The sequence below is a fragment of the Podarcis pityusensis genome, assembly GCF_964106645.2.
Source record: "Podarcis pityusensis genome assembly, chromosome: W".
Taxonomy (NCBI): domain Eukaryota; kingdom Metazoa; phylum Chordata; class Lepidosauria; order Squamata; family Lacertidae; genus Podarcis; species Podarcis pityusensis.
Window position 1 is genome coordinate 35,443,296 of NC_138045.1, and position 71,364 is coordinate 35,514,659.

At 47.7% G+C, this 71,364-nt stretch overlaps 1 pseudogene across 1 annotated transcript; it reads left to right on the forward strand.

Annotated features, from left to right (window-relative positions):
- Positions 1-4,401: 4,401 nt before the first annotated feature.
- Positions 4,402-44,658, forward strand: LOC308467693 (inositol polyphosphate 5-phosphatase OCRL-like; annotated as a pseudogene). Its single transcript has 16 exons — positions 4,402-4,443; positions 15,537-15,664; positions 15,747-15,950; positions 17,474-17,656; positions 27,506-27,605; positions 27,713-27,963; positions 29,602-29,655; positions 31,646-31,749; positions 33,434-33,569; positions 35,951-36,061; positions 36,520-36,685; positions 37,511-37,719; positions 38,099-38,122; positions 39,444-39,550; positions 40,340-40,466; positions 44,552-44,658. The product of its transcript is annotated as an inositol polyphosphate 5-phosphatase OCRL-like (transcript).
- Positions 44,659-71,364: the final 26,706 nt, after the last annotated feature.

Below are 71,364 nucleotides of genomic sequence, written 5' to 3' on the forward strand. Positions count from 1 at the left end.
ATAGCGTCCACGCTTGCTCTCAACATGCAGAGCTCCCTTTGCATTCTCAGCTGTCTATCTTCCAGGAGTGCAGCCTCCAGCTCTGCTCCTCCTTCTTCAGCAGCAACTGGCATGGGTGGGGCGGGCTCCTTCTGGGTTATACTCCAGAACCCTGTGGCCAAAAACCACCCCCTGACTCTTCTAACCCAGATATCCCAGGACTGGGTTGTGAGCTTTTCAAACGGGACATCATAAAAGTCCTGGAGCTCAGCCATCTCCTCCCCCAGTGCTCCCATTGGGGCTTTGAAGTACTCACGCGTACCAGCCAGCTTCAACGGAGAGGCCTCCAGTGGCTCTTTGCAGCACACAGCATTGCAGCCAGCTTCCCTGCTTTTCTCCCAGGCGAAGCCTCAAAACAGGACTTTTGCCTTCCGGCAGCAAAACAGCAGCTTCTCAGTTTTCAGCCTTCTTAAGCACACAGCACATCAAAGGCAGGCTTCCTCTAATTGCAGTTACTGCCTCCATAACCTGTTAGATTTATTGCTCAGATAAGCGTGAGGTCCGGCACGCTTCCCCATCGCAGGCCTCTGGCCGGCATTCCAAAGGTCCGACTCATTCCGATGCTTCTGAGCAAAGCATAGCAGAGATCAACAGCGGCTAGAGGAAGCTGCAAAACACTCCAGTGCATTCTTCAGTGTGCTTAAATAAAGTCCACTCAGGATCTTAGCAGCTAAAAGCAGTTTTATTTACAGCAGACTATCCATTATCTATCACAGCGAACAGCATCGCGAAAACACGTCCTCTCTCCTCAAAAGCGAAAGTAGAGAGAACAGAACAAAGACTTGAGTCTCTCGGAACTGACGTAGGAGTTCCCCCCTCCCACTAGTAGGCAGAGCGTACACTCTGAGCTGTTTAACCCTGTAAGCTCAGGTTCTCCTCACAGCTTCTGTGTAGGAACTGTTTTTGGATGTTTTGGTTGTTTAACTGTTGTGTCTTTGCTGCCCTGGACTCCTTTGGGAGGAAGGGTGGGATATAATGATGCCGAGTAGTGCCTCCTGCCCATACCTGAAGGTTTTGTGGAGGCGCCATAGCCTCAGTGTCTCAGCACCTGCATTGCATGCAGAAGGTCCCAGGTGCAGTCCCTAGCACCTGCAGTTAGAAGCTCAATGTAGGTAGGAGCCTTTCTCTGCCCAAGACCTTGGAGAGCTTCTGCCACTCAGGCTGGAAGTGGGCAATACTGGGCTAAATGGATCAATCAGGTTTAGGATCAGGGACTTCCTTCTCTTAAATGAGCTACCTTCCCAGGTGGATGAGCCCCACTGCTTGTCACTTCCCTCTACAGCACGGGCAGAAACCACCTTCTTGACTGTTGGACCCCCTAGTGGTCTCATCTGCTCAATTGTCCGGAGCCTGGCTGTCAGGGCTGATTCAGCTGCAGTTCAGCATCAAAACTCAGAGATGAGCAGTAAGGTGGACTCTTTCTTCAGGGAGACGAAACCCGACAGAGAAACTCCACAGGCAGGACTAGCCCCAGTTGCCAGAACGGAGGATCTTAGCCTCCTCCTAAGGTAGGGCTATCAGACATCAACAGCTTCTGGGTCTTCCTTTAAGAAGCTCAACAATTTGGGGGTCTTCCTAAAAATAGCTCCACAGCTTTCGGGGTGTCTTGCTTTCTACTTTTAGAAATATGGCATCCCTATCCTAAGGCTCCTCCTCAGTCGGCTGACTTCCCAACAGTCGTGGAGGGGCTCTCTGTGCCTTTTGTTCTGCTCCATGTAATGCCTCCCTTGTTCCTGGGGACAGAGGAGGAGGGGAGCAGGGAACAGTGGACATGGCATGTGCCTGGGGATCTGTTGCAGCCTCAGTCGCCACCACCTCCTCCTCCTACTCAGCTGCCTCAGTCTCACTTAAACCTGTTGCTTGTTTAGCCTCCAAGCCATCTGCTCCCCCTTCTTCTTCTTCTTCTTCTTCTGACCTGTCTCCTGCATCCCACCAGCAGTCTCCTGGCTTGGAGCCTTCCCACTTTGATGCTTCCCTGGTGGGTTCCCTGGCTGTAGCCTCCCACCATTCCTCCTCCTCTAGCCAGTACCCGACACTAGCTTTGCATGCAGGGGAAGCCCCTAACTCACTGAGGGTTTGAGACCCATCAACTCCCCTCACCTGGTTAGCCTGCCAGTTGAAGCCATTCCTGGGGTGTGGCTGCTGCTGCAGGCTGACAGTTTCTAAGAGCCGCAGGTGAGAGCTGTAGTGACCAAAGGTGGACAAACTACCCCAGAAGGAGCACAATGTGCCCCCCACCAGAGGTACTACCCCTCCCCTCGCAACCTTGAGTCATGAAGGACAGAGAGTGGAGAGTTGAATGTGTGTAGAAACCAGCCTCCCTTAGGAAACCAAAGTTTACATTCATCACTCCACCCACTTTCACCTGTGGCCCCTTCCACCACAGGCACACGGCCCTTGGAAGGTTTCCCAGAGGAGAATATGGCCCTTAAGACTGAAAAAGAGTCCCCAACTCCGAACTAGTGACGAACTGCCATTGATGGCTCCAGCTGGATGTTGAAATCTCCCTCTAAGCTCCTTCTCAGATCCATGTTCCCTTTCAACAACTGGCTTCCTCCTGCAGGTCAGACAGTCCCCTCAGTACAAGGACCCATTGTTTCTCCATGTGCATTTTCAGCAGCCTCCCATGTGACTGCCAGTGATATCATTTTTCCCATCCTCAGATTTTGCCCCACCCCCGGCAGCCTAAAATTCTCATTAGCTTATATCTAAAAAGGAAATAAGACATCTCCAGCTGAGCAAGACCTGGTATTTTCCCCTCTTCAGATAGCTCTGGATCTTCAGCTGCGGAGGGGAAATGCCCACGGTCCTTTCAAAATTTCCAATGTATTCATAGGAACATCACCTGTCTTGGCAAAAAGGAAGGAACAAATGTCTCAGATGCAAGCCCTTTAATCTGGAATTGCTATTCTTAACTCCATGTGGCTGGGGTGTTCTGGGGCTTCTGTACCTTGAACTAATAATTTCTTGTTTGCATGTTCTACCCCAGCTGCTGCTCCCTGTTCAGTTCAGCTGAGGGATTAATTATGCCTTGTCATTTGATTCGTCAGGGTCCGTTCCATACATGCCGGGTGGATAAAACGACTAATTCATGTCATGTCTAACTGGTTTGAGCGAAAGGCTTCTCAGAAGCTAGGGCATGTCATAAAATACGGCAATGTACAAAAGCGGGTGGAGGGTGGACATTAAAATCAGTCCAAAGAAATCAAATGTCTGGGTGCTCAAGAAATGTTTAAATGATAGCACAGAGCTGTTGGCACAGAAAAGGTCTTCAAGAGATGCCTGAAAGTCAGCATTTCATTACAGATCAGCCTTCTCACGGATTCAGTCACTTGTGCAGACAGCTCAACTTCTGCAACCAATGACCTCCTGCAGAGTGTAGCCACAAAAGAGAGTTTTGGGAGGACTGGAGGACAGGCTTGCAGTTCATTCAGGGCAGAAGCAATGGGAGAAGGGCCATAGCTTAGTGGTAAAGCAGCTGCTTACATGCAGAAGCTCTCCGGTTCAATCTGTTGTATCTCCAGCTAGAATGTCCTCTGTCTGAAACCCTGGAGAGTTTTTGCCATCCATTGTGGACAAGACTGAGCTAGATAGAGCCATAGTGGGACTCAGTATAAGGCAGCCTCCTATTGTCCCAGCAACAAGCCTTTGCCACGCACAGAGGACTCCTTAAAGACATGAAATAAATAAAGCTGCCCTGGAAAGGGATGCTGAAAATTAGAAAGCCCTGGGACAACAAAACACTCGGACACAGTGCCTTTAAAGCACGGACCTGGGCCTAGGAAGCATGGGGCACCAGGTACCTGTGGCTGAGCCTTGAGAGACTGCTGTCCAAGGTGCTGAAGGGATTGAATACAAAGATGCAACTGTTAGCATGTCAAGGGGCATGATGGTGCTTTGAATGCATAAAGCAGATGCGGCCTAACTTGCACAGTTGCAGAATGAACTGAACTGAGCTGGAAGAAGCAGGACTACATGGGATGTAGAACGCTATACAGGAAATGGCTCTGGGAGAGGCACATGATGCAAAAAGCGGCAGTTTCAACCCATTCATGGGAAAGAGAGCTCTGAAATCCTGGAGAGCAGCTGCTGGCTGTGGCAGACCATACAGAACTAGATGGCCCAGTGGTCTCACTGGGTTTTCAAGCCAGAACACAGCTTCAGCGCCCCCAGGACAAACCAATTTTTAATTCCCCAAACTCTTACTAATCAGAGTTTCCTTTTTAAAGCGACAGTAGTTCAAAGCATTGACTAGGGGCTTTTCAATGTTCAAAGGCAGTTCGGATGCCTTGACTTGCAATCCTTACAACAACCCTGCAGAGCAGTTCAGTGTTATCTCGAGTTGCAGAATAGCGAGGTGCGATGCCGAGGCGGGCGCAGGGTGGCCCACCTAAGGAGTTCATGGTAGGGGGACCTAATGAGGCCAAACTCCGTCTTTTGCTCTTCTTTCAGCTGTGTCTTGGCTCTGTGCTCGCAAGTGTTCTAGTGACTTTCAGGTAACTTGGAAAGCATGGTAATGATGTCTTGGTTCTGAAGAATGATATTTCCCCCAGTCTGACTTAGTTATCCTGGTGATGATTCAGCTAGATGTTGTACACGCTGACCATATTCCAGAAGGGGTTTGTTGTCTTGGCCTTGCTTTGGCTTACTGAGATCTGTCTTCTCCCTATAGGTGCTCATTCTAAAATGGATAATTGTAACGTTTGACTTCATTGATCAGAAGGAAAATATGAATGCTCTCTATGGTTTCTTCTTCCGCTTCTTACAATATGAGAAATTGGTAAGATAAAAAGGAATGTGTTATTTTGAAGGAACTCGCTTTTATTCTGACATTAACCCAAATCAAACAATAAAGAGTACTTTCCGACCACACAACAGGACACCATGTGAAAAGTGGGACCTTAAAAATACCTCTCCCATTTCCTTCCTTTTCCTGTCTTGTTCCTTCCCAATGGGCGCCGGTCGCAGCGCCCCCCGGGTGCACGGCATGTTCAGGCAGGCAGGCAGGCAGGCAGGCAGCTATCCGATGTCGATCCCGCCCGTTCCTCCCTCCACCCCCCTCAAAGACAGCCGCGCAGGCAGCTATCCGATGGGGGGGGGGGGATCCTGTTCTGCATAGCTATCAATTTGGGTGTGATAGTCTTATGTTTGCATACTTATGGGAAAATAAAACTAATTTATTTTAGAGCTTGTATTTGTGTGTATTCATGGTATCATTTGTAGACCCAGTAGATGGCAGTGTGGTGTGGAGAGTGTTTTTGGCAGCTCCTGAAAGGATAGAGGGTGGAACGTTGACCGTTCAAAGGCAGTATAAGCAATATATATATATAACTCCACATTTTCCTAGCTACGTTTCCCCATAAAAGTATACACTTGAATACATTTGAATCAAATACATTTGGAACAAGTGATTGTTACATTTAGGGAACATTCTCTAGGCGATGAGTTTGGGGGGAAATACAAAAACCCATTTGGATACATTTGGATACATTTAGAAAAGTACAGCATTTTGAGGGAAAATACATTTGAGTCGAAAACTACATTCAGATCCATTCTTAAAGTCAATGAGAAAGATACAGCAAAAAGGATACAATTTGATACAGCAAAAAAGGATCCATTCCCCAAGGCACCGTTGACCTTCTTGTAGGGTGTGAAGGCAGAATACGATCTATTTGATATTGGTAGGGTCCTTCTCCTTCATTCCCCTCTCTGACCCTGACTCTCTTATGACACAGGGACCATCCCAGAGTGTGGGCACAACTTCTGCCGGTCCGGCCTGATCCAGTGCAGCGGGGCAAAAAGGAGGCTGGCTTCCTGTCCTCAAGGCCGAGTTGGAGTCCAGAGAAGGAGCTTCGTCCGCAATCGTCAATTGGCTACCTTTGTCGAAGTAGCCAAGACTCTCAGTCTTCCAGAGGGAAAGGAGGAGTCTGTGAGAAGCACCAGGAGCCCCTGAAACTCTTTTGCAAGGAGGATGAAGCCCCCATCTGTGTGGTTTGGGGCAGATCCAAGTAGCACTAACACCACGAGGTGATTCCTCTGGAAGAGGCTGTCGAGGAATACAAGGTACCTTGAGGGGGAGAAATAGCTGTGTATTCTTCTTGGCAGGTGATCTTCTTAATTCTCAGATCCAGAGTAGGCATGGTATTCATTGGTGGTTGTTTATTACCTTAGAAGCAGCCAAGGGGAAGCCTGAGGGCTGCTGGGATGGCTGGGAGGAGGGAGTCAAAGTCTTTCTCTCTGCCAGGGGGGCCAAGGGATCTTCCCTTGAAATACAGCAGCTTCATGGGACCATGGCAGGGAGAGAAAGGGTTAACCTCATCCACATCCCCCAGCAAGGTTGCTTTGTACATATTTAGAACACTACAAATGTGAATTGCACATGTCTCCTTTGGCTAGCAGGATGTCTCCTCAATACCCTGCCAAGCAGAGAGCAGCAAGGGGTCAGCTGCAAGGGGGTGGGGACTGGGGGCCAGTGTTATAAGGAAAAAACGGCTCCTTTTCCCTTCTGGGGTACCTCAGAGCCCATATAGAGTCCTTTGGTAGCTTCTCTATCGGTAGGAGAAAATAACAGAGGCCAACCAGAGAATACTGAGAAGCAAAGCAGCTAGTAAGCCAGATCTTTATTACCTGTTGCAACAGGGTGCTCACCCCCCCCCCCCCGCACGCAGGGGAGAGGAGGAGACCCCGAACCAAGTCCTTCTATAGACATTTGAAATTGCCCACCCTGGAGCCCAAGGCCACCCCTCCATACATCATACATACATCACAGAAGGGGTGGCCTACAACAGACTCCTGTCTGGCAGGAAACCTGTTGATGGGTTTACCTGGCTGTTCATGGGTTTACCTGCATATTCTTTTGTGATGAGAACTACTTTCGGTATTTATGTATGTGTTTATATCTTAGACCTTCTAATTCTCCTAACACCAGGAATTGACCAGATGGTGCAGGATGCCCCCCCCTCCAAGTATCTGTTGGAAGCAGATTTAGGAATGGGGGGTGGAAGCACCTACTGGTGGGGACCACACTTCTTCTGGGGATGCTTCCTCCTCCTCCTCCTCCTCCTCCTCCTCTTCCCACTTCTCCCTGGGGCCTCAAGATGAGAAGTCAGGCTGGAAGTCTCCTCGGAGAAGACAAAGGAGCAAGCATGGCTGCCTTTCCTCTTCTCCAGACCAGTTAGTTGGACTAGAAACCTTTCCCATCCCAGTTCTGCAGTGGTTTTCAAGCAGTGTGCTGTGGCAGCTGGGGTGCCTTGAATGATGGTCAGGGGTGCCGCGGGAGACACTGGCCTCTGTCCCTCTTTCCTTCCCTCCCTCCTCGGATGCCATCTCTGCCTCCCCAAGGCTTGCCCAGCTGTTCTCCCCCAGAGAATGGTGCCTCTGGGGCTGGCCAGGGGGTGTGGGTTGCCAGGAGCTGAGGCGGCCTCAGAGGAAGCAAGCCAACTGGCGAGGGGCCCTTGCTGTTGGGAATGGACAGGCAAGTCCCAGGCCCCTGGGGGGCAGCGGGGGCAGCTCAGAGACCAAGAGGAGGACTCCTAAGGAGAGGGGAGAAGAGACGAGGCTGAGAGAGCACTCCGCAAGGGAGGCTGTTCGAGAAAGGGGGAGGGGAGGCAAGCAAGGGGGGACCTAACTGGTCTCCTGAGCCCCCCAGGGGTGCCACAGAAAGAAGGGAGTTGGTCCAGGGAGCCGTGGACCCCAAAAGGTTGAAAACCTCTGTACTTTTCTTTCCTCCAGTCAATTACTTTCCTATTATAGCAAGGCCACTGGACCCAAGAAGCCAGTAGAATATTCATCTCCTCTCTTTGTCGCCGCCTGGCGATTCGGAGGAAAGAGAGAGGGGAAATTCTGGCCTATCAAGCAGACCTGGACAAGGAAAGCAAAGACCTCCTTGGAAGTGTCCCTATTCTTACTAGTGAGGGAACAAGCACTTCAAGAAGCAAGTCCGGACTGAGGAGGGAGGGGGAAATCTGCCCATTTCAACTTCTCCCCATTTCTCCTTTCTCCATATCGGTTTGTTATTTATTTATTATTCTGAAAATGAATCAAATGCTAGGGTGGCTACCTTCTCGTATGAAGATTTTGATACGTGCTTTACCCTCGTAAATACATTTTTTGTGAACATTACCTGGCTGGGTCAACCTTGAGAAATTCAGAGGTGTGAATTTCAACAGATTGCTGTTTTGGTCTCCATATTTTCCCAAGAATTGCGAATTAGGTAAGTTCACCTTTGAATGCAGCTAAATGGAGTTTATTTCCCATTGTTGTTTATTATGTGAAAAGCAGTCAAGGAGAAGCCTGAGGACTTGTGAGCTGAGAGGGTGGAAGCAGTTCAATTCAAATCCTAATTCTCTTGCTGATGTTTTGAAGGCTGACCATCTTCCTCACTCCGACCTCCTCAGAACCGGAGAGGCTGAAGACTGTGGAGTAGTTGAGACAACTGCGCCAGTTCCTGGAAGAAGAAGAAGAAAAGTGTCTGCTGAATCATGTGGAAGAGGTGGAGAAGGAGATTGCAGGGAGAAGGGGTGAGCAGCTGGCCAGACTCTGCAGGAAACTCTCCTCTCTTGAGAGGATCATCCAGGTGATGGAGGAAAAGGGTCAGCAGCCAGCGAGTGAACTGCTGCAGGTAAGACGGCTCCAGGAAAAGGCTGCCTCCCATCCTTTCTGTGCCCCTTTCATGTACGCAAGGAGTGTAGGGGCTCAGTTGACGGAGCCTCGAGTCAGCTTTGTAATGGACAGGAACACCCCAGAGACCTGGGATGCTGAACTCACCTGAGTGCCGACTAGAGATTCTTCAGTCTTCTTGAGGGAAGGGGAGGGGATTTTCTGCTCCTTGCTGATGATTTGCCTCCAAATGCCTTCCCGCTGGGCAATGCTGCCTTCCTGCCCTGCCCTGGGCTTCGCCAAGGATGCAGTCAGGCCTCCTTCTGACATGAGCCAGTCTCTTGACCAAGCTTCTCTTCCCGTTCCCTCCACAACTTCTGGGTGGATCCCCTTCCCCATAGATCCTGATCGGCCCCAAATGGTGCTCGGTCACAGTGACCAAAGAGCAAGACAGAGGGACTCATCCAGACTGCGCCACCTTCTCCACTCACAATCCCATATGGCCAGACGTACAAGTGCTTCTGAACGCCCTCTTTAAGGAGGCTGAGAAGGCTGACATACTGGCAAAGGCAGGAGAAGCCCTATTACGGAATGATTGCCAGATGTCCCCGTCTCCCGGGGACAGTCCCCAGATTTACAAATCTGTCCCCAACAAAATCCGTCCCCGGAATGTCCCCGGATTTCATATAAGGCCCCCAGATTTATATGTTAAGTGTTGTAGATTTATTAGTAGGGAAGGAATGTTGCGTGATTGGTTCAACGGCACAAGACACACCATATGGGGACTTCCGGCGAGGCAAAATGGCGGGTGCCACGGCAATGAGCAGCTCCTGAAGCCAGCCAGAGCCAAGTGCACTACCAGGCTGGCTCCGGGCTGCTGAGACTGCCGCCTGCACTGCCACTGCCGAGGGGGAACCAGGGATGCCCGGCGCGTCAACTGGGGGAACCGCTGACACACACACCCCGGACCCAAATCGAGGCGGGAGCGAGAGCACCTGGCCACGTGGCCGACTGCCCAGCGGCACTCCAGGGCCAGTAAAAACCCCGGAGCCAACCCAGGGAGAAGGAGAAGGAAGAGAGAGAAAGAGGAAGGAGAAAAAAGAGGGGAGCCCCAACCTTGCGGCCGCTGAGGAAGAGAGGTAGGAGAGCACCAGGAGGGCAAGGACACAGGGCCGAGCCCAGGCCCGACCTGAGCCTACTTCACGGCAGATAGCACTCCAAGAGATCAGGCTGGGGCCCAGAGGAAGGCCACGTGACAGAGGAGACCCAGAAGAGAAGGTATTACTTCTTATTTTTTTAAAAAAATGATTTTTAAAAAAATAACATTTGTTTCTCTTTTGGGGGAAAAAAAGTGCCCCCGGATTCTTTGAAAAAAAATCTGGTAACCTTACCTTAAATCCTAACCTTCTAATTCCAAGTCTCTTCTTTCTCAATATCCCCATTCCGTTAACCGCACCAAGCAACAAGCTGTAAAATGCAAGTTTAAAAAGCAAGCTTTCCTTTGCATCTCACAGAACTATAAATGTAATTCATGGTTTTTTTCACCTGTCCGCCAAACTTCGGTCGTTTTGCCTTCCTTTAAATGGGAAATCAGTAGTCAAGCCATACTTTTTGGTAAAACGTTCGTCTGGATCCCGCAAGTCCTACCTGAGAAGAACAATGGGAGTGTCCGCTAGCGCCAGCCACTTCTCCTTCTGCAAGCAGCGCCACCCGAATTCCCACCTGGGATGAGCCGCTAAACTGAGCCGCCGGAGAAAGTCTGGGGCGGGCGGCAAGTGGGAGGGGGAAGTCGTGCGCTTCTGTCCCGTCAGAAAAGTGCTGGTCCTCCCCGGAGGCAGCCTGCTTGCAGAGAAGGGGGCTGGGCTGCCTCAAAGCCCATCAAGGCCACGGGCTGCTAGCATGACTCATCCCGGCTTTATCATCTGAGGGGAAAGGGTGCGTGGTCTTAAATGCTGGCCTTGGCAACTTGGCTGAGCTAGCTTGGGCCAGCTTAGCCTCCCTCACAGAGGGTTGTTCTGAAGATACACTCAGGAAAACACCCGAGGCATGAAGAAGAAGAACGAGGAGAGTCTGGAAAGGGGGGTGGGGAGCGCTCCCACCCCAGCCGCTCCAGGATGGGAAGTGCGTCCCGGGGGAAGCGGGATTCAGGCGGAGGAGGACGTCGGGTTGGGTGGGGGTTGCCAGGAGCAGCACGATGTCCCTTGAACCCCCGGCTTCCACTCTCCAGGCAGGCGCCCAACGTGGCCAGCTGGCACTCCAGCCTTGGCGTGCAGATCCCGGGTTCAGCCCCAGATCTCTGGAGCGGAAAGGCTCTTGGGCGTGACTATGAAAGGCAGCATCTGTCAGAATAGGGCATACTGAGCCAGTACAGATGAACGTGACTATTGGTTCGCTTCCTCTGCTATCTGCCAGGAGCCAGGAGTGAAACCGAAAGTAGACTGACCAGCTAGCTGAATCCAATTATATTGCTATGGGGTGGGGGGAAACCTCTAACATTGTACTTTTCGATACTTGTAGTTCCAGGGTGAATTGAATAGGTGGTGGGGGGGGGTTGGAGGAGCGGAGGAAAGAAGAGCTAACTTCCGTGGCTGGGGGCGCAATCTGGACGGTTTTGCCGGGGCGCAAGATCACCTAACTCCTGCTCTGTGCCTCTGGACCAATTCAGGGGTGGATGGTGCTCATTGGGACTGGTAGGGTGGAATGCAAGGAGGCCAACAGTAGGTGGCGCCAGAGCCAAGGAGTGGCAGAGCCAATGCGTTCTGTATCTGAGATGGAGTGGGAAGGGGCTGGCGGCCACCGCAGCCATCCCCTGTCTGCCCTCACGGACCGGCCAGAATCCACTGGGCAAATGCTCATCTTGCCAGAGTCTGGGTCTTCTGCTGTTGCTCTCTCAGAAACCGTTCCCAGGTGGGATTTTTCATTTTTCGTAGCTGCTTCATTCCTGAGGAAGTTGGAGGTGACGCAACTCCTGCATCTCTGACGTGGGAAGGTTTTGGGGTATAACAAATTCCACCCTTCTTCCTTGGCTCCCTGGAAAGAAGGCACCTTTAAATTTTGAGCGCATTTCACAGGCCAGGAGCCAAGCACCCCTTCCTGATGGGGAGAAGAGGCCCAGAAAAGATGAGCCCTTCCCAGCCCAAAGGCGTTCCCCTGAGATTCAGCTTCCGGGCTATGGCTAACCAGGTTAGGAGCAGGAATATTGGGAGCGGGAAGGAACTGATGTCATCTGCCAGAGCAGCTGGCTAATTGAAGGGAATGAGGTGATAACAAGGCTTTCAAATCTGAACTCTTGTTTGCGGCTGATTAGGATAGAGGGAGGTGGAGAACAAGGGCAATTGGAAGCAGACTCTGAGTAGTTTGTTCCTTTTCTTTGTTCGGGTTCCTACGTCACACCAGCAGTTTAAATAGCAACACTCCTTTGCAAGATTGTCCGCCTTTTTAATTGTTTGTTATGGAAAATCAATAAAATGATAAGTTGCCCCTGCCAAAGGGTTGCATGACATCTGGCTGAAGACTTTTTGTGCTAAAAGTTGAAGCTATGCTGGTGTGTGTGTGTGTGTGTGTGTGTGTGTGTCCGTCCGTCCGTCCATGTGGCTGCTGTGTATTCAACATTCCACCCCCTCCAAAGAATCCTAAGAACCTTAGTTTTCCTTTCACAGTGCTACGATTCCCAGCACCCTTAACAAACCATTGTTCCCAGGACTTTTTGGGTGTGGGTGGGAGATGTGCTTTACATGTGCGGTGTGCAGGCATCTCCCAGCACATGTGTGTGGGGATTCAAGACTAACTCTTATGCTTTTCTTCCTTAGACCAGCTTGACGTTGAAAAAGAGGTTCTCTGGGTTGAGGAACACACGCAATTTCACAGCGAAGCAGAACACGGGCCGAATGGTCACTCTGTCATTGGATTTGGTGAAGTTAGACTGGCTTTGCAAAGGAGCTTGCCCCTGGAGCCAGTTGGTTGCCTGCCTCTGGCTGGCTGGCGGCTTGGCATCACCAAAACACAAGGAGACAGCCCCATGCAACCTCACACCCAAAGATTTCTGCCCATGCTTCAGACATGCAGCCCTAAGAGCAGCTCTGACTCCCACTCTAGGCCCCTCTGCCCCAGTCTTCCTCCTGATGTAGGCTACAGGATCTGGGAAGTTTGATCCACCTTTGAGGTGTGGTTCCATATGGCTGTTAGTACTGTTGTGTTTTTGCCAGAGAGCCACGTGGTAAGGAAGATCTCCAAGCATGCTTCCTAGGGGGTCCTCTTTAATCCTCAGATGTGCCCACAAAGGCATGATCCAGCACCCTCATGCCACAGCTGCCTCTGGAGTGACCCTCCCTCTGGTAAGAGGCGTGCCTCACAGCTGAGTGCTTGGTTGTTTGTCTAGGGCGGAGGCTGGGAATCTTGTGGGCTCCCAGATATTGCCAGATCCAATGGCCTTCTGCCTCAGCCAGCATGGCCGAGGGTCAGGGGTGATGGAATCCAACAACATCTAGAGGGCCACACAATTCCCCATCCCTGGTCTAGTGAATTTGAGGTTCTTGGTTTCTCTCCCTCTGCCCCCTTTTGCCTGGAAAAGCACTTTGGCAGATTCCTTTGGAGGATTTGGGTGTGACAAGCTGTAGCAGCGCACTGAATAAAACAACTTTGAGAAGCTGGAACACCAGGCTGTTTTCTTTTCTAATAAAAATATTCACTGTGCAGTTCACAGGCACAAAACACAATGTTGATATTGTCCAGGAAATGGGTTTTCAGTTGGAGGGCATGGGTTGCGTGAGAGCATGTTGTGCGGGATAACCAGTCTCATATAACCAACATGCTTCAGTCTAATTAGTGCATGAAGGGGTTAACACCATAGAGTAAGCTGTCCTGCCATCTTAGCCATGTCTCTTCCCCTTACCTTGGGAGTGAGTTCTGATCTATTCTGGTATTCACTTCTTCAGCGTTTAATGTACTGTAGGTTTTTCCTGATTTTATGGTTTTATCTTTCTGTAAACGGCTTTGATGTTTCTTACCATCTGGTAGTGTATAAGTTTTATGAAATAAATAAATAATTTCGAACAAATAAATAAATAAATAAATAGGAAGATGTAAAACCACAACCTCCGAAATGAAAGCTACTGTGCCTCCAGACGGATGTTTTTGCCTGGAGGGGGGCCGTATTCTGCAAAGTGCTCTCGATGCAATAATAGTGCAGCTTTCTAATGGACTGTCCACGCAAACATCATTCTGCTTTCTCAGTTGCTCTGCAATACTTCGCCAGGGTTACCACATCATGGCCAGCTGGGGGTGCGCTCCTGTGTTGTAGCTCAGCAAAAGCAGGACAAAATTCCTCTAGTACGGCTCACAGTGAGGGCTGCTGAGAGTTGGGAGAGATCTCGGAGGCCAAAGAGTTTGCTTTTCTGCTCAGTACAGGGGATCTTGCCAGCTCTTCACCCCTGACTGGCCGAAGATGCCCATCTCTCATCCAGGCAGCTCCACAGCGTGCCTGGATGATGACTCAGATGGAGCTGGACACACCATTCCTGAAGGATGCAATAATCTTGCAATTGTGGTGGACCAACTACATGCCAACAGGATGTCAGACTGAATGGGCCTTGGCCTGACCCAGCAAGGCTCTTCAAATGCGCTTATGTTCCCCTGACTTTGGGGACGCCTTGCAGGAGTCTCACCCGTCTCATGGCTATTCTTCTAGTGTGGACCAGTTCGACAAGCTCTCCCCCGAAAGCAGGTGCACCATCCAGAACATGCTGGCGCTGTACCTGAAGAAGAAAGCGAACACAGACCAGGAGGCAGGGACTTCTAGGGGAAGCGAGGCCTTCATGCGGGAAGCCTTGACTCCTCACGTGCTCCCCGGGATCAGCTTCGACCCCACCACCCAGTCTTCTGCTGGTGTCACTCTTCCACCTGGCCCAGAACAGGAGGCTCCTTCCCAACACGCAGAATGCCTTGCACGTGATCGATGGGCCTGTGCTCACTGTGACATAGGCAGGGCCGGATTTATGTATAGGCTAAGTAGGCAGAAGCCTAGGGCCTCTAGATCTAGGGGGCCTCGCCAGCCTGCCCGCTCCCCAGCGCCGCAGACAGTCTTCCCTCTCCCAAATTGCAAACCCAAGACTTCATGCAGGGCATTTCTCCCCCATTTCAAGGACATTTTGCTTCAAAAGGAAAGGTGGACTTGGAGAAGGCAAGCAAAATGCGAGGGAGATAGTGAAAGATACAGGAAATTGAATGCAGATTTCCAAAAAATAGCAAGGAGAGACAAGAGGGCCTTCTTAAACGAGCAATGCAAAGAAATAGAGGAAAACAACAGAATGGGAAGAACCAGAGATCTGTTCAAGAAAACTGGAGCTATGAAAGGAACATTTCATACAACGATTACCATAATAAAGGACAAAGGTGGAAAGAACCTAACAGAAGCAGAAGACATCAAGAAGAGGTGGCAAGTATACACAGAGGAATTATACCAGAAAGATATGGATGTCTCATACACCCCAGGTAGTGTGGTTGCTGACCTTGAGCCTGACATCCTGGAGAGCAAAGTCAAATGGGCCTTAGAAAGCACTGCTAATAACAAGGCCAGTGGAAGTGATGATATTCCAGCTGAACTATTAAATTTTGTTAAAGATGATGCTGTTAAGGTGCTACACGCAATATGCCAGCAAGTTTGGAAAACTCAGCAGTGGCCAGAGGATTGGAGAAGACCAGTCTACCTCCTTTAGAGGAAAAGGCCTTGAGGGGAGGACCTGTTGCCTCCACAATCCTTCCTAAACGTGCATAAGCTGAGAGGCAATTGTCCGGCAAATGTGGTGCTGTGGGGAGGCAGGAACATTTTCCTGCAGTTAAGTATTTTCTAAGTTCCTTTCCCGAAACCTCCCCAAACGGTTCTGAAGCCTCTCTAACCTCAGAAGTCTTTTCCTCTCTCCGGAATTCTGGGATTCGAGGATAACTTCATGGAGAAGGAAAGAAACCTGCAGAATCAGCAAATGAGTGCCCGCCGGGAGCCTCCACCCCCACCGCTGCCACCAAGCAGGCTGTAAGTTGCCTTAGAGGTGTACTGTGCCCTCCCGCCTCCTTGCTTTTATGTACTACTTGAGTTCTGTTCTCATCTCCCTGAGGCGTATCCGTGACAAGGAGAGCATGAGCAAGAAGCAACCCCAATGACCCACACTATGCGCCAGCTCTTTGTGCCTTCCACACATCCGCAGTCCGGACAGAGAGAGGGACTCATCAAGCACGTCCTCGCCAAGAGAGAGAAGGAATATGTCAACACCCAGAATTTCAGGTCAGATCATGCAAAAGTGCAAAGACCAGTGGAACCTGTATCAGAGTTGGGGCTGGAGAAAGCGACATCTACATGACAGCTTTATTGTTGGGTGCCAGGCAAAGTCTGTCCTGTTCACTCAGGCCACATGGGTGGGTAATGGAAAGTATTAGTTGTGGTGGGCAATTTTCCTTGGTGCCACATACTGAACCGTGGCTTCATTTTATGAGCAGGACGGCAGCCTCTCCTCCAGGTTTGCACACCTCTCCCCCACCCCAAGCCTATTGGGAAGCTTCCACTTGGATTTTAAATTAACCACAGTTTGGTGTGTCCAGATCCTATGGTGGTTAATTTTACCAGCTTTGTAAACCCACGATTGGAAGTTGGCTTGTTTCAATGAGCCATGGTTCAAATGAAGCAGTTTGTGCAGCTTCAGACATTGTGACAAGATGCAGTTAATCCAAAACTGAAGCAAAACCTTTGGAACTCCTCCTAAAAGCTGTGCTGGAGGACAGGGAGGTGTGACCCCCCCCCCCCAACACTTGGTGTGGGTCATCCTTATAATGCTAAGCTTACTACTTCAAACAAAGTTTTTGCTTTGGTTATTTCCTCGTACTGTTAGTAGCAAGGTAAAGGTAAAGGGACCCCTGACCATTAGGTCCAGTCGTGGCCGACTCTGGGGTTGCGGCGCTCATCTCACTTTATTGGCCGAGGGAGCCGGCGTGCAGCTTCCGGGTCATGTGGCCAGCTGGACTAAGCCGCTTCTGGCGAACCAGAGCTGCGCACGGAAACGCCGTTTACCTTCCCGCCGGAGCGGCACCTATTGATCTACTTGCACTTGGACGTGCTTTCGAACTGCTAGGGTGGCAGGAGCAGGGACCGAGCAACGGGAGCTCACCCCGTCGTGGGGATTCGAACCACCGACCTTCTGATCTGCAAGTCCTAGGCTCTGTGGTTTAACCCACAGCGCCACCCGTGTCCCACTGTTAGTAGTACCCAGTGGCCATTTGTTTTTCATGTCTGCTTTTATGATATGTTTATCAGTATGTAGTTAGCAGCTTCAGATGCTACTGTTTTACAGAGGCTGTTTAGCTTGCTCTTTTTACCCCTTTACTAGACAGGCTGTATTTCTGTGCTGTTTTCAGAGTCGGGAATGCCCATTCCTTCATGGCCAGCATGGAAACACAGAAGGCTAGCCATTTAGGAGATTTGCAAAGAGGACAAGGGTAATCTTCTAGCAAACCAGCTTGGCACAGCAGATCTGAGAAGTGGTTTTCTGCTCCCGGAAAGCCAGCCTGGAAACCAGGTTGCCAGGTGAAGGAAGAATGGAGAGATCAACCAACTCACTTGCCTTCGAAGAATTTCTGGTTGCCTGTGGCTACTGGGATAGTGCTTAGATATCAGGCTGGCTGACACATCTTAAAAAATACAAGGAAAAAGCTTTTTTTCTTTCATTAGCAAAGCTCCTTTGGAGCCCAGAATAGCTAAGCTGAGGAAGAAGTGGCTGGTATTACTTGTTTGTTCTTGGTCCTGATCTTGCCTGCCCTTGCACACTCCTGTTGTCTTTGCATATTTAACCAGCCCGTCTGTTCCGATTGGAGTCCTATTCCTGCAGTTCCAAATCCTTCTCTTTGGCACTTGGGCATTTGGTTCCAGGAGCTGGACCTGAGCACAGAGGCTTTCTTCTACTTGGACTCGACAAAGGAGCAAGAGTGGCTGACAGCTGTGGAAAAGGCTTTGCGTTCCAAATCCAAGTACAAGAAAGTAAGTCCAACCCCACCCATTTCTTCAGCAGCCAGACAGCTGTCAGGAGCTGGAGGGAGGAGCTGGAGGGAGGAGGAGGAGGAGGAGGAGGAGGAGGAGGAGGAGGAGGTCAGCAAGAAAAAACACCTGGTGTCAGTGGTGTTTTATTCAAAAGAAGCCAACATTCTTTATTCAAAGAAACCCAAACCGTGCAGGCCTCGTGATCACAGAAACCTTTCCCAACAGGTCTTGCCCCAGTGAGGTAGTTGTGAAGGCTGAAGGTTGCTACCCTCCCACCACTCTCTGAAGTCTCCTCCTCCCCCTGGTCCTTCCCAAGCAACCTGAGACTGACACCTTGCCTGTCTTTGCTCCATGCTCTTAATTTCTCTGTGTTCTGGGAGACCAGCAGGGAGGGGAGCTGATCGCAGCAGGATGGGGAGACCCCCTGGCTTCTTCAGCAGCCTGCCTGATCTCTGCTTCTTGACCCCCGCCTCCAGCCTCCACTTCTGCCTCGGATTCTGGACTGCTGTTTGCCACAGAATCTTCCTGCCCTCCTGCCTCTTCAGTTTCCAACGCCTCCTCTTGCTCACAGTCTGCTCCCTCTTCTCCCTCTGACGGCTCAGCGTCGTCGTCCCTGTGGGAATGTTCTGGGGTGCAGGAGAGGATATATTGTGGGATTATATCTTAATCCAACTTGTGCTAACAAGTTCCCAAAATATCAGCAGAGTTTATAGACATTCCCCTTTAAGTTCGCAACGGTAACGCTTGCACAGGTTCGCTAGAACCTCTATAATAATTACTCTGGTGATTTCCCCTTTTGTTCCCTCTTAAAATACAAGACACAACACAGTCTTTATAAAAGTATAAAAGAGTTTACTCACGTTCTGTTCAGAATATGATCCCAGAAGGCAGACCGCTTAAAAAGGTAAAATACACTCAGAATCTATCTTGTAGTAAAATAGTCCCGTCCTCTCTTGGCTGAGAGCCAAGAGGGCATCCTTGGATGTTTCCTCATCGAAGGAAGATGGCAGAGAGAGAGAGAGAGAGAGAGAGAGAGAGAGAGAGACTGCCTGCCCTGTGCTTTTACCATTACCTGCACAGGTGAGGCCACACCCACCTCTGGTCACATGCGGAGGGCGTCCGTCCCAGGAAGTTTACCTGCTTGCTGGACTGACATCCCTCCCCATGTTCTAACATGTACACTCTAGGAATGTTGTCATTGACTGCTCCTGTGTTTACATCCCACATACCCCTTCTCAGGCAATACAACATATACAAAACATAAACAACTTTATTCAACCACCCAGAGTCCCAGCTTGACACATAGATTCTGGAAACTCTCTCTTGGTAGGGGTTTTGTCAGGATGTCAGCAGTCATCTCTTGGGTGCTGCAGTAGGATAGTTCCACAAGTCCATCCTGGATCATCTGGCGTATGTAGTGGTATTTAACCCCAATGTGTTTTGTTCTGGCCAGGAACTTCTCACTCTGCGTCAGCTTCAGGCAACTTTGATTGTCCTCCAGCAAGCTGACAGGCCCTTTTCTCACCAACCCAAAGTCCTTTATGAGTTGATCAAGCCAGGCGATCTCTCTGCAGGCTTCTGTTGCTGCAACGTATTCTGCTTCTGTAGTCATTGTTGTCTGGCAACTGCTTCGAATCCTGCTGATTCTTCAGGAAGTCAGTAGCCATCGGTGTAGCAACTGGATGTGCGTCTTGCATCTGCATGTGCTCAATTAGCTCGTGGATCTTCTGTCTTTGGCTGAGAAGAAATGAGCCGTCCTCTTCTCTTTCCACCTGGATCCCGAGGTAGTACTGGACATCTCCTAGCTCCTTGACCTCCACCTCTTTGCTAAGGTGTTTTACTATCTGTGTATAGTCTTTCTCACTTGCTGTGGCAATAATCAGGTCATCAACAAAAGCTAAGATATATGAGAATTGTCCATTATTTGACTTACTGTACAAGCACTTGTCAGCGTCGCCTTGCTTGTACCCAAGTTGCGTCAGCATTTTTTGTTTGTTGTTTTTTTTAAAATGATTTTTATTAAGGTTTCAATAAAAAGTTAGACAGAAAAACATAGAAAAGAAATACACAAATACACAATACATAATCCAAAAAAAAGAAGAAAAACACAAAAAAACAAAAAGCAAAAAAAGAAACAGAGCAATTAAAAACAATATCACTTTTCATTTCCGTTTTTAAATTTACTTATTTTCTGGACTTCCTCATACCTCCCTCTTTTGTATTCCAGTCCAAATTGTTTGTCCAGCATTTTCTTTTCCACTTTTTTAATCCAAATCTTTAATCTTAATATAACATAACATCAAAATTTTACCTCTTAAGTACCAAATTTCCATTTCCTTAGACTTCTTTAATCCTAATCTTTAATTTTACTGTAATATAGCATTGAAATTTTACCTCTTAAGTACCAAATTACCATTTCCTTAAACTTCTTTAATCCTGATCTTTAATCTTAATCTATCTATAACTTTATCCTGTACAGCTAGAAACCACTTATTTTCAATCCAACATCACTCTAACATTCTTTAATTTTGCAGTGTTTCTGTAGATAATCTTTGTATTTCTTCCAATCTTCCTCCACCGACTCTTCTCCCTGGTCACGGATTCTGCCAGTCATTTCCGCCAATTCCATATAGTCCATCAGTTTCATCTGCCATTCCTCCAGCGTGGGAAGTTCTTGTGTCTTCCAATACTTTACGATAAGTATTCTTGCTGCTGTTGTTGCATACATAAAGAAAGTTCTCTCCTTTTTTAACACCATTTGGCCGACTATGCCCAGGAGAAAGGCCTCTGGTTTCTTAGGGAAGGTATATTTAAATACCTTTTTTAATTCATTATATATCATTTCCCAGAAAACCTTAATCTTTGGGCACGTCCACCAAAGGTGAAAAAATGTACCTTCAGTTTCTTTACATTTCCAACATTTGTTATCGGGCAAATGATAGATTTTTGCAAGCTTGACTGGGGTTATGTACCACCTGTATATCATTTTCATAATATTCTCTCTTAGGGCATTACATGCCGTAAATTTCATACCTGTGGTCCACAACTGTTCCCAGTCAGCAAACATAATGTTATGTCCAACGTCTTGTGCCCATTTAATCATAGCCGATTTTACCGTTTCATCCTGAGTGTTCCATTTCAGCAGCAAGTTATACATTCTTGACAAATTCTTAGTTTTGGGTTCTAACAGTTCAGTTTCTAATTTGGATCTTTCCACCTGAAAGCCAATTTTCTTGTCCAATTTAAATGCCTCCATTATCTGAAAATAATGAAGCCAGTCTCGCACTTTGTTTTTTAGTTTTTCAAAACTCTGCAATTTCAGTCTATCTCCATCTTGTTCCAAAATTTCCCAATATTTCGGCCATTTGACCTCCATATTGACCTTTTTCAAGGCTTTCGCTTCCATTGGTGACAGCCACCTTGGGGTTTTGTTTTCTAATAAGTCCTTATATCTTATCCAAACGTTAAACAGCGCTTTCCTGACAATGTGGTTTTTGAATGCTTTATGTGCTTTGACCTTATCATACCATAGATATGCATGCCATCCAAATACATTGTTAAAACCTTCTAAATCCAAAATGTCAGTGTTTTCAAGAAGTAGCCATTCTTTCAACCAGCAAAAAGCTGCTGATTCATAGTAAAGTTTGAGGTCTGGCAGGGCAAATCCACCTCTTTCCTTTGCATCCGTTAGTATTTTAAATTTTATTCTGGGCTTCTTGCCCTGCCAGACAAATTTAGAAATATCTTTCTGCCACCTCTTGAAACAATCCATTTTGTCCACGATTTGCAAAGTTTGAAACAAAAACAACATTCTAGGCAATACATTCATTTTTATCGCAGCAATACGGCCTAGCAGTGAAAGCTTCAAATTTGACCAAATTTCTAAATCTTTTTTCACCTCAGACCAACATTTTTCATAGTTCTCTTTAAATAAGTTCCCATTTTTTGCTGTCATGTTAATCCCCAGGTATTTAACTATCTTAACCACTGTTAAACCTGTCTCATTCTGAAACCTCTCTCTTTCAATCGGTGTTAATTTTTTCTCTAAAACCTTAGTTTTTGACTTGTTCAATTTAAATCCTGCCACTTGACCAAATTCTTGAATCAGTTCTAAAACCCTTTTAGTACTAGATTCTGGCTCCTGTAACGTCAGTTGCGTCAGCATTTTATGCAACTTCTGGTTCCAGGCTCTAGCAGCCTGTTTAAGTCCATAAAGTCCTTCTGGAGTTTGCACACTAAATGTGCCTCATGTGGTTTCACAAAACCTTTGGGCTGTTTCACATAAATTTCCTCAGAAATCTGCCCATGTAGAAAAGCGGTAGCAATGTCTATGTGTTTCACCCTCATTTTCTTGGAGGCTGCAATGCTTAAAAGCATTCTTATGCTGCTGTACCTCACGGTTGGTGCAAAAACTTCATCATAGTCTTCACCAAAACGCTGTGAAAATCCCTGTGCTACAAGTCTAGCTTTGTAGCGCTGCACTTCTCCTTCTGACCCCTTCTTAACCTTGAAAACCCATTTACTGCCAATGGCCTTCTTACCGGGAGGCAGCTCAGTGAGTGTCCAGGTCTTGTTCTGATGCAGTGCATCCATCTCCTCCTGCGCGGCCTTCCTCCAGAGACTGGCTTCTGCAGCTGGCATCTCCTGTATCTCTTCCCAAGTGGAAGGTTCCTGTGGAAACGCCGACCCTGCAAAGTAGAAATAGAAAAATTCCTTCCTGTAGCACCTTAAAGACCAACTAAGTTAGTTCTTGGTATAAGCTTTCGTGTGCAAGCACACTTCTTCAGATACACTGAAACAGAAGTTACCAGATCCTTCTATATATTGAGAAGGTGGGGAGGGGTATTACTTAGAAGGGTGGTGGGAATCGGAGATTGGCAGATAGCTGAGATGAGCCTGTTGACGACTCTTAACGACTGTAATAGGTCTTACAGGAAAAGGCAAGGGGTGAGAAGGTGAGAAATGGCTTAGTCATGTATAATGAGATAAGAATCCAATGTCTTTGTTCAAACCAGGTTTCTCCATTGTTTTAAGTTTGGTAATGAGTTGTAATTCAGCAGCTTCTCTTTCCAGTCTATTTCTGAAATTCCTTTGTAGTAAAACAGCTACTTTGAGATCTTGTATAGAATGTCCTGGGAGATTGAAGTGTTCTCCTACTGGTTTCTCTGTTTTGTGATTCTTGATGTCAGATTTATGTCCGTTTATTCTTTGGCGTAAGGTTTGGCCTGTTTGTCCAATATAGAGAGCTGAAGGACACTGTTGGCATTTGATGGCATACACAATGTTAGACGAGGAGCAATTAAATAGTCCCGAGATGGTATGTGTGATGTTGTTGGGGCCAGTAATGGTGTTGTCCGGGTGTATGTGGCAGCAAAGTTGGCATCTGGGTTTATTGCAGGCTCTGGTGCCAGTGTCCGTGTTAAGTCTGGTTGTAGTATTATTGTGGGTTAGGAGTTGTTTAAGATTGGGTGGCTGTCTGTAGGCAATGAAAGGTCTTCCTCCCAGAGCTTGAGAAAGAGAACTGTCATTGTCCAGGAGAGGTTGTAGATCTCTGATGATGCGTTGAACTGTTTTAACTTGGGAGCTGTATGTGATGACTAGTGGAGTTCTGTTATTTTCTTTTTTGGGTCTGTCTTGCAGCAAGTTCTCTCTGGGTATCAGTCTGGCTCTGTTGATCTGTTGTCTAACTTCATCTGCTGGGTATTTTAGTTCTGAGAAGGTTTGCTGTAGATCTCTTAGGTGAGAGTCTCTGTCTGTAGAATTGGAACAGATGCGGCTGTAACGTAGTGCCTGGCTATATACAATGGACTGTTTGGTATGTTTGGGATGGTAGCTAGAGGCATGTAGATATGTTTGTCGGTCAGTTGGTTTACGGTATAAGGTGGTGTCTATGTGTCCATCCTGTATTTTTATAGTAGTGTCCAAAAAATGTATTTCTTGCATAGATTGATTCATTGTAAGGTTGATTGTGGGGTGAAAATCATTGAATTTCTGGTGAAAGGTGTCCAGGGTCTGTTGACCATGTGTCCAGATGATAAAAATATCGTCAATGTATCGTAGGTACAAGAGAGGTTTGAGTGGGTAGGAGTTTAGGAAACGTTGTTCTAAATCTGCCATGAAGATGTTGGCATACTGTGGGGCCATGCGGGTGCCCATTGCTGTGCCGCTGATCTGAAGGAACAGGTCATCACCGAATTTGAAGTTGTTGTGGGTAAGGACAAATTGGCAGAGTTTGGTGGCAAGGTCCGCTGTGGTTTTATCTGAAATGGTGTTCCTTATAGCTTGTAAACCATCGTTGTGTGGGATGTTGGTATACAGAGATTCCACGTCCATAGTAGCTAGTATAGTATTGTATAAGTAGGACAGCCGTAATGGTGGGACACCAAAGTAGGACAGCCGTAATGGTGGGACACCTCTGTTGGTTCTGGATGAGCGCCTGACCTCTGGTTCTGCGACCGCATCAGCTTCCTCATCCTCCTCCAACGCAGGCATGTCCCCATCTGAGTCCTCCTCTTCATCTCTGGTGCCGCCAGGGTTCTGGTCCTCTGCGTCTTCTGGTGCGTCGCCTGTAGGGGGGCGCTGTAACACTCGAAGGCAGATTATTACTTTGTGGGGTCTCAAAAGGGAAATATACAAACTCTTGAGTCCTTTCTGACTCATCGGAAGAGTCCACAACAGTGTTCTTAGTGTCTACTTTTCCATATTCATCAAAATAAACCGCATGGTATGCATTTGTCTTACCAGTTTGTAAGTCCATAATTCTGTATCCTTTGCCTCCAGAGGCATATCCCACAAGGATACCTGCTTTTGCCCTGGAGTCAAGCTTGTGTCTGTGTTCCTTGGGCACGTGGAAGTAACACGGACTTCCAAACACACGTATGTGCGACAGATTGGGAGCTTTCCCATGCCAAAGTTCAAATGGTGTGCGCTCTGCTCCTTTTGTTGGCAGTCTATTCTGCAAATAGACCGAGGTGTACACTCCTTCGACCCACAGCTTCTGTGGCAAACATGCATCCTTTAGCATGCACCTTGTCATATCCATAATGGATCTAAACTTTCTCTCAGCTATGGCATTCTGCTGTGGTGTGTAAGGAATTGTGGTTACGTGTGCAATTCCTTCCTTGGCCAGGAGAGCCTGCATTTCATTTGAGCAGTACTCACCTCCATTGTCGCTCATTAACACAGCTGGAGCTCTCTGGAATTTATTCTTGACCATGGCAATGTACTCCTGGAGCTTGTCCACTATCTCACTCTTCTCTTTGAGGAAATATACAACACAAAATCTTGAAAAGTCATCCAGAAATATTAAAATATATCTATTCTTTCCCAGTGAGGGAACATTCATAGGTCCACATATGTCAGTGTGCACTATGTCAAGCACTTTGTTGCTTCTTTGTTCTGCACAACGTGGAAATGAAGGTTTTACAGCCTTCTCAGTAATACAGCTTACGCACTTTGCTGGAGCTTTGTTGCTCTGCTTTACCTGCAAACCTCTTACAAGTTCTCTTTTCTGTAGATCCAGAATGACGTTGGTGTCTCTATGTCCAAGCCTTCTGTGCCATAGGTCCAGATCTGCTTCATTCTTCTGGCTGGAATGTGCCACTTTTGCAGACTGGTTCTCTGAAAGATCAAGCTCATATACACCATTTATTAGCTTTGCTTGAGCAACCACTTTGCCATTTTTAGTCACCTTGCATTCGCCATTTCCAAATGTGATCTGGAAACCTTTCTTGTCCAAAGTGGACACGCTGATTAAATTGCAGCTCAGCTCTGGTACGTACAAAACTCTAGAGATTGTGTTCTCAATGCATTCATTGTTTATATTGCATTTCAGACTCATGGAACCTGCACCTTTTGCTTTAACAATGTTGCCATCTGCAATCTCAATTTCAAATCCTTCTTCATCATTTCTCTCATTTATCTCATTAAAATAGTCCTTTTTATATGAAAAATGCGAACTGGCACCTGAATCTAAAATCCATTTATTACGTTTATTTTCACGATTCTGGACAGCTAAGTTCCTTTCTTGCAGTAACCATGTGCATTCACATTTCCCCTTCTTTTCCCCTTTTGGCTGAAAGCGGTAGGGTTTCTTTGTTTTAGGAGCTTTGCAATTCTTTGCAATGTGTCCTTCTTTGTTACAATTGAAACAAATCACTTTCTTAGGCATCTCTTTCAACTTTGTAAATTGCCTAGATGCATAACTGCTGTCCATGCTTCTAGCATTTCTCACTGGAGATTCAGCTCTACCTCTACATTCTTCTTTTAAATAACCAGTCAAGTCTTTAAAAGTCAGACCTTGTCTATGGTCCATCAAACTTTCAAATGCGCTAAAGCGTGGTCCAAGTGATGATAACAAAAATGCTATCTTTGTATCTTCATCAAAAGCTTTGGGAGTCAGATCAATTCTTTGAATAATCTCAGTAAACTTGTTGATGTGCTCTGTGAATCCCTCTTTTGAATTCATCCTCACTCTGGTTAATTTACACACCAAGTTTCTGAAGCAGTTTATGCTAGATTCTCCATACACGCGCTCAATATCTCTTAAGATTTGAGATGCATCATCTGTACTATTTATTAATGATAGCTGCTCATCACGAAGTCCACTCAAAATTATGTGTCTAGCTTCGCTGTTCATGCGTTTCCAAGCACTTATCTTGGCTAAATCTCTCTCAGTTGTCCCTGTAGGCTGAGGCTTTAAAGCTTCCAAAATGTGCTTATAATCTAAACATGCTATCAAGCGCTGCTTCCAGTGTATGAAATTGTGTTCATTCAGCACAGGCATTCCTAGCTTTGTATCACTATCAAAAGCTGCTCTAGCCATCTTAAAATCCAAAATTTGAAAATTCTTCAAAATTTCAAAATTTCTCAAAATTTGAAAATCAAAATCTCAAAATACAAAACAGTTCTTCACTGCCTTGGGTCACTGTGAACTCTGAGGGAAGGGGGGGGTGTTTAATCCCCACTGCACAATGGAACAAAGGACCATGTGCTTACCAGGAAGTTAACTCAGAAAAATACTACTCAACTCAAAATCACAATCCAACGCAATCCTTCAAAAATACGCAGCAATATGCAATACTGGGCCCATAACCCTTTGTGGGAATGTTCTGGGGTGCAGGAGAGGATATATTGTGGGATTATATCCTAATCCAACTTGTGCTAAAAAGTTCCCAAAATATCAGCAGAGTTTATAGACATTCCCCATTAAGTTCGCAACGGTAACGCTTGCACAGGTTCGCTAGAACCTCTATAATAATTACTCTGGTAATTTCCCCTTTTGTTCCCTCTTAAAATACAAGACACAACACAGTCTTTATAAAAGTATAAAAGAGTTTACTCACGTTCTGTTCAGAATATGATCCCAGAAGGCAGACAGCTTAAAAAGGTAAAATACACTCAGAATCTATCTTGTAGTAAGATAGTCCCATCCTCTCTTGGCTGAGAGCCAAGAGGGCATCCTTGGATGTTTCCTCATCGAAGGAAGATGGCACAGAGAGAGAGAGAGAGAGAGAGAGAGAGAGAGAGAGAGAGAGTGGCTGCCTGCCCTGTGCTTTTACCATTACCTGCACAGGTGAGGCCACACCCACCTCTGGTCACATGCGGAGGGCGTCCGTCCCAGGAAGTTTACCTGCTTGCTGGACTGACATCCCTCCCCATGTTCTAACATGTACACTCTAGGAATGTTGTCATTGACTGCTCCTGTGTTTACATCCCACAGTCCCCCCACCAGTTCCCTGGCTCTGAGCCTTCTTCCCTTGGGGGATCCCCAGTTGGTGCCACCTGCCACTCCAGGACAGCAAGCAATGAACAGAGCTGGTAGACATCCCAGTACCTTGCATCTTCTAGGTGCAGCTGGTGCTCATCTTTGTCAGGAAGGACCAGCTCAGCCGCATCAAGGAAGTGATGAGGGAGACAGTGGGCACAGGCATCATGGGGAAGACGGGGAGTAGACCCTGACAGCGGAATTCCCTACGTCTATCTTTCTGTCTGTCTATCTGTTTTTCTAATCTCTGCCAACCAGTTCCCCCCTCTTTCCTGCTTGCTCACTAACAGGCATCTTTGCTCCGCCCCTGCAGGGTAACAAGGGGTGTGTGGCCGTGAGGCTTGTCTGCAACAATACCAGCTTCTGCGTTGTCAATTCCCACCTTGCTGCCCACGTGGAAGACTTCGGGCGCCGAAACCAGGATTACAAGGATATCTGTGCCCAGATGAGCTTCCTGCCCCCTGACCAGGGTCTGCTGCAGCTGACAATCATGAAACACGAGTGCGTTTCGAGGGCTTGGAGGGAGAGAGCCTTGGCTGATGTAACTTGTTGGTCTCCGCTATCTGGAGAAGCAAATTGAGTCATGTTTCTGTAACTTTCCTGCCTGTGTGTAGCTCAGGGTAGGCAGCATTTGTTGTTGTTTAGTCGTTTAGTCGTGTCCGCCTCTGCGTGACCCCCTGGACCAGAGCACGCCAGGCCCTCCTGTCTTCCACTGCCTCCCGCACTTTGCTCAAACTCATGCTGGTAGCTTCGAGAACACTGTCCCACCACCTCGTCCTCTGTCGTCCCCTTCTCCTTGTGCCCTCCATCTTTCCCAACAACAGAGTCTTTTCCAGGGAGTCTTCTCTTCTCCTGAGGTGGCCAAAGTCTTGGAGCCTCAGCTTCAGGATCTGTCCTTCCAGTGAGCACTCAGGGCTGATTTCCTTCCGAATGGAGAGGTTTGATCTTCTTGCAGTCCATGGGACTCTCAAGAGTCTCCTCCAGCACCAGAATTCAAAAGCATCCATTCTTCGGTGATCAGCCTTCTTTATGGCAGGCAGCATTGTGCTCTCCAAATGTTGATTGACCAAAATTCCCATAATTGCTAAGAATTGGCCTTGCTGACGGGCTCATGAGAGTTCCACTTCAGCAACACCAGGAGGGTGCAGTGTTGGCGATCCCTGCTGCTGCAGCTGCACCACTAAGGTTTCTACTAGAGCAGCCAGAAGTGCCCAGCACTGTAGGCTCCTGCTTCATTCAGGGCAGGCAGATACTAAACATCTGTGGAAGCGAGTGCTGGGCTTCATTCATTAATTTCTGTTTATTGTGGGGATTTCTTCCCCAGAGTGGCTAATTTAAAATAATAATCAGAAATGCACCTCAAGATAATTTAAAGCATTTAAACAGTACCTTAATAGCAGCGGATCTAAAGAGAGCAACATAAGCCGAGTGGCAGAGATGTATTAGATTAGATTATAGCAAATGTGGGCAACTTCTCCAGTGATCGGGGTGGGAGTTGCAGTTTGTTATGGGCAGTAACACGAAAGCAGAGCGGCCATTTTGCATGGAGAAGGTTCCCGGCTCAGTCACCAGTGTGTGCAGATCGGGCTGGGCATGATCTCTGCCTGAAAGCTGCTGCCAGTCCATGTAGTCCGTCCTGAGCTTGATGGGTCAATGGTCTGCCTCAATATAAGGTAGCTTCCTATGTTCCTGTGTCTGTGTACTACAGCAGGGTTTGGAGGGCCACAAGCGCCCTGCCCATGAATTAACGAACCAGGGGAAATTCTAAAAGTCTTTGCTGAAAGGACATCAAAGCAGGGGCCAGGTGAACCTCTTTGGGAGATTATTCTGAAAGGTCGGGTGCCATGACTGAAAAGGCCCTGCCATGCTTGAAAGAGCAGGAGTTCCCTGGGAAAGGGATTCTAGTCAGTGGAGAGGCAGTGCAAACATAAGTGGGCCTTCTTCTGGTACCCTTTTCCCAAACCTTGAAACACTTGAAAGGCCAAATGGGATGCTCTGAATTGGGCCTGGAAGCAGTTCAAGAGCCAGTCTAGTTCACAGAGCACGAGCCTCATATGATCATACTGCCCAATCCTAGTTATCAGTCTTACTACATATTGCAGGAAGTGGCAGCAGGCTGCCCCCCGCCCCCCGACCCCGTGAGCTAGCCTGTAGCTGTGGTTGCTTTGCTTTTTTCCAGCATTGTCATCTGATCACTAAAAATGAGTTTCAGAGACTTCTGACCTACGACCAGGTGAGAGACATCTTTGTGTTATATGTGGTGGTTTAGGATATTGCCCTGTTTATTTCCTTTGTCTGGGATACCCCAGCCTAGGCTAGAGAAACCACTTTCAGGCAGTTAGGAGCAAAGAACATAGGATGACTGCGACTTCCACAAATGCTTTTTAAGGTTGCAGGTTTGTGCAACCTGAATTAGAAGCAAGTCCCAATTAAGTTGGAGGGTTGCCTTGGAATAAGTAGGACTGCTCTGCAATTTCCCAGTTAGAGGGCTTTCCTAGCTCAGCACACGCTCCAGATGTTGTTGGACTCCCATCAGCCCCAGCATAGCTGCTGTCCAGCAATATCTAAAGGTCTAAGGTTTCCTGCTCTAGGTTTTGCATCTGTCTGGAAAATCTGCGTTGCTCACATGTTCTTATCAGCAGATACTTCCATTAAGTCCATTTAAATTGCTGGTGCTTTTTCTTTTACATTTTTCTCTCCAAGGTTTGTGTGTTCATCATGTTGACGACCTTTCTCCCACTTGGCATAAGGATCATTGGTATTTTGTGTTGAAACAGAGGCCTGATTGCTGCACCTTATGGTGGATTTAAACTCTGTGAGCGTAGTCATGCCTTAGCCCTTTGAGAAGGATGCTGCAAGGAAGGCAAGGGGGGCAGCCTCAGACTTCCAACATATGCAAAACCATCATAAAACATTAAAAACTTCCCTAAAGGCTGTATAGTTACTTATCTCCTTGACATCTGACGGGAGGGTGTCCCACAGGGCAGGTGCCACTACTCAGAAGGCCCTCTGCCTGGTTCCCTGTAACTTCGCTTCTCACAGTGAGGAAACCGCCAGAAGGCCCTCGGTGCTGGACCCTGATGCCTGGGCTGAACAATGGGGATGGAGACACTCTTTCAGGGCTGAGGCCATTTAGGGCTTTAAAGGTTGGCGCCAACACTCAGAATTGTGCTCAGAAACGTGCTGGGAGCCAACATAGGATGCAAAAGGATGGTTTTGCAGTTGCTCATATTGTCGGGGGTGTATTCTGGTGGTGGTTAACAGTTTGTATGGATTATTGGTACATATAACGTTGCATATTGTAGGTATGGCTAACCTGTGGTCTGCCAGATGTTACTGAGCTGCAGTTCCTGTTGGCTCCAGCCATCATGGCCAGTAATCAGGGATGATGGGAATTGTAGTTCTGCAGCATTGTGAGGGCCACGTGTCTGCTGCTCCTGAGTTAGAGGATTTTCCTGTCGTGTGATGCAGCAAAGTAATTTAAGATGACATGGGGCAAAAATGCACAAGCATCCTGTACCTTTAATAAGTGTGTATAAGATAGGATTTCAGCAGGTATACCCCTTTTTTTGCACTTGGCTAACCTACTAGTAGGGACGCGGGTGGCGCTGTGGGTTAAACCACAGAGCCTAGGGCTTGACGATCAGAAGGTCGGCGGTTCGAATCCCCGCAACGGGCTGAGCTCCCGTTGCTCGGTCCCTGCTCCTGCCAACCTAGCAGTTCGAAAGCACGTCTAAGTGCAAGTAGATCAATAGGTACCGCTCCGGCGGGAAGGTAAACGCCGTTTCTGTGTGCTGCTCTGGTTTGCCAGAAGCGGCTTAGTCATGCTGGCCACATGACCCGGAAGCTGTACGCCGGCTCCCTTGGCCAATAAAGCGAGATGAGTGCGGCAACCCCAGAGTCGGTCACGACTGGACCTAATGGTCAGGGGTCCCTTTGTTGTTGTTGTTGTTTAGTCGTTTAGTCGTGTCCGCCTCTTCGTGACCCCATGGACCAGAGCACGCCAGGCACTCCTGTCTTCCACTGCCTCCCGCAGTTTGGTCAGACTCATGTTTGTAGCTTCGAGAACACTGTCCAACCAGGGGTCCCTTTACCTTTACCTTTAACCTACTAGTACTTCACCTTGGTCTTCCAGCACAACAGTGGCTGTTAATAGACTCCATGGTCAGGCAACAGGGGGTCTTTTGCTTCTCTGCTGATTAGCGATTTCTTTTTGGCTTTAGCTAAACATTCAGCGTACCCAAAAGACAGCTTTTGCTGATTTCACAGAGGGAGAGATCAAGTTCATCCCGACGTACAAATTCAACTCTAAAACAGATCCTGCTTGATAGTTGAGCCTTTGTAAGTAAGTCCTCTCAATCATTCTTCTGCAAGGCTTGTTTGTTTTTCCTAGTCTGCCGAGATGCTAGTAGTGTCCTGCCTTTCCATCCTCCTGAGCAGGCTAGTAAAAATATATTTTAAACATGGCTTTCTGCTAAGCAAGCTGTTGGAGGAGGGCTAGAGTTGAGGGCTGGACGGACTTCCTTTCCTCCGCAGTCAGAATGGACACCAAGCCACGGAGGAAGAGAGAGATCCAGCTCTCCTTCACCTGCTCACTTTGCTTGCATGGAATTCCGGGTTGCCAAAGGCTGCTAGGCGAGTTGTGAAATGCAAGGCTGTGATATGTTGTCTTCCTCAAGCCATCCCTGCTCTGCAAATGTTTTGGCTCCTTTTCCCCACATTTGTCCTGATAACCAGCATCCTCTGTTTCGTGGTGTGTATAAGCGGTGTTGCAGTTCCTTGAAAGGTGCAGCAGGCTGAATGAGACTCCTCTTTGTGTCAAGGAAGTCTGGGAATTAGACTTGGTGCTCTCTCAAGATGAGTCTGCCAGGGCATAAGAGCATGAGAGCAGCCCTGCTGGATCAGGCTATTGGTCCATCTGGCCCAGCATCCTGTTCTCACATTGGCCAATGAGATGCCTCTCGGGGAGCCCACAAACAGGACCTGAGTGCAACAGCACACTCCCCTCCTCCAAGCCATACTGCTTCTCTTGGTGGAGTATGTGCGGTGGCCATTATGGCTAGTAGCCATTGAGCCTCACCATCCAGGATTTGGCATGTTCTTGTGGTTCTTGACAACTGTCAGAAGCCACCTAGGCCTGCTACTTTCATTGCTCTTGCTGTGGTAATGGGGAAATCAAAAGGACAGGCGGAACATGTAGTGACGAAGCCGGAAAACGGCAGGCTCCTTTGGGCAGCATATCAGGTGCCAGAAAGGGTCTTTTGGATCATGGTCGGCCAATTGGTGCGAAGGGAAGATAGGAATTTTTTTATGTATGCGACAGCAGCGGCAAGAATACTTATTGGGAAATATTGGAAGACACAAGAATTGCCTACCCGAGAAGAATGGCAGATGAAAGTGATGGACTATATGGAACTGGCTGAGATGACCGGCAGAATCCGAGATCAGGAAGAAGGGTTGATGGAAGAAGACTGGAAAAAATTTAAAATATATCTTCAGAAACACTGTAATATAAAAGAATGTTAGAAAAAGGTTGGAAAAGAATATTAGACCGTATTGGCAGACATGGTACAATGGAATAAGTAAATATGAAGTGTAAAATGAGGATAGAGGAGAATTAAATACTTTCGAATGTTAAAATAAGTAAAAGAAAAGAAGGTTAGAAGGATTTGCTGGAGATACGATTTAAACTAGAATACAAAGCAGGGAGGTGAGAGGAAGTCATGGAAATAAGCAAAAGGGAAAAAGGTTGTAAAGGTCTAATTTGATTTTTGTTATTTTTTACTGTGATTTTTTGGTTTTTTTTATTTCTTTTTTACTGTCTGTTTTTTGTAAGATGTGTGTGGTTTGTTTTTTTTATTTTTTTGTAACTTTAAAACTGGAATAAATATTCTTTAAAAAAAAAAAAAAAAGATCACACGCCGTGTGTGAAGCCAAAGTTTGACTGCGTGAGCCTTGTGTGTTGCCTCAGCCAGTCCAACAGTCCTGGTGTCTCTCCTGTCTCCTTGCAGTGGGAAGTGCCGTGTGCCAGCATGGTGTGAGCCAATCCTCTGGAGAGGAGGCAGCGTGAATCAGCTCAGCTACCGAAGCCACATGGAATTGAAAAGGAGCGACCACAAGCCCGTCAGCTCCCTCTTCCTCACAGGGGTAACACCTGCCCTGGCCAGGGCTATCGTCTATTCGGGGGTTTTAGTTGCCTGCTATGTGGCACCTCCTCGAATCTGGGCAGGCCCTGACCAACAACCAGGCCCCTTTCCTTTTCCTTTTTTTTAAATGATATTTATTAAGGTTTCCAATAAAAAGAACACATCAATAAAAAATTAAAAAGAAAAAAGAAATACACAATTCAAAAATACACAATACATAATCCAAAAAATACAAAAAACAAAATAATAATAATAATAATAATAAATTTTATTTATATCCCGCCCTCCCCAGCCGAAGCCGGGCTCAGGGCGGCTAACAACACTAAAATAGTGCAACATTATAAAAACATCAAAGAATTAATTAAAATCAAAATTGATGGCAACCATAAACTAAAGTATTGTAAAGATTGCCAAAGGAGGGAGTCAGGCTGCGCCCTGACCAAAGGCCTGGTGGAACAGCTCTGTCTTGCAGGCCCTGCGGAAAGATGTCAAGTCCTGCAGGGCCCTTGTCTCTTGTGACAGAGCGTTCCACCAGGATGGAGCCGCAGCCGAAAAAGCCCTGGCTCTAGTTGAGGCCAGCCTAACCTCTCTGAGGCCTGGGACCTTCAAGATGTTTTTATTTGAAGACCGTAAGTTCCTCTGTGGGGCATACCAGGAGAGGCGGTCCCGTAGATACGAGGGTCCTAGGCCGTATAGGGCTTTGAAGGACAAAATAATTTGAAAGACAAAAAAGAAAACAATTAAAAACAATACCACCTTTTCATCTCCATTTTTAAATTTACTTATTTTCTGGACCTCCTCGTACCTCCCTCTTTTGTATTCCATTTCAAATTGTTTGTCCAGCAATTTCTTTCCCTCTTTTTTAATCCCAATCTTTAATCTTAATATAATATAACATTAAATTTTACCTCTTAAAAACCAAATTTCCATTTCCTTTAACTTTTTTAATCCTAATCCTTAATCTTAATCTATATATAACTTTAAATCCTGTACAGCTGGAAGCCACTTATTTTCAATCCAACATCACTCTAACATTCTTTAATTTTGCAATGTTTCTGCAGATAGTCTTTGAATTTCTTCCAATCTTCCTCCACCGACTCTTCTCCCTGGTCCCGGATTCTGCCAGTCATTTCCGCCAGTTCCATATAGTCCATCAGTTTCATCTGCCATTCCTCCAGTGTGGGAAGCTCTTGTGTCTTCCAATACTTTGCGATGAGTATTCTTGCTGCTGTTGTTGCGTACATAAAGAAAGTTCTCTCCTTTTTTAACACCGTTTGGCCGACTATGCCCAGGAGAAAGGCCTCTGGTTTCTTGAGGAAGGTATATTTAGATACCTTTTTTAATTCATTATATATCATTTCCCAGAAAGCCTTAATCTTTGGGCACGTCCACCAAAGGTGAAAAAATGTACCTTCAGTTTCTTTACATTTCCAACATTTATTATCGGGCAAATGATAGATTTTTGCAAGCTTGACTGGAGTTATGTACCACCTGTACATCATTTTCATAATATTCTCTCTTAGGGCATTACATGCCGTAAATTTCATACCTGTGGTCCATAACTGTTCCCAGTCAGCGAACATAATGTTGTGTCCAACGTCTTGTGCCCATTTAATCATAACAGATTTTACCGTTTCATCCTGAGTGTTCCATTTCAGCAGCAAGTTATACATTCTTGACAAATTCTTAGTTTTGGGTTCTAACAGTTCAGTTTCTAATTTGGATTTTTCCACCTGGAAGCCAATTTTCTTGTCCAATTTAAATGCCTCCATTATCTGAAAATAATGAAGCCAGTCTCGTACTTTGTTTTTTAGTTTTTCAAAACTCTGCAATTTCAGTCTATCTCCATCTTGTTCCAAAATTTCCCAATATTTCGGCCATTTGACCTCCATATTGAGCTTTTTCAAGGCTTTCACTTCCATTGGTGACAGCCACCTTGGAGTTTTATTTTCTAATAGATCCTTATATCTTATCCAACCAGGCCCCTTTCCACAGAGCTCCTCCTTGGCCAATGACTTCCGGTGCAAGGAGTGGGCAGGTTTTGGCTCTGTTAAATCCCTAGGCTTCCATTCTCCACTGTTCTGAGTACACGCTGCTCCTGCCGGCATGGCAGACCACATGGGCTGAACTGTATACCTTAACCGTTGGCTCCATTCATGCAATGGAGCTTCTGTGGTACTTGGCTTGGAGCATTTGGCTTCAGCCCATTGGCTCTGGAAGTCACAGCCGCTGCCATCCCTAGGGAAGCTCTCAGAGTTACAGTACTTGCCTCTTTCAGGGCTGGGAACAGGGGGGTGCATCAGGCCTTTCTGCTCTTAGCTCATACCCCCCCCCTTTTAGTCCATAGCCCCAACAAATGTGCTCTGTCCCCCCCCCCCATAGGTGAAGGTTGTGGATGACCGACGGTACCGGAAAGTGTTTGAGGATATTGTTCAGTTGATGGACAGGATGGAGAACGAATTCCTTCCCTCCCTGGAGGGAGGTAAAGACGAATAGGATCCTCTCCAACCCCTTAAAGAGGGTTTGCTGCACAAAGATCAGGGGGGGAAGAAGCCCTTGGCCCATCTAGCTCAGTCTTAAGCGGTTCCCCAGGATTTCCGGGGGATCTCTCCCAGCCCTACCTGGAGATGCTGGGGATAGAACCTGGGACCTTTGCATGCAAGGCAGATGCCCTTCCACTGAGCGGCAGCCTCTTCCTCGCAGGCAAAGACTCGAGGGGTAGCCAGCGTGGTGCCCTCCAGATGCTGGACTACAACTCCCATCATCCCCAGCCAACATGGCCAGTGGCAAGTGCAGCAAGATCTGGAGAGCCCCACGTGGACCTGTTGCATGTGCAGTCCCCTAAATGAGAGCCCGGGGCCAAGGACAAACTTCCCCCGGAGCACGTTTCCTTGCCTCTGCTGAAGGCAAGCACTCTCTTTCCTCCCCCCCCCCCCCCTTTTGCTCTGCAGTTTCCATTTGAGAATGTGAAGTTCCGGTAGCTGCAGAAGGAGAAGTTCCAGATCACAAACAACGGGCAGGTCACCCTCCACTTCTCCTTTATCCCCAAGCTCAGTGACAGCCAGTACTGGAAGCCATGGCTTCGCGCTGAGCCCTGCGAGGGATACTTGGAGCCCAGCGCGTCTCTCTCTGGAATCAGGGAACTGTAGAGTTGGAAAGGGACCCCAAGGCTCATCTAGGGAAGGCCTTGGTTTCCTTTTCATCCCCCCTTTTCCCCTCCTCTTCCCAACCCTCCTCCCTCAAACCTTGGGAGTTTGGTAGAGCAGGGGAGGCTTAACATTTGTGGGCTGCATTGCCCCATGCTCCAAGGGCCACACGTCAAAGCAGCTGAGCCCAAAGTGTAAAAGTGTGTGTGACCAGCTTTAAACAAACACACACACACAAATGAATTGAAGCCAAACAATGCTGGAGGGTCCCCAAACACCTTTTGGCATCGCAGGGAACCAGTGAGAGCAGTCCGTCCAAAAATTACTTTAAAAAAAAAAAAAAGCGTATTTTTATGTTGTGGAGGCACAAAAATATCTTGGGGAACATATAGAACTAGCCAAACTTTTAAAAACTCAATGAAATGTAAACTAAAAAAGAAAGTTACATCGGGGGCGCAAAAATCCTTTCCCTTTTTATATTCTTTTGTTAGGATCACTTTCTCTCACCCCCCAGTATCCTGTCACCATCTTCTGTGCAGCTGCTGCTTTGGAGGACTAGAGAGGAAAGTGAGGTGGGGGTGGGAACTGAGTCGCTTCTTCTCCTAATTCTTGAAGTTAAGGTTTCCCCCATACACCTGTGAGAACAGGAGGCTGTACTAGATGGGCCATTGGCCTGATCCAGCAGGCTCACATTGTGTCCTTCTGTTCAATTCTTCACCGTCTTCACTTTTAATTTACAGACAAGCCAACATGGCTGTGCCAAAGAGTGTATCTACCTGACCTCCTCCCGTTTTAGGTGAGACGGTGGACATTTCCCTGGATGTGTACGTCAGCAAGGAAGAGAAGATTGAGGCTATCTTTGTCCTTCACCTTGACCGTGGCAAGGACTATTTCCTCACCATCAGGGGGAGCTACCTACCAAGCTGCTTCGGGACCTCCTTGGAAGCCTTGTGCTGGGTGAGGCAGCCGCTTGGCGAAGTTCCCGTCACCAGACTTATTGACCTGGTAGGGAAAGGGGTTGATTTACCTGGCAGGTTCATCTGCTGGATGTCTACCCTTCCCACTCTGCTTGCCTGCTTGAAAAACAGCTGCTCTTCCACTCAGCAATGTGGGGGCTGGGGGTCCTCCGCTGCATTCAGCTTCAGCTTCTGTAGCTGTGCATCCGCTTCCTGTGTGCTGTTCATGCCCTTTGTTTGCCTTGACTGAGTCATCCCAGGTTCTGGTCCTCCCACCTGCCCTTTCGCAGGGCCACTGAACCGTGTGCATTTCCCTGCCATCTGCCCAGATACTGTTCAGCCAACGGGCTGTTTCTTTCTCTTCTCAGGGCCTGTGCCATTAACACCCTTGGTTGTCTTTTGCTCTTGCCTTCCTCCTCTGATCTCAGGGAGAAGACAGCTTCCTAGAAAAGGTAACAGTTGGTTTGCTATCCTCTAGATGTTCTTGTAGCGGGCTCAAATCAGGTACAGGCAACGCCCCGTTTACACGGGGGTTGCGTTCCGAGGTACCGTGCGTTTAAATGAAATTGCGTATATTGGGGACAGCATTGGAAAAGCCTGCAAACACCCTCTGAACTGGGTCCTAATCAACAGCTGCCCTGGGGATGAGGGGATCAAATTCTCCATCCTTGCCAACTCCTTTTAGTGATGGGCTGCTTGCCACTGCTGTGCTCCTAAAGCTCTCTTGCTCCCCCCTCCTCTCTTTCTCTTTCTCTTTCTCTTGAATGTGGTAGCTTGAGATAGAACTAACCACCCTGAACATTTCTGGAGAGGAAGATGGGAAGGAGGCAGGAGGCATGGTTCACCAGCTGCTGTGTGCTGCATTGCCCAGACAAAGTCGTGGGCTGGGGCTCCAGCTGTTGCTCAGTTTCTACCACTGCCTCTGCAACGTGCTCTAGACAAGGGGTGGTGAACATGTGACCCCATCATCTCATCATGCTGGCTGGGGCTGCAGCCCATCAACCTATGAAGGCCCATCCATGTTCTGTTGCTGTTTTTGTTCCTTATTTCCTGCCCTTCACCCTAAGGTCCCAGGGCAGGTTCCAGCAATTTAAATAAAATGTTAGCCAAACCTCATGTCCACAGCTGCATATTCAGTAAGCTTTTGGGTGAGCTGCACATCCGGAGTGGGAGGATTACGAGCTGCATATTAATAGGGGGAGGGGGAGCTTGGATTTGGGGTGCGAGCAATTTGTTTTTTGTTTTCCCCCTTGAGATGCTTGCTGTGGCTAGGGCCGGGCGATATGTCAATATAGCTATATTTTCAAATCAGCTTGAAGTCTAGATAGTGAGACTGGTTTCATAATTTCTGACCTGGCAATATATTGCGAAACATGATGTGTGTGTGTACTATGCAAAAAAACACCATGTGGGGGGAACCGTGAAGCCAGACAATGCTTCTCGAGATTCCTGCAGCCCCTGTGGACTCTGCCGGTTCAGCTTTCCCCTGCCCTCCTGCAGGGGGCAGCAAAAATCACAATGCGGGGGGAACCGTGAAGCCAGCCAATGCCTCTACATAGCTCCATCTTATTTCAGACATCGTGATATATTGGTGTATTGCAATGTTTAGCTAGTGATATATCACCGTGTTGAAAGCCAGCTATCGCCCAGCCCTACCTAGTTGTGGCCTCAGAGGGCAAGACTTGTCCACCCAGCTGGAGCAAGGAAAGAATGCATACAGGCACACACTCTGTCAGGCTCTCATGCCAGTCCCGCTTGTCATTGGACCTCCAGGAGAAGCAGTTTCTGGATATCGTTCCCCAGGATGGTGATGACTCCACTGAGCGGCCAAGGAGATCTGGCTTTTGGTGGACCACCTCTTCAAGAATGCCTGCCACCAGGTGAGCTGAGGGGGACGGTACCATTGAAAGGATGGGTGTTGGCTGGAATCCAGTACCAGTTTTGGGGTGTGCAGGTTCCAAACATCCCAATTGATTTATATCTTAGCTACCGACTCGCTCTTACAAGAAGAAGAAGAAGAAGAAGAAGAAGAGTTTGGATTTGATATCCCGCCTTTCACTCCCCTTCAGGAGTCTCAAAGCGGCTAACATTCTCCTTTCCCTTCCTTCCCCACAACAAACACTCTGTGAGGTGAGTGGGGCTGAGAGACTTCAAGGAAGTGTGACTGGCCCAAGGTCACCCAGCAGCTGCATATGGAGGAGCGGAGACGCGAACCCGGTTCCCCAGATTACGTGACTACCGCTCTTAACCACTGCACCACACTAGCTCTCAAACTCCTGCTGTGAGTATAGTGGCACCTTGGTGGAGCGGCAGCGGGTGGGGCATCCAGCATACGGTCTTCCTTAGAGCGGCTCAGAAGAACCCAAGTGTTCCCAACCATTGTCTGTCTCTCCCTAGCAAAGCGGCTCTCTGAGACTCGCCACTAGAAGAAGCGGGGAATGATTTCACTCTCCCATTGCCCCAAATCAGGAGAAGGGTAGTAGGAATGCTACTGTGGAAAGCAGGCGGGATACAATTCTCAGCCCTTGTGCCAGCTCTCTTGGTGATGGGCTTCTCTCCATTGTGGCATTCCTCGACCTCACATTATGCACCCCAGGGCTGGATTGTTCTGTATGCTATCCAGGATGTACCTCATCCCTTCCGAACGCATGGGTGATACTCTGCTTCAGGAGGACCTCTTCCAGACCCCGGGCACGCAGGACGAGCTGCAGGAGAGAATTGAGTGCCTGGACACCAGCATTCCCGAGACGATCCGTATCCTCTTTGGGGGGCATTGTTGGGGAGCAGGGCTGCTTGGTGGTTTTCTTTCGCTCTTGGCTGGAGTGGACCTCACTTTTATATACCTGGTGGCTTAGGTTCCTAGGCCACCCCATCCTTAAGGCTCTGGGACACAGCACAATGAAATGCCCACAGTCAAGTCCAGTCATGCATCCAAACAGCTTCACAGCTTTAACCCCCATTTGAAAACATCAGCCTGGCTAGATAGAGCAGAGGTGGGGAATCCTGACAGGCCCGCAGGCCCCACATCTAGCATCATACGTGGTGTCAAGGTAAAGACATGGCTGCAAAGGAGCTTCAAGGGTGCGTTCAATTGTTCTTTGGCAAGCAGGGTTTGTTGACCGCACTTTTGGAGTTGACCACTAGTATTTGCTGTTTGGATTGAAACCATGCCTGCAGAAGGACATTTCCTCGGCAGATCAGCTTTGCAGGCAGCTTCGTCAAGAGGGGAGGTGTGGGATAATTACAGTGGGGTGGCTCAGTTGGTAGAGCGTGACACCCTTAATCTCAGGGCTGCGGGTTCAAAATGTGGGGTAATAAGCAAAGGATTTTAGGTATACTAAAAACAACAAGACCGCCCATAAAATGTATGCTATTGCCATGCCAATATGAGAGAAAATTAGTTGGAGGGTGGCAAGGGATGGGGCCACGGACCCCTGATTGGGAATAACGGAACTAGATGGTCCTCGGTGTCCCTTCCAACTCCACAATTCTAGGATCCTGTGTCTTAAACACAAATCTTGAGGAATAGTGTGTGTGTGTGTGTGTGTGTGTGTGTGTGTGTGTGTGTGTGTGTTTCTGTTTGAACTTTCCCAGCCTTTGCTTTATTCTGATTTGCGCTTGCGTCCCTACTCCCCACGTGTAGAATTGCTATACCTTTGGATTTGGACATTCAAGCGTTTCCCGCATGGACACTTGTTTCCAACGGCCAAATCCCGGCGGCGGATGGCAACCCTACCCACTTGTGCCAGATTGCCTGGCATACATTACAAGCATCTAGTCACATAGATTCTCCAGAATCCCGGGGCTAGCCCACCTGACGGGAAGAGTCCGCGACCAGAAGGAGGAGGAGTACCAGGAAGAATGGACAAAATTCAAAGATTATTTAGCTAAATATTTCAAGATAACCTAATTGGAAAAGCTTGCAAATATGAGAGAGGCTTAGGATTTAAATATGTAAGGATAGGAATTAAGATGTTTCAAGCTAGATTAGAAAGAATGAAAGATGTGAAGTGATCAAGGTTTTTTTTGTGTGTTTTTTTGAGAAGATTGATTTTGGAAAACTGTTAAAATGAAATACAATGAAATTCAACCAGGGGGATTTGAGGAAGTCACTTAACAATGTTATCAAGATTGGTTTAATTACAATTAGGATGTATGTTTGTTTGTTTGTTTGTTTGTTTGTTTGTTTGTCTTAAATATTTTTTGGAAAATTAATTAAAAAAACTGAAAAGAAAAACACCATAGATTATCCAGAATCCCAAGCACCGACACTGTGAAACTTTCATAGGAATAAAAGGTAGGGGGAAAGGAGGCACAATGTCAAGCAGGCAACAGAATAAACCCGAGCACTGTGGGTCTAAAACCGGCCTCTGAATCTCTTGCTCCCCACTCTGCCCTTCTAACAATACCATTTTTTTGCTTGCTGGATGGCTGTGTGCAATGAGACCTCAGCCACTGAGGAAGGGTGCTGGCCCAGTGGGAGAAGTATGTGCTTGGCATGCAGGCGATCCAAAAATCAATTCAAGAGCAAAATTCCAGTTCTCATGTTTTCTGTCGAAATGGCTAATTTAAAGGGGAATAGCATGGTGCCTTCCACAGAGTCAGACCACTGAGCCGCCAAACTCCTTAAGGGAGGACCAGAGCTCGCTGGTGATGCAGGTCCCAGAACAGTCTCCAGCATCTCCAGGTGAAACTGAAAACATCACCTGCCTGGAACCTTGTAGAGCCACTGCCAGTCAGTACAGACAGTGCTGAGTTAGGTAGCTATGATCCATCCACCATCACCCTTTGCCCGAAGCAAAGGCACATCGCTGGTCCAAATCTTTGAAAGACTTTCCCTGCTCACCAAGCCACCTGCCCTCCTTTATGCATTGCCGATGGCTTATCAAAGGGATCCTCACTGCAAGTCTCATCAAGGCAGACAGCTTGATGAAATCTTGGTGCCCTTTCTTACAAAATGCTAACAGGGACAATGGCCCCAGTTGCCCTCTGGACTCACAGGGTGCAGCTTACTTTGGAGCCATCAATTGTACACATTTGGAATGGCCCTTGAGAAAGGATAGTCTGCCTATATTCAGCAGCTTACCACCTTGTTGTTTGTTAAAAACTTGAATAAAAAGCATGCTTAAAATAAAACAGGAAAGATGAAATTTTGCTGGCTTCTTGAGAAAAGAATAATGCCTCATTATTTGTATCTGCTTTTAAATGTTGCTTCTCTTCTCTTTGTAATGAGTTTTACTGGGTCCGTGGTCATTTTAAGTTGCTTACCTTCCCTAAAATATATAAATCTACTCGACTGGAAACTTTTATTATCCAAATTCAAACCCACTTTGGATAGCAAAATTCCTGGAGTGGGGAGGAGGGTTCAGTGTTCTAATAGATTAGATATGGACAGTCCTTCAGTACAGCAAAACTTGACACTTTGAAACCTTTGAGTCCTTTCCAAAAGGACTTCACCCACTATTTAGGGGGGAAGTACGTCAGAACTGACCTTCTGCAGTACTGATTCCACATTCTTGGACTCCTAATCTTACACGTAAGTTAGAGCTGGAACCATCTCAGGCCCTATGGCTCTTGAAATGACCATGACCTATTGAGCAAAACCACAGAATCCACCTCTCTGGTGACTAAACCCCACTTGCGTTTACAAAATAAATTAACAACAGAGGAAAATCATGGAAGAAATAAAATGGCTTTTGAAATTAACAAAGGCGATTCCTTTTATCCACATGTATTACGGGACATGTTCAAAGCGCCCCTCAGGAGAAATTCTGTAAGCAAAGGTAGCAGGCACACAAGGACACATTGCTAAAAGAAACAAAGGGATTTGGAGGGACCATGCGTGAACAGGTAGTACCAGAATGTACAGAATTGTACCTAGAAAAAGGTTACAACTGGATTACCTTTTTGTAAACAAAAACAACAACAACCCCCAAAATAAAACTCGGAAGCAGCAGGACGCCTTAGGAACTCTTCAAAAAACAAAACACAAAACTGCATATCCCTACCTAGTCACCAAATGTGAGGGGAAACGTAAACCAGCATCTTACACTGCTTTAAATGATAGCCAGATTCTGCAATTTTTTACCACACCAGAAGTAAAAGCACGGGGCATTCATAAGTTTTTGAAAAATCATGCACTTCATTTGTAGGCAAGGGAAAGCTTTCTGCAATGTACAGAATCTTACTAAGACACACAATCTGTTGAAATGACCAAGCAGCGGACGAGATTCGGGGACAGTGGTGTGCCGCCTGGGGAAATGTTCCTTTCCATTCACCTTAAGCAAAGATGTGGTGACCTTGTGCATCCATAAATAACTTTCAGAAATGTATTCCATTACTTCCCAAAGCTTCTCAATGGGCTACCAAATGGCATTTCTTTCTATTTTGGATGAAACTGGGGAAGCAGCTTTAGACGAAGGGGTTGCTGACATTCGCTGGCCTGGAAAACACCTGATGCCAATATGATGGCAAATTGTGGGTGGTGCATTGATGGAGAAACTAAGGCAACAAATGGGGACATGACGCCACCGGTGTTCTAAAGATACATTTCATGTAAAGATTATGATGGGCTTCTTCAAATGCCCATAGCCTCTTACAAGCAGAGGTTTTAGATCAATTTTCTGTAAACCTCTGTCATAAATAGTTGTCACTGGAAATACGACCAAAACAATGCAATGCCGGACTCATCCCTCCCGTTAGCGTGCCTGGAAAGCACGGGTCCCAGTAGTTTCCGCCTTACTCTGCTCCTTTCTCTGTGAAAGCCTGCTCTTTAGCTTTCACATCGGAGCAAACCTCAACCCACCCCCTCCCAAAGAAACCTTTTTTATGAGCCCCCCTACTCTGCGTGTGCTTTCTTTGGCTCCTGTCTCAATGTGCAGAAATTGAGCACGTGAATTTTCCAGCATCGGGAGTTTCCCCCAAGACAGTGTCGAGATCAGGCGTGTTTGTGTGGCTCCACGCTTGCAGTTATTGGGGCTTTGGCTAAGAGGAGTGCATGCACTTCCAGCAAGACATAGCTAGCTAGCTAGCTAGACAGTTTACCTCCCTTTGCTACAGTTTAAATTTCTGCATGCCATCTGCTGTTGTGGAACAAGTCATCCCCATGATCCCTCTAGCCCAGTGTTCTCTAGGGCGGCCCACAGAAACTCTCAAGGGTTTCAGACAAAACATTTGTTCACTTCAGCATATAGCAGTCCAAAGAAATGTATGCTCTAGAAGGTCACAGGCTCCCCCGTCTTTGGGGTAGAGGTTTGACGTCTGAGACTAGATCTGCAGGACTCATAAACATTTCACTCCGTAGAGATGAGTAGTCGGCACCGTCCGAGTATAGGAGGAGGGGGGTGGGGGTGGAATACAGGGCTGAGAAATAGAAGAATGCGTTCAATCTCCTACACGAAGCCAGAGCCAATTATGAAGATTGAGCAGTTGCTTATAGATCAAATGCATGGATCATGCAGCTGCAAAGAGGTCTACCCAGCCGCTCCCACAGGCAACATGGAATTCTTCTGTGCAATTTACTGTGGTGGTGTTGTTGTTGTTGTTAAAGATGTAAGACAAGCCTATATTGCACTTCATTAAAAATGCCAGGTCACTTCACAACAATATACTGATGGACTCAGTAGAATCAGCAATCAATACTGGGGCACGGGCCTTGGCTGGCACCCTGAAATGCACGGCCCCTGCGCCAGTCCTGAGGAGGCTCAAGGCCAGGGGTCAGCAACCTTTTTCAGCCGTGGGCTGGTCCAGCGTCCCTCACAGCATGTGGGGGGCCGGACTATATTTTGGAGAGAGAAAATGAACGAATTCCTATGCCCCACCAAGAACCCAGAGATGCATTTTAAATGAAAGGACACATTCTACTCATGGAAAAACACATTGATTCCCGGACTGTCCGTGGGCCGGATTGAGAAGACGATTGGGCCGCATCCGGCCCCCGGGCCTTCGGTTGCCTACCCCTGCTCAAGGCAATCACTTCCTGCACTTCACGTTAACGCAGAAGACGGCCCAGTTGTGCTCAGATGCTCAAAATTCCCTTTTCACCTTTGAATCTTTGGAGGGTCTGTTTCAGTTGGCATCGGGACAGCTCACCTAGCAGTGCAGCTGCCTTTATTGCAGAGGCAGGAAGTTTCCTTCCTTTCATATTCAGGATTTCTGTACTCACATAGAAATAATAAAATGGTTTCTGCTGTTTGTTAAAAGTCATGAATGAACTCTCACAACTCGTTGATAAGGTAGCTTGCTTGTGTTTCGAGAAATCGTATACGAGGAGCATTCATAGGAAGTTGCACTTGACAGAGTCAATCTAGCCTAGCACTGCCTACACTGACTGGCAGCAGCGCTGCAGGGTTTTCAAACAGGGGACAGTCCCAGCCCTGACTGGTGGAGATCCTGGACTGAACCTGGGATCTCCTGCATGCAAAGCAAGGCCTCCCTCAACTCGGGAGGCGTGAGTTCTCTACTGTATTTCAACAAATGCTTTCACTTTATCATTTCATTTTCATCTGTATATTTTGTGCACATATTTTCCTGTATATTTTAGACAGAGAGGAGTAGCAATACGGTTAGAGGCAAGGTTCAGAGTTAGTGTTGTGTGAGCATTTTAAAGCAGTTGACTTTAAACAGGAGGGGATTTCACCTGAAGAGATGGCCAGCATCGTGAATGTGTAAGTAGGATTCCGTCTGCTTCTTTTTTGTAATCTTCTGGGGCGAGGGCTTGGGGTCCCCCACACGGCCAGCATCCCCATGGAATTTAACCCCTTCCTGAACAGCTTAACTTCTCTTCCCACCCGCCTTCCCATTCTCCCTCAAATCTCATTGCAGCTCAGCTGGTTAGAGGGAGCTGCAGATAGCACCAAGGTTGCAGGTCCGATTCCCATAAGGTACAGCTGCATATTCCTGCATTGCAGGGGGGTTGGACTAGATGATCCCCAGGGTACCTTCCATGATCATTCTTTTGGGATGCTTTTCATTACATTCATAGCCCACTTTTCATCCAAGCAGTTCAAGGTGGCATTTATGGCTTGCCTTTCCCCCTGTTTTTCCCCTCACAACAAACCTGTTAGGCAGGCTAGGATGAGAGTGACTGGACCCAACATCAAACAGTGCACTTCATGATTGAGTGGGGATTTGCACTCGGATCTCCCAGGTCCTCCTAGTCCAGAATTCTAGCCACTATACACCCCCTCTCTCTCTACCCAGTGGGTAGAGAGTTCGACAGTGGAATTTGCTGCCAAGGAGTGTGGTGGAGTCTCCTTCTTTGGAGGTCTTTAAGCAGAGGCTTGACAACCATATGTCAGGAGTGCTCTGATGGTGTTTCCTGCTTAGCAGGGGGTTGGACTCGATGGCCCTTGTGGTCTTTTCCAACTCTATGATTCTATGATTCTACCCCTTCTCCGTTTCTCAACTCTTCAGCCATCAACTGCAACAGACAGGCATTCTGTCAGTCTTCCTGTCAGTCACTCTGGCTCTAAGAGAGTTTTCATTGCATTCTTTGGCTCATCTATGCCTTGATGCTTTGACGACCTTCCTAGCAGCCCCCTTCCCTCTCCAGGCAGGGCTGCTGTCCTAAAAGCATTATGCTGAGGGCTCTTTTAAATGCTGGAAATGCTTCCCTTATCTTTGCTTTGCTGGGGGTGGGGGTGGGGGGAGTGTTGGAATCCCCCCCCCCCCACATACATGAGATGCACCACTGTGTTCCTGTGGAGAGCCGTTTGGGGTCTGTGGGTGCATAAAAAAACAAAAAGAGCCCTATTGCGTGGCGAGTTCCCGCCCCCCCCCCCCAAAGTGGAAATAAAGACACATGACACAATGATTTCAGGTTAATGGGCTAAATATGGCCACAACTTTGTTGGTTACAGGTGATCAGTGGTATTGGCTTAGGCATTGGTCCTAACTGACTATCCGGCTTCAGCCCGTCCGCTTGAAGTCCGGGAAGGGTTAACCACCAGTAGGGGGAGTCCTGCTGATGCACATCAACTCGCAACCCCCCCCCCCAGGCGAAAAATCAGGTCGGCAAAAGAGGGAAATCCCGGCCGCGCCAGCGATAAATAGGGCTGCTCACGCCCCCTGAGCCAGCCGATTCCCTCAGTCGCACTTTCCAGACTAAGGAGAGCCCACTCAGTAGCTGCAGCAGCCTTGCTTGGTGCAGACCTCCTGGGTCATGTGGCTGTGAAATCCTGCCACAGCACAAAGATGGCCAAACTGCAGGCTTGGAAGGAGTCGTTGCCACCAAAGACAGGATCCATAAAGCCTCCTTGTAAATAGGGTGGAATGGGGGCCAGGTCAATTTGGTGAATCAGTAAATGTGGCAGAAATTCATCTCTCTTCTCCTTCATTCTCTTCCAGATGACATAAGACTTGATGTCAGTTTCGATTATGGGGCTAAGACACAAGTTTCAAGGCTCAGCGATGATGGAGTGGCAAGTTTTGCTTGCTGTTTCATTGTGTCTTGTTGCTAATTGTGATCATTGCTGTTGTTTTAGAATTCTTTCCTATGCAATATTCCTTTTTTATTGCTTTTAAATTGTTGCTTTTTAAATTGTCCTTCTAAAGGAAAGTGTTCTGCTAATGTTGATTGTATTCTGAATTGCTTCAAGAAGCCTCATAGCAATGAATACTATTAAGAGTAATAATTATTTTACCTGCCTTAATTATAATAAAGCATTGACATGCATATTTTAAATTAGCGGTTAAGGTCTTAAACTACACATTTTAATAGTTTCACATCTGTATTCTTTACTGTGTTCTAGCTTATAGATTTTGATTTTAACCTACATATATATGAGAGCTAGTGTGGTGTAGTGGTTAAGAGCGGTAGTTACGTAATCTGGGGAACTGGGTTCGCGTCTCCGCTCCTCCACATGCAGCTGCTGGGTGACCTTGGGCCAGTCACACTTCTCTGAAGTCTCTCAGCCCCACTCACCTCACAGAGTGTTTGTTGGGGGGGGGGAGGGAAAGGAGAATGTTAGCTGCTTTGAGACTCCTTAGGGTAGTGATAAAGCGGGATATCAAATCCAAACTCTTCTTCTTCTTCTACATGTTCTCTATCTCTGTATAAGTCCATATTCTGGCTTGTGGCTGTAATAAATTGATTCGTTCATTCAATAAAGCTTCGGTGGTTTTGAAATTCAGTAAACTGTCTCTGCCTCCATTTTTTGGTACTGAGGGAAACGCTCTATAAAATAATCAGAAAACATCAGGGTTGTAGTCAACATCAGTCCTTTCCACAGCAGACCTATTTAAATTGATGGGCACAAATTACGTGGCTGTGTTGATTTTGACGCATCTCTTCTGAGTAAAACTCAGTTGACTACTGTAGGGATAATCGCGGAGTGGGCAGTGGGGTCCGGAGGGAGCACACTCCCCACCAGCAGGCAGCCACAGTCTGCCTGCACGCGTGACCCTGGGGTGCGTAGCATACTCCCCCTCACAGACAAAGTCATGGCTGTCTGGAACATCGTTTCCTCTGTCTGACCTTTTGCGGTCTCAGCAGTCTACGGTGTCCTGTCTGTAACCTTTGTCCCCGAGACCTTTTGTCTCCTTTGTCATACACTGTGCAAGGGGAAAATGACGCGGTGGAAACAGGTGCCAAAATAACTTTGTACCACCCCACGATCTCGGGACCAAAGGTGTGTAAAGGTCACAGCCCAAAATGTATCTGCCTAGCTTGCATATTTGTCTCAATAAAAGGAGGCTCCACAGGACTGGTCAGCAGCTCGCTTCAGCCCACCTGTGCGCAGCTCACATGATGATCAACTCCTGTCTTGTGCCTTCACTTCAGACTACTCCTCACAGGATATCATGGAATTGTAGAGTTGGAAGGGACCACAAGAGTCATCTAGTCCACCCCCCTGCAATGCAGGAATATTTTGCCCAACGTGGGGCTCGAACCCACGACCCTGAGATGAAGAGTCTCACACTCTACTGACTGAGCTATGGGCAGATATCTTGTTTGATAAATGTGTCCCTTTGAAACATTTTGGTTTTATCCTCTCTGCAGGAGTTGCTATGCCTGATCATTCCATCTAGTTCTGTCAAAAGAGAGGTGGGGGTTGTTTTCTGATTTCTTAATTGTGAATATTTGGGGGGGAGGGGAGGCATAGGTGGAAAGGAGATACTCAGATGGACCAGAGTGAAATGGGGCCGAGTGAAATTGGGGCTTCGGGATGGCTTGGGAAAGTCTCAAAGTGTCACATCCAAACCAAAACTCTTGGTTGTTGGATGCCCCTGCCTTCTGTCATCATTTGAGCTTTCCTCTGCTTCCCTTTCAAGCTGCTGTCTGGAAGGAGGCCAAAGCCCACTTAAACATAGGAATGATTATAAGAAAGCATTCATTCAACAGCCAGAGTTGAATGAAGACGATGTGCTAGGAGGAGAATGAGCTAATTAAACCATTCTGCAACACACACACACACACACTGCAATCCGAACCCCAGTGCTGTTATGAGGACAATGGTCACAACCACACATTTCAAGAAGCATTGCACTAAGAGTCACAGATTCACCCAACACATCCTGGGAACCTCTGTTTGCTACAGATCTAACATCTCTCAGCACCCTTGGCAAACTACAGTTCCCAGGATTCTTGAGGGAAAGCCTGGACTCTTTCAAGTGGTGTAAGAGCTTTAAATGTGTGGTGTGGAATTCCTCCAAAATAATCGGGGAACTGTGCAACCCTCTCTCTCTCAGGCTACGGTCCTGCCCCAGGCTCAGGAGGAGGAGGAGGAAGAGGGCTCTTTATTAGATTAGGTTTGTATCCAGCCTTTCTATTTTCATGCTCAAGGCAGCTAAACCGTCAGAACTACATAAATCAATTATAATAATTAATACAATAAGAATAGCAATAAGAATTATTTACCAAATCTAAATAATCTGATAGAAAATTGAGGGAGGGGTGATCTCTCCATCGGCTGCAGTCTTTGGACACAACATTTCAATGAACATTATTGTTATTGTTATTATTATTATTATTATTATTAATTTCATTTCTATACCACTTTATATTTTCAAGAAAAAATTCAAAGCAGTTTACAGCATATTAAAACATAAATAAAACAATCTGAAGAATGTCAAATATAGAGTATACAGTTAAAGCAACATAGTTAACCAAAAACTGAAATATTAAAGATTTCAAAATAAAACATTACAAAGGAAGTCAACTACAGAATACATATTTAACACAAAATTAACAAAAACAAAACAAAAAACTTAAGCATTCCCCCCCCCAAAAAAACCAACATTGCTAAGTAAAGTCAAATATAAAATGCACATTTTAAACAGCAGAATTCCCAAGAGAATAAAATATTATCATAAGCATGACACGGCTGTTTAGCAGGCACAAAAAGATGGGGCAAAAGAATCCAATAGTTTGGGTTTCTTGTCAGGCCGAGCGATGTCCCTCTGGTCTCACCAGGAGCCTCTTTAGTAGAGCTGGTGTCTGGGCCCTGCCCCCCAGGCCAGGTGAAAAGGGCCTTGCAGGAAGCGGCCTTCACAACTCACAACCGGCCAAGGCCATCATGATGACACACAGTTCAATAGGGCAAGGTTTCTGGCAGGTGGGCATCTAAAGCCTACCAGACTGTCCACGCACACCTTGTTGGTCCACTTGCAACCTCTCTAGGTGGAGCAAAGTACTTCATGGTATTGATTGATGCTTTTTCCAGGTACATTCATGTGTTCATGCTCAAGCAGAAATCAGAAGCGTTTCCGAGGTTCAAGGAATTCTGTGCTTGGTGGCAAAATGTCCATGGAAAGCAACTGCAAAACCATTGGTTGGCTTTGTGGGAATGTTCAGGGATGCAGGAGAGGATATATTGTGAGAGTATATCCTAGTCCAACTTGTGCTAACAAGTTCCCAAAATATCAGCAGAGTTTATAACATTCCCCCTTTTAAGTTCGCAACGGTAACGTCTGCACAGGTTCGCTTGAACCTCTATAATAATTACTCTGGTAATTTCCCCCTTTTGATCCCTCTTAAAATACAAAACACGACACAGTCTTTATAAAAGTATAAAAGAGTTTACTCACGTTCTGTTCACAATATGATCCCAGAAGGCAGACAGGCTTAAAAAGGTAAAATACATTTAGAATCTATCTTATAGGAAGATAGTCCTATCCTCCTCTCTTGGCTGAGAGCCAAGAGGGCATCCTGCTTCTTCAAAAGATGAAGATGAGAGAGGCAAGAGGCAAGAGGCAAGAGAGAGAGATGGCTGCCTGCCCTGTGCTTTTATCATTTACCTGCACAGGTGAGGCCACACACACCTCTGGTGACATGCGGAGGAAGTCCGTCCCCAGGAAGTTTACCTGCTTGCTGGACAGACATCCCTCCCCGTGTTCTAACATGTACACTCTAGGAATGTTGTCATTGACTGCTCCTGTGTTTACATCCCACAGGCTTTCATTGATTTCTGTGGACACAGTAAAACAAAGCTGCCATCTGGTTTCTCTCTGGATGTTCGGATTGTTGAACACAGATTTGCTCTCCTCCGTAACCATGTCTCTCAGCATACCACTTTATTTCCCCCCAGATAGGTGGCTACTATTCACTTGTAGGAAGATGTGCTTATTTAGATTACAACATTGCAGTGGGAGCAAAAGCCACCTTTCTTCTCTCAAGAGGGTTAGTCGAGTTTCTGTTGCTATGGAAAAATCCAGGTGGGAGGCTGCTCAGAGCCCGTGGGTCCCTGCGGAACAAAGAAGGAGTCCAGCCACCAACCGGAGCAAAGAGCGGAGACCAAAGTTTATCGCGCAGCAGGTTCAGAGAGGAATTGAACCCCGAGAACGGGGTGACAAGGACTTTTAAAAGTTCCTATCTTATCCCAGCAGACAGTTCGCTAAACATCACCACTCCATCAGAAAAGGGGAGGGTTATACATGATTAACATAGGAGGAATGTGTTGGGGTAACATGCAAATACAGGATATGTCTTGGGAAATCCGCTCCACTTCCCAGTGGGGAGGAGTTGCGGTGGACCACGTGGCCACCCACTCCCCACCAGGGGCGGGGGACTCTGTCCCCCGTTGCCTATGGGATCCCGGCCACGTCAGAGCCCGGCCAGCCAACCCCCAGAGAACTTCCTCTTTGGCTCGCTTCCTCAATCACCCGCCCTCCCTCCCTATTTTGCAGGTTAGGCAATGGCCTTGCTATGGACTACGGTTGGTCGCCTTGGTTGTCCGAGGGGCCTGGTAGGAATTTTTCCACTTGGCAAATTGGCACTGGCCACTTGGTTTTCGCCTACCTCGTAGCAATCATCACAACTTTGTTAGGGTTGCGGTTAGGCATTGTTTGACCTTGTGTGGGGGAGGGGAGGTGTGGCCATCACCTGCCCCTCCATGCTTAAGGGTATTCCGTTAAAGGAATCCGGGGGTGTTGATCTAGTCTGAAGCCCGGCTGGGGGGCTAAAGCCTTGACACGACCCCGACGGGAGCACCAGGGGGAGCTTGAGTTGGTTCGCATCGACAGGGCTTCCCCTACCGGTGGCTTACCCTTACTGGGACTTCCTGCACAATGGGCAGGAGTCAGATATAGTCAGGTCCAATCAATGCCTAAGCCAATACCGCTCACATTCGCCGAAGAATTGACGCTTTTGAATTCTGCTGCTGGAGGAGACTCTTGAGAGTCCCATGGACTGCAAGAAGATCATAGAATCATAGAATCATAGAGTTGGAAGAGACCACAAGGGCCATCGAGTCCAACCCCCTGCTCAAACCTATCCATTCGGAAGGAAATCAGCCCTGAGCGCTCACTGGAAGGACAGATCCTGAAGCTGAGGCTCCAAGACTTTGGCCACCTCAGGAGAAGAGAAGACTCCCTGGAAAAGACCCTGATGTTGGGAAAGATGGGGGGCACTAGGAGAAAGGGACGGCAGAGGACGAGATGGTGGGACAGTGTTCTCGAAGCTACCAGCATGAGTTTGAGCAAAGTGCGGGAGGCAGTGGAAGACAGGAGGGCCTGGTGTGCTCTGGTCCAGGGGGTCACGAAGAGTCGGACACGACTAAACCACTAAACAACATCTAGTTTTGATTGGATTAACAGGGTAACGAGGTTTCGATTGACTCAGTCCGTTGTTCTCGCAGCGGGAGCTGTCATCACCTTGTCAACGCTCAGTGGATGAGCGTGCAAAACAGCTGGAGCTGAGCTGCCTCTGCAGAGCCATGGCATTGCTGCGATTGGCTGAAGGGCTACATTCAACGCCATCTGATTGGCTAGAGCGCATCCTCATGCAAATACATTGTTCATTCATCAAATACATCGATCGTGTATAGCATCGGGATACGGGGTCAGAAATGGCGCTTTCTTCTCGGGGTTTTGGACTTTTGTGCGGTGCTTGGTGCAACGTTGTGACGGGGCGAGGGGAGTCCTAGTGTGGCAGGGTTCCCTTGAGGTCATCGCCTCGGGCTCTACGTCTCTTACTCGGGAGTAAGACTTCGTTCATATGCCCCCCTCCATTCCGTAACACTCTTCATATGGACTTCATGGAGTGTGCACTCTTGCAGGGTCTGCTTCCAGAAACTACTATTGCAGATGTATATATTTTGGCAGAAATGGTTTACAAATATGCACGATGGCAAGCAGGCAGGCAGGAACAGTTACAAATCAACCTTGGTCCTGCCTAGCCTGGAAGCTGTTTCCAACTAGTGAAATGGAAACCTTTACAACCATCTACAAACCCCGAAGTTTGTATTTTCTTGAGCTTTCTCTAGAGAAGGGGCTGTTTTGTATATTGGAGCAGAATAGTGTATTAGCTCTCATGTTTTGTGTAAAGCAAGCCCTTGTTAAGTACCGTCAGCTGAATTGGGCTTGTGCCCAGATCTTAGCACACTAACCGATAAAACAGGTGAGGGTAACCTCTGGCCCTCCAGACGTTGCTGAACTACAATTCTCATCATCCTGCCCATTGGCAATGCTGGCTGGGGCTGAGGAATTTCAAGGAAGCTTTCGACTTGCCCCGACCTACACCTACCTACCCACTGAACGAAGGAGCAAGAAAGCAAAAGGCAAGTTCAGCATTCCAGAGTTTTCCAAATGCCATGGCATCTCAATGGGGCTCCCTTGCCAATTGATGGTAAAGCAAGCCATTGGACAGGCCATCATGCATGAGGACGGTTTTTCGAATGGATTTGAATCACACTTTGCCTTTTTTCTAATTCAAGATAGTGCCTCACGGAAGCAGGGAGCTTTGCAGAGTCCTTTGGAGACTGTGGAAAAGATTGCGCAAGAGAGAGGCTTGGCACCAGAAGAAATTCAGAACTTGCTGAACATCGCACTCAGTGCCAAGCTTGGTAAAGAAAACATGTTTTGGCTTCTCTTTCCCCTTGGCAGCAAAGTATGTCAACGGAGCTGCATTGCCCTGCCTTCTCCCTTAACAAGAACCGGGGCTGCTTCGAGCTTGTGAGAAATTATCAAGAGTGAAGATGTTCAGAATGTTAAGCAGTGTCTTTCAATGTCTTGCAGGCACAGTGATAAGCACTAGGCTACTGAAGACTCTGGTTCCCATTTCCGTAATAACAGAGGATTCTCTTCTTTCAGCTGTGTCTTGGCTCTGTGCTCGCAAGTGTTCTAGTGACTTTCAGGTAACTTGGAAAGCATGGTAATGATGTCTTGGTTCTGAAGAATGATATTTCCCCCAGTCTGACTTAGTTATCCTGGTGATGATTCAGCTAGATGTTGTACACGCTGACCATATTCCAGAAGGGGTTTGTTGTCTTGGCCTTGCTTTGGCTTACTGAGATCTGTCTTCTCCCTATAGGTGCTCATTCTAAAATGGATAATTGTAACGTTCTTCCGCTTCTTACAATATGAGAAATTGGTAAGCTAAAAAGGAATGTGTTATTTTGAAGGAACTCGCTTTTATTCTGACATTAACCCAAATCAAACAATAAAGAGTACTTTCCGACCACACAACAGGACACCATGTGAAAAGTGGGGCCTTAAATACATTTGAATCAAATACATTTGGAACAAGTGATTGTTACATTTAAGGAACATTCTCTAGGCGATGAGATTGGGGGGAAATACAAAAACCCATTCAGATACATTTGGATACATTTAGAAAAGTACAGCATTTTGAGGAAAAATACATTCAGATCCATTCTTAAAGTCAGTGAGAAAGATACAGCAAAAAGGATACGATTCGATACAGCGAAAAACGATACATACATCACAGAAGGGGCGGCCTACAACAGACTCCTGTCTGGCAGGAAACCTCTTGATGGGTTTACCTGGCTGTTCATGGGTTTACCTGCATATTCTTTTGTGATGAGAACTACTTTCGGTATTTATGTATGTGTTTATATCTTAGACCTTCTAATTCTCCTAACACCAGAAATTGACCAGATGGTGCAGGATGCCCCACCCCCAAGTATCTGTTGGAAGCAGATTTAGGAGTGGGGGGTGGAAGCACCTACTGGTGGGGACCACACTTCTTCTGGGGATGCTTCCTCCTCCTCCTCCTCCTCCTCCTCCTCTTCCCACTTCTCCCTGGGGCCTCAAGATGAGAAGTCAGGCTGGAAGTCTCCTCGGAGAAGACAAAGGAGCAAGCATGGCTGCCTTTCCTCTTCTCCAGACCAGTTAGTTGGACTAGAAACCTTTCCCATCCCAGTTCTGCAGTGGTTTTCAAGCAGTGTGCTGTGGCAGCTGGGGTGCCTTGAATGATGGTCAGGGGTGCCGCGGGAGACACTGGCCTCTGTCCCTCTTTCCTTCCCTCCCTCCTCGGATGCCATCTCTGCCTCCCCAAGGCTTGCCCAGCTGTTCTCCCCCAGAGAATGGTGCCTCTGGGGCTGGCCAGGGGGTGTGGGCTGCCAGGAGCTGAGAGGAAGCAAGCCAACTGGCGAGGGGCCCTTGCTGTTGGGAATGGACAGGCAAGTCCCAGGCCCCTTTAATATATCAATAACAAATCAACACAATGGCGCTATAATGATACAATCTGAATCATTAGGGGTGCATTGCAGCAGTCATTGCAAATCTCCATGAGTCGCCTTTCAGCCAGAAGCTCTGCAGCACAGGTGGTTCTGATGATTCCCCTGTAAGGAAGGCTTACAGTGTAGGAGGCTTTGGGGCTTTGCAAGAGGGGGGAAAGTGGGGACATCATAGAAGTATGCATGATGTGGGAAAGGTGCAGAGCGATGTTTCCTCCTCCTAATATCAGAACCTGGATCTCTTTAAGAAAGCAGAATGATGGCAGATTCAGGCCAGACACAGTGCCTAGTGACACTGAAATTTCCTCCTTCCAGAGGCACTGATGGGGATGGCTTTCAGAAAGGATTCGTCAAATTCATGGAGGGTTAGACCATGTTGCACCTCCAGCCGCAGAGGCAGTCTACCTCTGCCTACCCGTTGCGGGTGTCCCCAGTGGGGAGAGTGGGGCTGCATTTGGAGTCTGCTTGGGGCTTCCCTTGGACATCTGCTGGGCTGCTGAGAGCTGGACTAGATGGGCCTTGGTCTGATCCTGCAGGGCTGTGACAATAAGAGCCTGGAGTATGGCTGCTTCGCGAGCAATTCAGGGAACAGTAGTGCAGAGTTGCATCTCCCTGGGAAGGGGCACGTGCTCAGCAAAGCTGTCTCTTGCTTCTGGTCCTAAGAGTTGGGGTGGGGACATGGAGGAAAGGGGTGCAGCCTTCTGTAGAGGCCGGAGTCTCTCCCCTGCCTCTCTCTGCCACCTCTGAGGTGCCCGAAAAGGCAGATAGCAGAGGAAGCGAACCAATAGTCACGTTCATCTGTACTGGCTCAGTATGCCCTATTCTGACAGATGCTGCCTTTCATAGTCACGCCCAAGAGCCTTTCCGCTCCAGAGATCTGGGGCTGAACCCGGGATCTGCACGCCAAGGCTGGAGTGCCAGCTGGCCACGTTGGGCACCTGCCTGGAGAGTGGAAGCCGGGGGTTCAAGGGACATCGTGCTGCTCCTGGCAACCCCCACCCAACCCGACGTCCTCCTCCGCCTGAATCCCGCTTCCCCCGGGACGCACTTCCCATCCTGGAGCGGCTGGGGTGGGAGCGCTCCCCACCCCCCTTTCCAGACTCTCCTCGTTCTTCTTCTTCATGCCTCGGGTGTTTTCCTGAGTGTATCTTCAGAACAACCCTCTGTGAGGGAGGCTAAGCTGGCCCAAGCTAGCTCAGCCAAGTTGCCAAGGCCAGCATTTAAGACCACGCACCCTTTCCCCTCAGATGATAAAGCCGGGATGAGTCATGCTAGCAGCCCGTGGCCTTGATGGGCTTTGAGGCAGCCCAGCCCCCTTCTCTGCAAGCAGGCTGCCTCCGGGGAGGACCAGCACTTTTCTGACGGGACAGAAGCGCACGACTTCCCCCTCCCACTTGCCGCCCGCCCCAGTCTTTGCTCAGTTTAGCGGCTCATCCCAGGTGGGAATTCGGGTGGCGCTGCTTGCAGAAGGAGAAGTGGCTGGCGCTAGCGGACACTCCCATTGTTCTTCTCAGGTAGGACTTGCGGGATCCAGACGAACGTTTTACCAAAAAGTATGGCTTGACTACTGATTTCCCATTTAAAGGAAGGCAAAACGACCAAAGTTTGGAGGACAGGTGAACAAAACCACGAATTACATTGAAAGTTCTGCGAGATGCAAAGGAAAGCTTGTGTTTTAAACTTGCATTTTACAGCTTGTTGCTTGGTGCGGTTAACGGAATGGGGATACTGAGAAAGAAGAGACTTGGAATTAGAAGGTTAGGATTTCAGGGTTAGATGGCTTGGATATTTGTGGTAGATCAAGTCAGAGTAAATGCGCACCTTGAGAACCACTGTATTAGACGTGTGTGGCGTATTAAGAATCTGAAAATAGATATAAAGTTAGTTTATACACAAAGACTCTATTTTGGGTTTCACCAGAAGACACTTTTTATAGACAAAAGGGTGACGGATAAAGAGAAATGGTTAATCTACTGAGAGTTCTTAAAGTGGAAACGGGGAGATTGTAAAATTTAAACAAGGGGTTTCTCTTTTACACTTAATAAAAGAGGGTTGGGGTGTTGTTTATGGGTTCTTTTTTTCGGGGGGGGGGGTTTGCTGCTGCTGATGTTAATTTATTTTTCTCTTTAGCTTGGATTATATGATTTACGTGGAATCTTATTATTTATGTGGATTTTTTTTCAATTTCGTTGTGTACTTTTTGATATTTTGTTCATTGTTTACGACTAGTTTTGTTATGTTTGCACTTATGTAATTTTTTTTTTTTTTTTTGTAAGCTGCCTTGCACATGGTTTGAAATTTGGAAAGGCAACATACAAATAAATGATTGATTGATTGATTGAGAGATTCTAGTTGGAAATGAAGACTTGGGGTATGGAAGAGTGGAAGACGGGTTTTGAGATACAATTATGCACATCATGTGATATCAAAAATGTACAAACTTTTGTTGAAATCCTAAATGGAAGAGGAACAGATTAAAAAGTGCAGGATTAAAGGGGCAATATTTTCTCTTTTTTTGGTTATATTGTACAGTTGGAATAGTGGTAACATATGTGGACTAAAGAGTTAAAATAATAATTGAGTTATGACTTAAAATAGACTTTTAAATATATATATATATTTAAGTATTGTTGGTATCTAACTCCCGAGAAGTTATTTAGAATACATGAAAACATACCAAATGTTTGTTGGAAATGTCAAGAAGATGAAGGGACATTTTCTCGTGCTTGGTGGACATGTGAAATAGCTTAAAACATATGAGAGACAAATACATACATTGTTTTTGAAGGTTCCTATTCAACTGTTGGGACTTACCGATATACAGAAAGCCTTTCCTGACTATAGCGCTGCAGCAGCTCCCAGCCAAGTGCTAGGAAATGTTCCCCAGCAGATGGCATGCTAGGAGGTCCTGCACCACTGGGTTTTTCAAGTATTCAGAGAAATTGTGGATTTTAGGACTTAGAAATGGGTCAGCAGCTTCATTTGGCAATGCCAGAAAAGACTGCCCCTTCAAATTCTGTTTCTAACGCGTATAATAATTTAATAATTATATTTTTTAATTATTTCTACCCGGCCCATCTGGCTGGGTTTCCCTAGCCACTCTGGCGGCTTCCAGCAAAAGATTAAAAATACATTAAAACATCAGTCATTAAAAGCTTCCCTAAACAGGGCAGCCTTCAGGTGTCTTCTAAATGTCATATACTTGTTTATTTCTTTGGCATCTGGTGGGAGGGCGTTCCACAGGGCGGGCGCCACTACCGAGAAGCCCTCTGCCTGGTTCCCTGTAACTTCGCTTCTCGCAATGAGGGAACCACCAGAAGGCCCTCAGCGCTGGACCTCAGTGTCCGGCCTGACCGATGGGGCTGTATTGAAGCACAATAGGGGGTGGCGTAGGGACTTTGCACAGGTGATTGATGGTCAAGAAAAGGCAACCTTTGTGCTGTTTTATGTCAGGAGTTGGGAAATCTAGAAGTAGTACTCCTTTTTGCACGTTCTTACTTCCTGTACTGCTTGAATGGAAGAGGAAAACTTCACTTCCTAATTAATTATGTTAAGCGAGGCAAATGTTAGGTCAGGAAGCTGAGCGCAGTATACCTGAAGGAGCATCTCCACCCCCATCCTTCAGCCCGGAGGTCCTCCTCCGAGGGTCTTCTGGTGGTTCCCTCCCTGCGAGAAGCGAGGTTGCAGGGAACCAGGCAGAGGGAGGGCCTTCTCGGTGGTGGCAGCCTCTCTGTGGAACGCCCTCCCTACAGGTGGCAAGGAGATGAGCAACTATCAAACCTCTGGAAGGCAGCCCTTTATAGGGAGGCTTGGAATGTTTGTTGTTTTAATATGTGTTGGAAGCCGCCCAGAGAGGCTGGGGAAACCCAGTGAGGTGGGTGGGGTACAAATGACACAATTACATTTATAGCCCCCATTTCCTGCAAGGAGGTCCAGTTGGTGTGCAGAGTTCTCCCCCCCCCCCCATTTTATCCTCACAACAACCCTTTGAGGTAGGTTAGGCTGAGCGTGAGTGCCTGGCCCAGGGTCACCCAGTGAGCTTCAGGGCTGAGTTTGAATGCCTGCCCCCAGCATTCCTCCTCTGCAAGGCCTGCCTCCTCCCATGGCAAAGTCTGCTCACACACTCTCAAGCCCCCATGGATGGCTGAGGCAGGTAAGGTTGTCTGTGTTGGAGGAGGGCAGGAGCAGGCAAGGTGAGCCATGCCCCCAAAGGAGGCAGCTGCAGCAGCCCCCTCCTCCTGCTGCCCTCCAGGAACAGGGCGGGGAGGGACCAGCCCCCAGGAAGGACATGTTTGCCTCCCTCTGCAGTGCTCACAACAAGAGGGGAATGAGGCCACCCAGGCCCTCTGGAGCACAGAAGGGCTCACCATCCTTGACTTTCCCCCTTCAACTGCCTTTTTACCCAATCCCTCATTTTGAGGAAGTCTCCTCTTTTGAAGTCAAATGTGACTGTTCTGGATTTCCTTAGCAATTGTCCACTTCCATGCTGTGTATGTTGAATTTGATAGCACTGTGGTCACTGTTCCCATTTGATTCAACCACACCTACATCTTGTCAGTTGAGAGCATCAGGCAGAGCACCCAGCACCTACCGAATCCTTTTTTTATTCCAGCAGGTCTTTTTAACGGAAGTCTGATGTCATCCATGTTAACTTTTCCTGCAATGTATTTCTCGTGTGTCACTTCAGAGATGATTCTAGTCAAGTGGTGTATAAGCTGTTTAAATAGTAAATAGTTGAATGCAATTTTAAAAATAATAATTGTATAACAAGGGGGAAAGCATACTTGTATCTGACCATATCTTAATGGGCACAGACTTTGATAAATAGCATCCTAGCCATAGGCTAATTTTGTGGAGTTTAAAGCTAAGCATACAAGTTCTCAAAGCATGCTTTGAAATCCATATGAACTCTAGTATGCTGTGGGGGGAAGAGGGAGGATGTGGTTGGCTGAAATGAAGTCCGATCCTGTACAGATAAATCACTAGTGGAAGCGCCAACAGAAACGTGTACAGATTCCACACAATCATGAGGAAGCCTGAATCTGGGCAGGACCTTGTCTCTTTGCCTGTCATTTGTGGCTGCTCCACCCAGGTCTGAGACACCTTCCGGAGTGAAACAGTGATCGGGGGGCGGGGGAGGCAAGAGGATGGAGCCGCCTAAACCCCTCGGCAGGTACTTTGAAAACAGACTCCTTTTGTCTGGATCTTCCCCGCGCAAAGATGGCTGTGTATGCATTTTGAGCAGAGGAGGAGGGTCTGTGGAACTGCCCACCACTGCGGTGTACTGTTCCCAGGATAGGTAAAGATCATTCAACAGTTTTCAAATCGAAAAACGGTGTTTCATTTTGAGACCCTTTGTAACACCATCCACTTCATTTAAGCACAACCTACGACCCTTGAGGTTTTTACTGAAGCAAAAGGATTGATTCCATCCCTGTATCAAACAGCTGTGATTTGAGGATCGTCTGTTTCATAGCAGCTCCTGTGCCCCTTCCCTCTGCTGCATTTGGCATGAAATTGCCGGTGATTTCCCCAGGAGTAAAAAGGCCTCCCTACTCTGGGCTTATTCTTGGGAATTACTTTGCAACAAAGAAGAAAGCTTTTCGTCTTCTGTTTCTTCTCGTTTTTATGTTTTCAAAATGCTTGATATCTGACACTGATTTCTGTATATTGTGTTTTCTTTGTTTTTCAAGCTTTCATAAAAAATAGCCTTTGAAACCAGCTGGTACAGTGGTCAGAAGACTTGCCTTCGTGTCCACAGAATGGAGAAGAAAAGTTCGCCCAACGAATCCCTGGGTGCGACCACAGAGACCTCCAGCTGCCACCTGGCTGAGCCTTCTCATTGCCAGCTCACTTCGATGCCCTCTGTTCCCAGAGCTGCTTCCCTTAGCCAGGAAGCGTCGGGGTCCCAGCAGCCTTCCCAGCAGGCCTCCCACATTTCCTCCTCCTTGGGCAGTGCTCCATTGCAGGTCCCCGAGCAGCTTTCCGAAGAAAGGCCCCCTGGCACTGGCCAAAGTGCTTCCCTCCCATCTCTGGATGAGGTTTCTTCTTCCCAGTGCACCACCCAGGGAATGGGTCACCAGCGTGCAGTGATGTTCTCTAGCCTGCAGTCTGGGAGTAGGAAAAGTGTGATCTGCTTTGCGGGCATCTCCTTTGAGAGTGCTCTCCAGGGGACCCAGGCTGTTTCCTCTACCTCTAAGTCTCCAGAGGGGTCTGTCCCAGCTCCGAGCACAGCTGATCTGGCTAAAGGCAGCCAGGGGCAAGGCCAGGTAAGTCCAGATTGAGAGGTAGGGAAAGGGCTTTGAGGCTGTAATGCCCTCCTTGAGTCTCTCCAGCTGGTTTGGACAACTGCCCCCATCCCTGACCCCTGGCCATACCGCCTGGGCCTGGTGAGAGATGGAGCCCCAGAACACCGGGAGTGCACCAGGCTGGGGATGTTGTGAGGTGGAAGGCAAAAGAAGGCAGACAGCCCATCCCGGGGTCGGTCCTTTTCCTCCTTCTAGCTTAATGGCTCACCTGAGCCACCATCCTTTAAACTGGGGAAGCAGCAGCGGCTCATCAGAACTCACAAGTTAGGAAGTCCTATGTTATAGTCCCCATCTTCTTGTTATGTCCTGTTGGTGGGGAGAATCGTGCCGTTTTCCTGTGGGTGGGTGGGCAGCCAGCCAGCAGCAGGCTGGCAGGTGGGCCCAGGGAAATGGCTTTGTTGGGGGAGCCTCAGAACTCGTCCTCTGCATGTTTGTTCCCTGTTGCCCCAAAGTGGGAACTGTCTTGCAATTCAGGCTTGTGGCACACAGGTAGAGAAGGGGAGCCGTTTGTCTCTTCAGATGCCTGGGAGAAGAGAGCAGTGGGAGGGGGCAGCCTCTGCCCCCCCCCTTCTAGAAAGGAGGCCTTTGCCAACATGGGTGCAATTCTGCTCCATGTGGGGAAAGTGTTTATCCATCATGGACTTGGGGGGATGCTGCTGCCAACCAATATGGGCTTTGAAGGATATTTTTTTACTGTAGGCCTGTTTATTCTGCTGCATTTCAATGTTTGCCTATTTTCGGACCTAGTTGTAAAGTACCTTGAGATTCCCACATAATAGGTTGCAGGTAAATACACTAAAAATAAGACCTCCCCCCCCCATCATGTCACAAAGTCAATTGACACAGAGCCTAGAATAATGCCAACGAGCTCTTCTACCTGGAAGTGCAACATCAGCCCTTGAACACATCAGCATGATGTGCAGTTGTCACACGGCTACGACTCATAAACCATGAATGCAGGTCTGAATAGTGCCCCTTTGGAAACCCCCACCCTCCATGCAGAAAAAGAGCATCAGCCCCTGAAATCCTTTCAGTATAAAGTGTAGGAATGACAGGCAGCTAAAAAACTGTCTCCTCGGCTATTTGGCTCATGTGTCTCATAGAACAAACTCCGTGGACGAAAACAGCCTTGCCAGGAATGTGAGCCGACTTTAATCCAGCCTGCCCTGAAATATCTCAGAAGTGAAGCAGGAGAAAGAGGCCCAGTTTATGGCGGTGAGCTGACTTGGTTTTGAGTAGGAGGGTGTGCGCTGCAGGGGACTGGTCTGCTTATGTGAATAGGCTGGACTACAAAATCTCTGGCTGCTCTTATATTCTTTTCCTGCAAGGCTGCAGTTAGGTTAGTGAGCGGCAGGCTATTGCCTATCTTGTGTATCAGCAGCACTGTAGAGTCAGGCCAGATGGCAAATCCTGATAGTTGGGGTCGGGATGCATATGGAATGGGTTGGGGAAGGAGGGGTGGCCACTTCCAATCTACCAGGAAGCATTTTTCTGCTGGAGAAACAGCTTGCACCAGCAGAGGGAGGCAGCACTCCACAGAAAACCTCTCTGTCATACAAGCAGTCCTCTACAAGGAGATCCTTGGGCTGGGAGGGGGCTGGAAGTGACCATATTCCAGATGAAGGGGAGCATGAAGCCAGGCTCTGGGCTTTCGTTTCGTGTTGGAATGGAGATGTAGAATCACTTCTTTTGTATTCAGGTCAGGACAAGAGATCCACACCTGGGAGCTTGACGGCAACTGAAGGGATCCATGGTGATCCAGGGCAAGCTGCGCTTGCTGCTCAGGTAAGGCCAGAAGGAGGCTTACCAGGCGTCCCCGGTTGCCAGGGACAGTCCCCGGATTCAGCAATCTGTCCCCGGCAGAAATTTGTCCCCGGAATGTCCCCGGATTTACGCCTGGGGACTTCCAGCGCTGCAACATGGCTGACGCCATTGCAGCAAGCAGCATCGGAGGTCCCGACTACATCCGGGGACATTAATTAAATCTGGGGACATTCCAGCCAGCCAATCCGCTGGCTGGGGGGGTGCCCCTACCTTGCTGCAGCCACCGCCGCTGAGGAGAGGGAGAGCCCGACCCGAGAGAGCAGACCCAGAGGAAGGTCTGTCTGCTTTAACGCCTCATTGCTGAGCAAAAAACAGCGTTCTTGGCCGTTCCTGTGGCGTACACCCCTCCCCCTTTTCTCCAGCTGGACGGCTTGTCTTTGGGGCGTTGAGGCAAAGCACAGCAGCGGGGATCCCCTGTCCCCCCCCCCCACTTTGTGGGAGAGCTTGCTTGCAGATAGGGATAGTGCACGGTTGGAGAGCCTTTTATTTGTAATTGCTCTGGTTGCTTAGAAGGGTAGTTGGCGGATGAAGTTAATCAAGTCAACTTTAATCGTTTAACCTGCCAGAAAAAGGGCCAGTTTAAAACAGCGGCTGTCTAGTTCACAGAGTTCCTAAACAAGCATGCATGGAAACTCCGGTTTCTATAATAACTGAAATGTGCTTCATTTGCAACTAAGTAGAGCCTCTCTGCTAATGCAGAGCACAATCCACAGCTTCAGGCAAGGCCATTGATATACCCAGAATCCAGAGCAGCCTCTTCTCCTACTCCTCTGAAGTACCACCACTGCAACACCAGCGCTTGGCCTTCTGGCACCTGCAGGCTAGGGAAAGAGCTCTTTGGCACCCTGGGGTGGATCTCCTTCTCAGCAATAGCACTGTCTGCTCATTCCCAACTTCTTCAACCAGTGCCTCTGTGTCTTCTGTAAATGTCTGGAGTAAATGTCTAGCAGGAAGTGTCTGTCCTCTCCAGGATGTTGAAATACTGAAGAAGGCACCCAATAGCCCTAAGACGGGGGCGGAAACAGTACTTAAGGATGATCAAGCATTGCGTATGAAGGTCCAGGAGCTTGAAGAAAAACTCCAGCTGTTGCCAGCAATACTCCAGGATCCGCAAGGAAGAGGTATTTTTGAGAATCCTGTCTTCACAAATTCCGGGGCCATGGCCCTCCCAGTGTTAAGGTGGGGAGGTGGGGTTGGGAGTTTGCAGATAAGAGTCAAAAGTTAAAAATGTAAAGGCTACTGGAATTCTATTTAAAAATCAAAAGTCGCTGTGGTGGTTCAAGTTACAGTGTCAGACAAAAGACATGATGGAAAAGAAAAAATATGGAAGAGAGAAAAGAGATAGAGAGAAAAAGAAGAAAGAAAGAAAACGAAAACACAAAAAATCCTACTGAAAATGGTTTGATTGTTTGTTCAGAAAAGAGAAGGAAAAGAAAAAATCCATTGTAATAAGTAAATAGAAAATGGGGGAGTGGGGATGGAAAAGTAGTTATATATATAGAGAATTCTTTAATGAGAAATTTTAAAAAAAAACTTTTTAAACTTTTTTTGAGTAATAGCAGCTCTTTTGGCTGAGGTGTGGCATGCAGCTGAAACAGTATTTAAGGAAACTCAAGCATTGCCTATGAAGGTCCAGGAGCTTGAAGAGAAACTCCAGGCGTTGCCAGCAACACTCCAGGAGCCACAAGCCAGAGGTATTTTTGAGAATCCTGTCTTCACAAATTCCGGGGACATGGCCCTCCCAGTGTTAAGGTGGGGAGGTGGGGCTGTGGGTTTGCAGATAAGAGTCAAAAGTTAAAAATGTAAAGGCTAATGGAATTCTATTTAAAAATCAGGTCAGGACAACAGATCCACACCTGGGAGCTTGATGGCAGCTGAAGGGATCCATGGTGATCCAGGACAAGCTGCACTTGCTGCTCAGGTAAGGCCAGAAGGAGGCTTACCAGGCGTCCCCGGTTGCCAGGGAGAGTCCCCGGATTCAGCAATTTGTCCCCGGAATGTCCCCGGATTTACACCTGGGGACTTCCAGCGCTGCAACATGGCTGACGCCATGGCAGCAAGCAGCATCGGAGGTCCCGACTACATCCGGGGACATTAATTAAATCTGGGGACATTCCAGCCAGCCAATCCGCTGGCTGGGGGGGTGCCCCGACCTTGCTACAGCCGCCGCCACTGAGGAGAGGGAGAGCCCGACCCGAGAGAGCAGACCCAGAGGAAGGTCTGTCTGCTTTAACGCCTCATTGCTGAGCAAAAAACAGCGTTCTTGGCCGTTCCTGTGGCGTACACCCCTCCCCCTTTTCTCCAGCTGGACGGCTTGTCTTTGGGGCGTTGAGGCAAAGCACAGCAGCGGGGATCCCCTGTCCCCCCCCCCACTTTGTGGGAGAGCTTGCTTGCAGATAGGGATAGTGCACGGTTGGAGAGCCTTTTATTTGTAATTGCTCTGGTTGCTTAGAAGGGTAGTTGGCGGATGAAGTTAATCAAGTCAACTTTAATCGTTTAACCTGCCAGAAAAAGGGCCAGTTTAAAACAGCGGCTGTCTAGTTCACAGAGTTCCTAAACAAGCATGCATGGAAACTCCGGTTTCTATAATAACTGAAATGTGCTTCATTTGCAACTATGTAGAGCCTCTCTGCTAATGCAGAGCACAATCCACAGCTTCAGGCAAGGCCATTGATATACCCAGAATCCAGAGCAGCCTCTTCTCCTACTCCTCTGAAGTACCACCACTGCAACACCAGCGCTTGGCCTTCTGGCACCTGCAGGCTAGGGAAAGAGCTCTTTGGCACCCTGGGGTGGAGCTCCTTCTCAGCAATAGCACTGTCTGCTCATTCCCAACTTCTTCAACCAGTGCCTCTGTGTCTTCTGTAAATGTCTGGAGTAAATGTCTAGCAGGAAGTGTCTGTCCTCTCCAGGATGTTGAAATACTGAAGAAGGCACCCAATAGCCCTAAGACGGGGGCGGATACAGTACTTAAGGATGATCAAGCATTGCGTATGAAGGTCCAGGAGCTTGAAGAAAAACTCCAGCTGTTGCCAGCAATACTCCAGGAGCCGCAAGGAAGAGGTATTTTTGAGAATCCTGTCTTCACAAATTCCAGGGACATGGCCCTCCCAGTGTTAAGGTGGGGAGGTGGGGTTGGGAGTTTGCAGATAAGAGTCAAAAGTTAAAAATGTAAAGGCTAATGGAATTCTATTTAAAAATCAAAAGTCGCTGTGGTGGTTCAAGTTACAGTGTCAGACAAAAGACAAGATGGAAAAGAAAAGATAAGGAAGAGAGAAAAGAGATAGAGAGAAAAAGAAGAAAGAAAGAAAAAGAAAACACAAAAAATCCTACTGAAAATGGTTTGTTTGTTTGTTTGTTCAGAAAAGAGAAGGAAAAGAAAAAAAAACCATTGTAATAAGTAAATAGAAAAGGGGGGGGGAGTGGGGATGGAAAAGTAGTTATATATATATAGAATTCTTTAATGAGAAATTTAAAAAAAAACTTTTTAAACTTTTTTTGAGTGATAGCAGCTCTTTTGGCTGAGGTGTGGCATGCAGCTGAAACAGTATTTAAGGAAACTCAAGCATTCCGTGTGAATCTCCAGGAGCTTGAAGAGAAACTCCAGGCGTTGCCAGCAACACTCCAGGAGCCGCAAGCCAGAGGTATTTTTGAGAATCCTGTCTTCACAAATTCCGGGGACATGGCCCTCCCAGTGTTAAGGTGGGGAGGTGGGGCTGCGGGTTTGCAGATAAGAGTCAAAAGTTAAAAATGTAAAGCCTAATGGAATTCTATTTAAAAATCAGGTCAGGACAACAGATCCACACCTGGGAGCTTGATGGCAGCTGAAGGGATCCACGGTGATCCAGGACAAGCTGCACTTGCTGCTCAGGTAAGGCCAGAAGGTGGCTTACCAGGCGTCCCCGGTTGCCAGGGAGAGTCCCCGGATTCAGCAATCTGTCCCCGGCAGAAATTTGTCCCCGGAATGTCCCCGGATTTACGCGTGGGGACTTCCAGCACTGCAACATGGCTGACGCCATGGCAGCAAGCAGCATCGGAGGTCCCGACTATATCCGGGGACATTAATTAAATCCGGGGACATTCCAGCCAGCCAATCCGCTGGCTGGGGGGGTGCCCTGACCTTGCTGCAGCCGCCGCCGCTGAGGAGAGGGAGAGCCCGACCCGAGAGAGAAGAGACCCAGAGGAAGGTCTGTCTGCTTTAACGCCTCATTGCTGAGCAAAAAACAGCGTTCTTGGCCGTTCCTGTGGCGTACACCCCTCCCCCCTTTTCTCCAGCTGGACGGCTTGTCTTTGGGGCGTTGAGGCAAAGCACAGCAGAGGGGATCCCCTGTCCCCCCCCCCCTTTGTGGGAGAGCTTGCTTGCAGATAGGGATAGTGCACGGTTGGAGAGCCTTTTATTTGTAATTGCTCTGGTTGCTTAGAAGGGTAGTTGGCGGATGAAGTTAATCAAGTCAACTTTAATCGTTTAACCTGCCAGAAAAAGGGCCAGTTTAAAACAGCGGCTGTCTAGTTCACAGAGTTCCTGAACAAGCATGCATGGAAACACCGGTTATTATAGTAACTGAAATGTGCTTCATTTGCAACTAAGTAGAGCCTCTCTGCTAATGCACAGCACAATCCACAGCTTCAGGCAAGGCCATTTATATACCCAGAATCCAGAGCAGCCTCTTCTCCTACTCCTCTGAAGTACCACCACTGCAACACCAGCGCTTGGCCTTCTGGCACCTGCAGGCTAGGGAAAGAGCTCTTAGCACCCTGGGGTGGAGCTCCTTCTCAGCAATAGCACTGTCTGCTCATTCCCAACTTCTTCAACCAGTGCCTCTGTGCCTTCTGTAAATGTCTGGAGTAAATGTCTAGCAGGAAGTGTCTGTCCTCTCCAGGATGTTGAAATACTGAAGAAGGCGCCCAATAGCCCTAAGACGGGGGCGGAAACAGTACTTAAGGATGATCAAGCATTGCATATGAAGGTCCAGGAGCTTGTAGAAAACCTCCAGCCATTCCCTGCAATACTCCAGGAGCCGCAAGCAAGAGGTAATTTGAGAAAGGGGGGGGGGAGTGGGGATGGAAAAGTAGATATATATATATAGAATTCTTTAATGAGAAATTTAAAAAACCTTTTTTAAAAAAAGAGAAAAATGAGTAATAATAATGAAAATGAGTAAATGAGTAAGAAGTGAATAAAAATGGATGAATAATGAATAATAATGTATTAATAAAAATGGGAGGGTTGTTTATATAACTAAAGAAGAAGGAGGAGGAGGAGAGAGAGAGAGAGAGAGAGAGAGAGAGAGAGAGAGAGAAGGGAACAAGAAAAAGGGGCAGTTTGAATTCTCCTGTGGGACCCCCAGGGCTTGGTGTCGGGTCCCTAGATCAGGGCTGAGGTGGCGGTTCCAGGAAATGGGCTCCAATGGTTCAGGCCACCTACCTGGGTTCATAGGGCTTTAAAATACGGATAAGAAATGGACTGAAAATAAACTAAATAACATAAAGCATGGTTTTTGCTGTGCCCCCCTGCACTGGCAGGGGGGGGTCCACGCCGCATTCTTCTTTCCCCCAGCCGGTCCCCGGTGCGCGGTTCCTCTGCTCTTTTGCTCCAGCCGCTGGTGATATTGGCTTGGGGTCAGAGATGGGCTAGGTGGGGCGTTCCCTCCGGGCTTCCCTGTCTCTCCCGATCCCCTCCTATCATTCTCCTCCCCCCCCCCATGTTACCTGTGGGGGCGCCTTACCAATACAGTCGTACCTTGGATCCCAAACGCCTTGCGGCGCAAATGTTTTGGCTCCCAAACGGCACAAACCCGGAAGTGAGTGTTCCGGTTTGTGAATGTTCTTTGGAGCCCAAATGTCCGACGGGGCTTCCGCGGCTTCGGATTGAGTGCAGGAAGCTCCCGCAGCCAATCGGAAGCCGCGCCTTGGTTTCCAAATGTTTAGGAAGTCAAACGGACTTCTGGAATGGATTCCGTTTGACTTCCGAGGTTCCACTGTATATCTTCTCGGAGCAGGGGCAATCCCATTGCCGCCTTCAGTTCTGGTAAAGCTAAGGATTGCTTGTGCAGATCTTGATGCCTTCAAGGCCGAGGCTGTCATCTGATGAGACCCAGTACTCCTATCAGAGAAGCAAATCCTCAAATACAGTCATACCTCTTGTTCCGCTCGGTTCAGGTTACGCCTTTTCAGGTTGCGTCCTGCGGCGACCCGGAAGTAACGGAACGGGTTACTTCCAGGTTTCGCTGCTCGCGCATGTGCAGACGCTCAGAATGACGTCACGCGCATGCACAGAAGCGGCAAATCGTGACCCACACACGTGCAGACGCGGGTTGCGTTCTGCTCATGATGCGAACGGGGCTCCGGAACGGATCCCGTTCGCAACCAGAGGTACCACTGAAGTTGAAATGCCTGGCTTGTTCAATGGCTTGTCCATTTAGGAGCCATTTCTGCTTCCTGGGCTGTACCCCCAATACTACGGCTTTTGTCTTGGAATAATTTGTATTCAAATCTTTGTTACGACACAGTCTCCCAAAGTTCTTTAGTAATCGCCTCATACCCACTTGCGTTTGTGCTAACAACACCGTATCGTTGGCATGTAGCAAAATGGATACATTATGGGATAAAACTGAAACAGGGAAATATCTGGCCATTTGGGTTCCT